This window comes from Oncorhynchus gorbuscha, linkage group LG10 (assembly GCF_021184085.1).
Source record: "Oncorhynchus gorbuscha isolate QuinsamMale2020 ecotype Even-year linkage group LG10, OgorEven_v1.0, whole genome shotgun sequence".
Lineage (NCBI taxonomy): Eukaryota > Metazoa > Chordata > Actinopteri > Salmoniformes > Salmonidae > Oncorhynchus > Oncorhynchus gorbuscha.
In genome coordinates this window covers 60,247,280-60,319,368 of record NC_060182.1, presented here as the reverse complement: position 1 = coordinate 60,319,368, position 72,089 = coordinate 60,247,280, and the positions used below count along the sequence as shown (strand labels likewise).

At 44.4% G+C, this 72,089-nt stretch overlaps 2 protein-coding genes across 9 annotated transcripts; both read right to left on the bottom strand.

Moving 5' to 3' along the window:
* Nucleotides 1–7,912: 7,912 nt before the first annotated feature.
* LOC124045217 (Krueppel-like factor 11) lies at nucleotides 7,913–11,885 on the bottom strand. The gene is made up of 4 exons (XM_046364490.1): nucleotides 11,705–11,885; nucleotides 10,313–10,573; nucleotides 8,871–9,804; nucleotides 7,913–8,660 (listed from the first exon to the last, which is right to left on the bottom strand). The coding sequence occupies exons 1-4, from the start codon at nucleotides 11,744–11,746 to the stop codon at nucleotides 8,362–8,364; spliced, it is 1,536 nt and encodes a 511-aa protein (XP_046220446.1). The 5' UTR covers nucleotides 11,747–11,885; the 3' UTR covers nucleotides 7,913–8,361.
* Nucleotides 11,886–38,405: 26,520 nt separating this feature from the next.
* On the bottom strand, nucleotides 38,406–71,299 carry LOC124046307 (grainyhead-like protein 1 homolog). 8 transcript variants are annotated; one of them, XM_046366535.1, is made up of 15 exons: nucleotides 71,127–71,299; nucleotides 68,453–68,639; nucleotides 67,957–68,036; nucleotides 67,439–67,808; nucleotides 66,851–66,933; nucleotides 66,320–66,476; nucleotides 65,963–66,074; nucleotides 64,289–64,383; nucleotides 58,098–58,308; nucleotides 56,326–56,453; nucleotides 50,166–50,194; nucleotides 49,783–49,871; nucleotides 43,891–43,976; nucleotides 40,364–40,428; nucleotides 38,406–40,179 (listed from the first exon to the last, which is right to left on the bottom strand). In XM_046366535.1, the coding sequence occupies exons 1-15, from the start codon at nucleotides 71,144–71,146 to the stop codon at nucleotides 40,065–40,067; spliced, it is 1,827 nt and encodes a 608-aa protein (XP_046222491.1). In that variant the 5' UTR covers nucleotides 71,147–71,299; the 3' UTR covers nucleotides 38,406–40,064. The 8 variants fall into 8 exon arrangements, with proteins under 8 accessions (XP_046222491.1, XP_046222490.1, XP_046222492.1 ...); XM_046366534.1 differs by having other exon boundaries at nucleotides 49,783–49,874; nucleotides 71,127–71,298; XM_046366536.1 differs by having other exon boundaries at nucleotides 49,783–49,874; nucleotides 67,963–68,036; nucleotides 71,127–71,298.
* Nucleotides 71,300–72,089: the final 790 nt, after the last annotated feature.

Here is a 72,089-nt window from a genome sequence, read left to right as displayed (position 1 = left end):
TTGGTGTGTCCATACACACACATAGAGAAAGAGATAGGGAGAGAGACAGAGAGCGAGAGAGAGAGAGCGAGACAGAGAGCGAGGGAGCGAGAGCGAGAGAGAGAGCGAGAGAGAGAGAGAGATAAATAGGAGAGGGAACTACAAGACGTGACTATAGGCCTAAATCTATTCTACCTATTCTATTTCAGTAATACACAAAGCGCAATGCAAGATCACCAAAGAATGCATAGCGACAACAAATGTTTTTGCTCCAGCCCTGCTCTAACACACAGTATAGTCTAAATACTGCAACAACTGATAGCAAATCCTTGTTTTTGATAGATGAATCTGAGAGTGGGTACCAATTATTCACACTGATGCAATCAATCCATCAACACAACTGATTTTCCATTCTGATAATAGAGTAGCAGCAGACAGTCACACTTGGCCTATATGTTTCTGCCATCTGCTGGTAAACGCGTAACATTTCAGCTGATTTAACTTATCCACAATAGAGTACCACAGTATGAGTCATACTACCCATAAAGCCTAGCGGTCAAACATGGAAATGGTTCCAATAGTTTTCCCACCATTTTTCCCATAGGGGGAACACTTCAAGGGCTATGTTTCATGTAGGCTTACCCTGGTGTGGTGTTTTCAGAACCTTGTAAATCCCTCTCAGACAAGGTGGGGTTTATCAATATATGTATTTACCCCCCCCCTAATAATTTTGCACGCCCAATTTTTCAGTTTTTGATTTGTTAAAAAAGTTTGAAATATCCAATAAATGTCGTTCCACTTCATGATTGTGTCCCACTTGTTGTTGATTCTTCACAAAAAAATACAGTTTTATATCTTTATGTTTGAAGCCTGAAATGTGGCAAAAGGCCGCAAAGTTCAAGGGGGCCGAATACTTTCGCAAGGCACTGTAAATGTAGTAATAAATACATGCTAATTAGCATTTTTGAATCTGAGAGTAAATAGAGCCATGTGTATAGATAGAAGTCACCTTTTCCGAGAGAGATTTACCTTATTTGAAGTGTATCTAAAATCCCCAATGGGAAAAATGAAGGGAGGAAAAACGATTGTAACAATTTCCCTGTTTGACAGCTAGGTTTTATGGGTATTATGACACGTCCACTGTGGGGCTCTATATCACATCTCAGATTCATAGTTCATACTCATATCAAATCAAATAGCATATTATTATATGTTATCATGAGAAATGTTATGAGAACAAACAAGATGGGTATGGACACAGTAGCAACATGTAGGTTTGAAAAAGTGAGTGTGATGTCAATGTTTGTTGGAATTCATGTGTCTGAGTTGGTGTTTTTTTTGTGTGTTTTTTTTGTTGCCTTTATTTGTAATTTTACAATCTCTAGGACCCATTTCTCAATACTTAGGTCACTCTTTGAAAACTCTTCACACAGTTCTCCTAATCAACTTTCAGCTTGGCACAGCAGTTAATTTCACATCCAAAATGCACTAAAACTACCAAAACACTTCATACAAGTCTCAAATCAACTAATTCTTCCATAACACTCGCAAAGGTTGTCACCCGACAAGCAAACTTTCTCCCTCATAAAACAATCACCTAAATAACACTAACAACAGGTAGTATTACATAATGTTTTCTTTTGTAAAATGTCTTTACAAAACAAGAATGACAGCTGTCTACTGTTTAGAATTCAATGCAGTATATGTTACAGGAATGAATCAGACATGATGCAATATGCTTCAATATGTTTTATGTCATTTTATAGCATTGAGTGATTCCAAAATATAAGAATTTGTATATACACCATCTACCAATACAGATACAGTAGCAAAGCAAGTCAACCCTGTCATCTGCATTTGGTCACAGGTTCTCATCCACATCACATCTTATGTCATCTTGGGCAATACACTTAGGAAATAATATTTGGACATGCCTGGTCCATCCCTGGCAATCTTCTGCAGATATGTCCAGTTACCCAGCATTCATTACGTCCAGGAGGGACATTTGATCACGTGGATGGTGGTCATAAACCTTCCACCTCCACGAGGAAAATAATTCCTCTATGGGTTGAGGAATAGAGAGTAAGGAAGGAGGAAAAGTGGCACCATCCAGGGATGGGCTGTAAAACCACTCTGACTGCACGGGAGTGGTGAAACGTCACACTGTTCCATACAATTACAAACGTTGGCCGATTTCACCTCACTGCAACCCTCTCCTCACCTGGCACAACCCTTCCACAGAGGTCACCCAGGAACTAAATGAGAAGCTCGGTGTTGTATGGCACAACCCTTCCACAGAGGTCACCCAGGAACTAAATGAGAAGCTTGGTGTTGTACGGCCCAATTAGTGGTTTGTGTAACAGAAATCCATCAGAGGATATTGCTGCACATATTGTGATGTTGTCCCCTCTGGCCCGGGACATCCACTGTGGCTCTTTTCCCAATCACATTCCTTCTTCAATGCTGTGTTTTGGCCAAGTTGAAACCAACCTCATCCACAAAGATGAATATGTGGGGTGCTTGCCTGGCTTCAATCTCCATGATTCTCTCAAATAAATCTACAAGGCAACATAAGAGTTAGGCTGTCATGGTAGTTTACATTATACCTGAAAACATGCCATTGTGTGCCTCTGCCCTGTTTGGTTTTTGTTCAAAACGAGTTCTGTATTTTATAGTCATCTTACCTGGACATATTGGTTCCTGAGTTGCTTGACCCGTTCAGAGTACCTCTCAAAGGGGACAGTGTACAGCTGCTTCATCCTGACTTGATGTTGTTTCAGGACTCTAGAAATAGTTGTTATTGTTACATTGTGAATATTTCCAAATGTAATGTTGTCTGCCAGAATCTCTGTGAGTTTTGTGTGTCATTGTTTTTGTTTTTCTGCTTAGGACCCAACGGTTACCTCCCACAGAGAGGTAGGATGTTTCACTGCTGTGCAGGAAACTGCAATTGTTGATATGGTCATCAGAAACAATGGCCTAAGTAGGTTTGAAGGCTTTGCTCAATTACTTCTGTAATGTGCAGTTCAGTCAGATGCCCTTACAGAATGCACATCTTATCTGTTGTTTTGCCAGATATTTCTCACATTAGATGCCATGTTGAGTGTTGCACATTTGGCTACACTCTCAGACCAGCCTCTCCCCTTGAAAGACCATGATTTATTACATGATCAATTATAGTAGCCCTAATCTCATCTGAGACCATGTTTCTTGATCTTCCTCTCAGTCTTCTTCCACCACGCATACATACTCCTCTTCCTCTCCCAGCCACTCTTCTTCCTCTGTCAGCCACTTCTCTATCTCTGGCTGGGTCCATGTTTACATTACAGTACAGCATTATTCCTAAGATGTCCCCTTTTGTATAGATGGTAATGAAATTGAAGACTAACACCCGGGTAGGTGTTCAGCTACAATGGGAAACAGCTGTGGTTGGTCTAATTGTTTTGATAGTATTTCATTTTTATGATTTGGAATATATTTCAACACTGTATTACTGTAGAAATATAGCAAATTTCTGTCTTATTCAATTTTGTGTTATGTTAGGTTTTGAATTTAAGTTTAACAGTGTTGAAAAGAGTATGTAAACATGTGCTAATTGGCCTGTAGGGACATAGAGTTTTGGTGGTGGTTGTGTCTGAGTGAGAAAATAATTCATGAAATTTGAAAGATGTAGACATTGAATGCATTTTGTGCCAAAGCAATGAACAATGATCCACAATTTATTACACAGACTTGCTGTTGTGCTCATAGTGTGAGGAGTTTTGAAAAAGTGACATAAGTATTGAGAAACGGGTCCTAGCGATTGTAAAAAAACACAAAAAAACCTATAAGCTCCAGCCAATGTCATGTCTCGTTCAGTGGATCCCTGTCTGTGGAATGTTCAGTTGTCTATTGTCTTTTGTCTATGTCTATTGTATATTTTTTTAAACAAACATTTTTACTAAGATTATAAGTAGCTGAAGCACTTGAAGACCAATACTATACTTACCAATCTTTAACTTTACAATCATATCATCAAAAACACATGGGTCATTGGGTAGACAGTATTGAATTCCATATAGTTTTATTGACTTTGATAAGTCCACAATAACAGTGAGGTTACCTATTTTCTCTCTCACCCAGGACAGGTGGATGTTTTGTGTGGATGTTTTCCACCGTCCTCAGACAACGAGTGAAATATCCAACCGATTTAATGTTTGCTTTATACCAGAAGAATTCCCAGAGCTGTCCAAGCACAAGATCTGGGGTGTGTGTGTGTGTGTGTGTGTGTGTGTGTGTGTGTGTGTGTGTGTGTGTGTGTGTGTGTGTGTGTGTGTGTGTGTGTGTGTGTGTGTGTGTGTGTGTGTGTGTGTGTGTGTGTGTGTGTGTGTGTGTGTGTGTGTTAGAGAGAGACATTATTCCATGAGAAAAAAATATTCAATATGGGATTTAAATCCCTTACAATGTCAATCTACAATAGAAACACAATCTATTCAATATTAATGTAGGCTACCGTCACATCAATTACCCATATAGTGATAATAATCAGTAAATGGTAGACATAGTTTAGCCATATTTTTTTCCTCACTTGATAATCTTTTGATAAACAACCTCTCCTTTTTCGTTGCATTAATTGAATTAATGCAGAGATGAATAATTTATGAATGCACCACCATTGTCTCACCTTATAGTGTTATTTTTGTTATTATGTGACCAAGCTGAATGAATCCAATTGAAATCAACCAGTAACCGAAACTTATTGTTTATCACTAGTTTATCAGTTTCTCGTGTCATTTTTTGTTGTTCAACCATGTAGCCTAATCGAGGTAGTTGTCAATACAACAGTTGCCACTTATAACAAACATCTTTACTAAAGGTAGACCTAAAATACATGATGATAAACAAACGCTTGTAAATAAATCAACATGAGATTTTTCTTAGGTAAAATACTGCATCTTTATTGAGGATAATAACACATTAATAACACATGAATGCCATTCAGAATGGAGGGAGGGCAGTGAAATCCATAGTACAATATGGTTTCAGAAAGCCACTGGCTGCGTCCTGCAGCAGGTCACCACAGGGTCCATCCTGGCATGCAGTAACCATGGAGGCCATTACGCAGAGTGGAACCATCACGGTCAAGGCGAGAACCCTTGCGCAGTAGGCCGCCTTCTGCAGACCCCCGAATATACTTGTCCTGAACCAACTCTCAGTCGGAGCAGGTGGAGATGCCACCTCCTCCTTCTTCGTCTGCTTAACGATTTGCGCGGCATACTGCTCTGCCTGCGCAATTTCCTCTGCGAGAGTGGGAGGCCTTGTCCTGTGCGTAACGGTACTGTCGCCGTCTTTATCCGCGCCGGAGCAGTCTTCATCCTTTTTTCCAGCGTTCTTGGCTTCGTCAATTTGCTCCGCCAAGTCTTTCAACCTCTCCTGAAAGACCTGGACGCAGGATACCGATTCAGCGAAGTGCCTTTGCATCTCCTCGATTTGGGAGGTTTTTCTCTGGATCAATGTATCTTTCTGAAGAATAGTGATTTGGGCCTCTTCGTCTTGATATCGTAACAGTCCAACAAAACGGTTTAGGTGCTTTATTGTAGTCTTGCCCTTCTTTCCCTCGGGTTTAAGGATGAATAGATCATCCTTCATCATTTCAATCTTATCCCTGATGGAGTCATTCTGCTGTTGAAGCTGCAGGCGCCGAGACTCCAGCTGTGCGCTTTCGTGGCTGCGCTCGTGCAGGGCTTTACGCGCCTCCCGGATATTGTCACGCAGGGTGTCCAAATAATCTATGGTGCTCCTGAGATTTTTCACCTGTTTCTTTAACTCAATGTTCTCCTGACTTAGAGACAGGGTATTCTCCTCGGCATACACTTTGAGCTTTTGCAGCTCTGCGTTTTCCATCATCTTCAGGTTTTTACTGTAGTTGAGTTCTGCAACCAGGTCTCTTGTCCTGTTGTTCACAGGTGTCTTGAGCATCTTTGCGCCATCCATTGTGTCATCCATAGAGTTTGTCCGCGGATGTTTAGCCTCATCCACAGTGCCTCTCTTTGTAAAAGTGTCTCTCTGCGGAGTGGGTCCGTCGTCTGTTTCAGCGGCCACCTTATCCTTGTAGTCATCCGGTGCGAAACCCTTTCGGCCGGCCTTTGATTTCGACCTTCTGCCGGGGGGTCGCGGGTGGCGGGCAGGTGCAGTAATGAGCTGGTCACCCTGGTCCTCAAACACGTCTTCGGAGGTTTGACGGATCCACTCGGCCGGGAAAGTGGAGACCCTTGACGAGTCCAGGGAATGCTCAGACACTGTGAGACGCAGGTGAGGAGAAGAGTATTTGCGCGGCATCTTGGAGTATATATTCAGCCTAAACTTTGGTCATCTGTTTTTGTAGCAGGCTCTCGGAGTTATCAGTGTTTTACTTGAAACAATAATGATGCCGCGTGCTTTTATAGCCTTGGTCATTATGACGCAAGGCACGCCAAACTTTAAACATCGTTCTGTTATGACGTCACAATGTGTCAAGTCAAAAGTCTAATTGGCCTATTAGTCCATGAGCAAGGGATCGGTCACTTGGGCGATGATGTCTCATAGCAACAAAAAAAATTGTTGGTCTATGTCCCTAGAGTTGGAAAATGTGTGACAGCAGTGCAGCAGCAATGGTAGCTTTCAGGGTGTTATCACTCTTTCTTTCATCCCTCCATCCCTTATACAACAAGTTATTGTTCACTTATGCCATTTCATCATATATCATTGGAATGCTTAGACTCACAGATATTTGTCAGACACATTTTCGGGCATGTTCAGGTCAACAAAATCTGGACCCAATTTGACCTCTAGGTTAATATCATAACTACCTGTATAAATTGCTTTGAAAAGGAAAGCTTGATACATTTTAAACTTTGACAAGTGGTTCGGAAAGGTCATGAAATTACCTTTCAAATGATATATAACATAACCAACTTTGAAAGCGCCAGCTACAATTATTGTTTAAAAATCACTCGTGTTGTGCCATTGACATTAGAATGCTGGAAGTTTAGCCATAGAATTGCATGTAATAGGGTAGCTGTTTTTGGATTGTAAAACTTGGTCTGACCACAAGGTGTCACTTGTGGAGTCAGATGTTGCTTTTGCCCACAAGGTGTCAGTGCTAGACAGTCCCAGAAAGCATGAACCCATTCAACCCAGAGAGGAAGTATTGTGTAAATCGGTCAGTAAAGCAAAGGGGCGGGTAATTCAGGAACCCAGTCTATTGGTCGCACCCCCCTACCGTTCGGTTTTCTCACAATCTGATTGGAGGACGGTTGTTACCGGGTGTGGAACCACAGCAGCATAAGAGAATACAGATAATGATGGAAGTGTGTGTTTATGTAATACGGAATTTCCAACATTCAAGGATGACTACTTTGCCATAAGCTATTCCAGATAAGGCATATTAGACATAAATCAGTATTATTAAATGAGCCGGGGACTGATAACATCAGTTATCAATTGGTACAGGAGTAAAAATGTGATGTTACTTATTAATAATGATCCTTGGAGGTCTTACCGGTAATTACATGGGGAAAAAACGATTGGCCATGATCTTGTAAGTACAGAGGCAAGGATATGAGTGCCTTTACTTCCCAGATGCCCCATAGAGTTTGGATTAGGGCTGCTGAATGGGACAAAGTCCCCTGCCTGCACGTTCCACTAACAGGATGTGGTCCAGTCCAGAGCAGTGGTCAGTCAGCACATTGAGCAGGAAGTGTTTCAGCTGACCGTCAGACACAATTCCACCGACTCACACAGGATGTGGCAAGACACCACTATTCCTCTACCATCGGACTAGGGGAGTGACTGGAAAGGAATGCTGACTAACAACTAGAGTGCTGTTCTGATTTGTCATGTTTTTCAGAAAAAGAGAACCATCTTGTTATTTTCAAAGGTTACATTTAGGGCAATAGGAGAGTTTAAACACAAGTTAATCATATTTTTTCTTTATTACAAATGTATTAAATAATATGAAAAGGTTAAAGAGTAAGTAATTATCACAGTATAGATTACTATCCATGTAGATTGTAGTACAAATTACAACATTTTCCCAAATGAAAACATGCAGTTCAGAGTATGATACGAATACATTCACGTAGATACTATACATACAAAAAAAAGACAAGTGAAATGTGTGAGACAAACGTCATTACAAAGGCTTTGGCAAAAGAGTGCATACATACAATTTCATCAAATACCTGAAAAGTAAACAAAAATAATGCATTTCTTCAACAACAAAAACTGAAGTAGAGGAAAGAGTCCAGTGCATGTCTTTAGAAATGTTCCATTAGTAAAATGGCAGTTTGTGCACTTGGCTGTCCCTATCCCTGTCATGGTTTTGGGTAAGAAGTTACAAGTGGGTAGACGTTGGGCTGAAATCTAAATTGAGGCAGGTACCAGCATACTGAGGGAGAGTGGGGCGGGGTTTGACGGCGGCGACTTGGGAAAGGCCATTTTGTTGAGGCTGCGCACCTCGGCCTGCCAGGAGGGGATCTTCTTGGTGGTCATGTGACGGCGGGCGTGTTTGGTCAGGTGGTCGCTGCGCATGAAGCGCCTGTCGCACACGGGGCACACAAACTTTTTCTCGCCTGTGTGGGTCCGCCGGTGGCGCGAGAGCTCGTCGGAGCGCGCAAACTTTTTGTCGCATCCCTCCCAACTGCAACTGAAGGGCTTCTCACCTGAAAGAGAGGGAGACAGAGCGATAATGAGTTTGCAAGTCATCATTTTTTCACCAGCAAACCCACATGCTCCGAGTCAGATAAACAACCTCATAGTCTTCAGTTAAAATCATGATACAATATCAAGATCCTAGAATTTAATCCCCATAAAATGTCACATTCTTTCCATCTCATTCCCAGCCATCCATGAGGAACACTTTTCTCTCTTACCTGTGTGTGTCCGGAGGTGTGCCTTGAGGTGGGAGCTCTTGAAATAAGTCTTCCTGCACCCGGAGAAGTTGCACACATAGTTCCTCCGGCGGGAGAAGTCAATTTTGGTCCCGCCGCAGGGTCCGGTGGGCACGTAGACCGGGGCGGGGGCCAGAGGTAGCAGCTTAGTGTGGCCCAGGGTCATGACAGTCTGTGGAGAGCAGTGGGGGGCCTGAGAGACTTGGGACTGGGGGAGAACCAGCATCACCGTGCCCTGCGGCATAGCCTGGCTCATGAGGAAAGGCTGCTGCAGTGCCCCGTTAGGACCAGACTGGGGCAGGATGGATGTGGGGGTCCTCGAGGTCTGTACCGGGCCCTGGATGAATGCTGAGATCATCCCTGATTGGTTACCCACCGGGAACATCTGGCAGATGATTGGAGGGCTGGAGGTGGGTGGTGGGGAGAGGCGTGTAGGCAAGCTATTTTGTGGTTGGGTGTTAGCATGAAGGTGGGAGTGGCTCTCCTTACAGTGGATAGCCTGTGGCTCTTCGTTCTCAGTCTTGACCGCCTCTTTCTTGCAGGAGGAGAGGAGGGCAGGATTGGGTGTGAAGGAGACCGATGGAGGTGTGATGCTCTGTTCAGTCTTTGCTGTGTGCTGTTGACAGACCATCAGCTCGGAAGTTCTGTGTTGCTTTGTGGGGGGCGCTGGAATGTGCTGGCAGAGGTGTGTGTCTGCGGTGTGGCGGATAACACTGGTTGCCATGGCTCTGCAGGGTGGCGGTGGTGGGGTCTTTCCATTGGTTGGGGACTCCGAAATGGATGCCATGGGCATTTGTGGGACCCCACAGACCCTTACAGAGAGGCTGGAGCTGGGCCGGCTCAGAGGGGAGGTGATGGTGTGGATGGCAGTGGTAGAGGTCTCAGCAAAGCTGGGGCTGTGAGGGGGAGTCATACACTGGAAACCAAAGAGAAGACAGAATTAGTGTGTGCCCAGGAAGTAGAACAACCACTGTATGTGGTGTACTAATACATAAGTCTTAGTTTGGGTGTGTTCAGTTTCAAAATGGATGTTCAATACAGCTATTGGGAGAGATAAGTGGCCACAGTAGGCAGGTACATACAGTAAACTAAATAACTACTTAGAGCTGGGTGGCTGTAAAACAGCGATGTTGACAACCAGCAGCTGAGGGAGATGAGCATGGGTTGCAGTTCAAACTCTCTATCCTACCTACCACCTGTGCAGCAACCTTCTTAACCCTTCTAACCCCTATAAACCCTCGCAAAGTTTTCCTGAGATAAAGACACTATCTTCATGTTATGTGCTAAAAAACCCAGGAGTTTACACAGTAAGTACAAGCTGGTACTACTGTATTCACTAATCAAACAGCCCACAGATGCTTCTTAGTGATGGCTGTTTTGGGATGTGTGGTGGTTACGGTTGCCAAGACAGGATGCACTCTTACCAAGGAGGAGAGCGAAACAAAGTCCTTTGGGGGCTCCAGTGGGTCCTGAGGCAGCAGGGAGTCGCAGGAGTCCGAGGCAGGGGTAAGGGGTCTGGGCTTGCAGGGGCTGGGGCGGCGTTGGCCCCAGGAGCTCATGCAAACCAGAGCCTCAGCAGCCTCCAGGTCTGTGTACTCCAGGTTGCAGCCTGGGGAGGACTGCTTACTGTCAAGTCTCCTCCTCTTCAGATAGGAGCCACACTGGTCCATCACCATCCCTTTTGCCTGGGGAGGAGAACAAATGGAGAAAAGGAAAGAACATTAGGTCTGATGATGACATCACGTAATAGAAGACTGGTGAGTTACCAGAAGGACAAATCACCACAAAAACTGGGAAATGTGTAAGGGAGATCCAATCAAGACCATACTGGTAGATACACATTAGCATACCAAGGGAAGCTTCCGAAATTACATCAAATGAACATCTGAAGAGTTTATTTTCTCACCAGTCACTGGCTTAATGCTCAAGCACCTGTTGCTTAGATGTTAGTCTCAGAGGGTAGATGGAGCAGGCTTGAGACTACACCCCATCTACCCTAGGCAATGCGCCAATCCATCTCCCATTGTCATATTGACCAACTAGTGACATCTCCCTAGCACAAGCCACGTGACACCCCCATGCACAGGGCATGTAAACCAGTGTTAACACTGCATCAGGAAGTGCCTTGTCTGCACTGACACTTATCAGTGGTCCTATTGCAGGGTTACCCAACTTGAAGCCCAGTTGGTGATTTTATTTGGCCCCCAATGTAATGACTAAAAAAATATATATTATATAAAATTGTTTTAAAAAATCTCTTGAAAGTATTCTTGCGGTCTAAACATTTGTTGTAATTATGTTCCAGCCCCCTGATCATCCGCTCAAGAAAAAACATCGTCCGCTTGGCTGAATCTAGTTGATGATCCCCGTCCCATGGCCACTCCCCAGATAAAATAATGTGACTAGCTTCACACAGTGAAAGAGTAGCCCACCAAGGCAAAACACGACTACTCTACTAGGCTTAAATGGTTACCATAAATTGATGTTGGGTAACATTAATAAATGATTGCAAAATCCTGTCAACTGGTCACAGTTGATCGAAAGATATTAGACAGTCAATCATTGGTAACGTTAAGTCACTGGATGTGTTAATTTACCAGCAGTAATAACAAATAACTGTCTCAAAACCATTTTAAAACATTTTTTTTTGACATGATTAATTTACAAATTAAATAATACTGTAACCTAAAAAGTAAAGTGCTACTAATAAACTGGAGCCACTAACAAAAACAAATACAGTTAGTAGCCCACTCATTATTCAAATGCTGGACGTTAATTCATATGAAATAACACGCTTTAAATAATAATCTTCTTACCCCACATGAGACTTCAAATTCTGAACATTTTCGTGAAGGCATTGTTGAGATATATTTTATTTCAGTTTAGTGTCAAGCCGACAAAATAACAAAAAAAGCGATGACACTGACCCAGCTCAGTTAACTGGCTGTTGAATTCGTCTTTCACTAGGTCCTCTCTCAGCTGTGTAAAACATGAGGATAAAAAAAAGGAAAACAACATTCACAACACATTGGCGGGAGGCAACATGCCACCAATGAAAAACAAATGTGTGTGAGACATTAACCAATGGCAGGCGAGATGACGCGTGATCAGTGCATGGTCGCCTGAGGATTGGAGGAAATAGGGTGCGTGGCTGTTGGTGGGCGTGCAGGGGGAGTCATCCGTGTCAGAAAGAACCTGATGAACTGCAAGTCTGAAAACTAGGCGAAAGGTCGTAGTGCCGAATTAGGCGAAACCTGAGTTTCTCCCATGTGTTTTTGGCGTACTTTAAAAAAACATTTTTACAGGTTATCTTATCTTTTAGAGTTGGCCAATGAAGGCACACATTCTTTGTCAGTTATAGAGTAGCTGGTAAACTGCTATTTAGTCGCTTGTGAAATGTAAAGCGCCATGCTCTATTTTACTCTTATGATTTCACTCCAAAATTATATGCATTCCAAGATACAACTGTGTTTCATTCTATCAGATCACAGTTACATTCATGCTCTAGCTGCTACTTATTGCTACTTATAATATATATGTTACTATATATTACATGTTTAGCACGTCTTACATGTAATTTTTTCGACTACTATAAGACCAACATGAACCACAGAGGCCTCAGGATGCCCAAAGCATAAAATGTATAACTAAAAAACAACTATTAATCTAAAGACTATTGGAAATTCAACACACCACAATATTATACACAATGTTTAGTTATATTGGAATTAAAGAGTGTTTTTAGACATAGGATAGACCACTTTAGATCCATACCCTCCCCCTCAACCCCAAATTATGGCCTATGGTCTTAAACTCCATGTCTTCTTCTACTATGGTTGACCCAGTAAAACAACACATTTCACTGCACCTATTCGGTCGGTGTATGTAACAATAGAAAATCGCAATGAATTCCATTGTAAATAACATCTTTCAAGGAATTCTAGGGTGGCGCTTGTGATCAACCTCACTTCTCTGTTTTAGTCCATTAGAGGCAACATTTTTGCCCCTGTAACGGATGTGAAATGGCTAGCTAGTTAGCGGTGTTCGCACTAAATAGCGTTTCAATCGGTGATGTCACTTGCTCTGAGACCTTGAAGTAGTAGTTCCCCTTGCTCTGCAAGGGCTGCGGCTTTTGTGGAGCGATGGGTAACGATGCTTCGAGGGTGACTGTTGTTGATGTGTGCAGAGGGTCCCTGGTTCGCGCCCGAGTATGGGCGAGGGGACGGTCTAAAGTTATATTGTTACATTGATGCTGTTGACCCGGATCACTGGTTACTGCGGAAAAGGAGGAGGTCAAAAGGGGGGTGAGTGTAACGGATGTGAAACGGCTAGCTTAGTGCACGCTAAATAGCATTCCAATCAGTGACGTAACTTGCCCTGAGACCTTGAAGCATCGTTACCCATCGCTCCACAAAAGCCGCGGCCCTTGCAGAGCAAGGGGAACTACTACTTCAAGGTCTCAGAGCAAGTGACGTCACCGATTGAAACGCTATTTAGCACGAACCACCGCTAACTAAGCTAGCGTTTCACATCCGTTACACCCCCACCATCATTTGTCATGGTACTGAAAAACAAAATAAGTAAGATATATCATCTCAAAACGTCAGGATGTTTTATAACTATGCAATAAGGCCCGGGAGGCGGTATATGGGCAATATACCATGGCTAAGGGATGTTCTTAGGCAGGAGCGCAACTTTCATTGGGGACGGAGGGGGTAACTCCCAGTTGCATTATTGCACTGTGATACAAAACGCAGCAGCGGTGTGCTTTAGGAACATGCGGATGCCTCGGAGTGGTCAGATAGCTGTTTTCCGGTTTAAGACAGCTGGATTTAGGACACCACAGAGCAGAACAGAGCTTGCCGACTGTCTGTGTGAAGGCAAAGCTTCAAAAAGGATGCCATATAGGACCAGCACGGGAGGCAGCTGGTGTCTATGTTGTTCTTTTTCTCCAAGTTTTAAAAGAAAGCAGAGCCAAAACGGGCTATTCTTTAGTTGACTGATCTAGCTGGCAAAGTAACTGCTGTTTGACATTAAAAGAAATGTATTTATTCCCAGTGATGAATTAGTGGTGTAACTGACATGTTAGGTTAGCTAATGTTTCAATCCCCTCTTGGCTGAAGTGAACTACTAGCAGCTAGTTAGCTAGCTAGTAGCCATCATAGGCAGTTCAGCTCTAGCTAGCCTCTAGCGATATGTCAGGTATCAGTATCAAACAGCTGTTGTGTATATGGAAGTGTTTTGTAGCTTTTGTTTTTTCTTGTTTAAACAGAAGTAAATTTGACCATATGCCATTGTGCCATTAGCTAGAACTAGCCAAAAGTTGGCTAATGTCAGCTAGCTCACTAACTTTAGCTATTATTTTTGCTTCAATCACACTAGACCTGAATCAAATGATGAAATCAGCAGCCAAATGATTGAAGACCGATATTGTGACATTTTTTCAATGCTATGTGAGTTTTATTAGCAAGTATAGCAATAAAACGTTATCAATCTGTCAGTTTCCCTAACTAATTCCCTACTTTTCACACTGACACGGTATAAACAGCTCTACATGCTTCACCGTCATGGTGTACAAGTCAGTACACAACACTATGCTCATCATGTCTTAGCAGGATCAGATGGTGACAGGTGTCCCTGTAGGGTCAGACAGCCAGGGAATACTAGTCTACGGAGCTCAGCTGAATTTTGCAGTATATTCTAACAATCAGTGAATGGATACAAAGCTCCATCTTGAGCTGATGGGTTGGCTGCAGTCTGGGATCTGGGAACAATGGTAATTTTAATTATTGAACCATTGATTCGATTCATGGATAATATAATGTATAAATGTACACCAAGGTCATTCTTTATCTGAGCAGATGATGACAGGATGGTGACAGGAGTCTCATCAGGGTCAGGCAACCAGGGAAGACCAGTCTGTGACAGTGCAGAGGTGAATTTTTGCAGATACAACACTTTATTCTCTGTGCAGCAAACACTGGACAACCAGAAGCTTCAAAGATTGAAACTATTTTAAGGCAGTCAGGCAAACCTCTAAAAGTTGATTTCCAAACTGTACCAATGGTTGAGAGGCTTTTCCCGATGACACAAAATATATATTTTTTTAAACGTGACGAAGAACTGGGAGACACTACTGATGATGATGAATGGATACAGATATGTTAGAATGCCCAGTCATGTTCCTATAATCTCAGACATAAGTTAGTGCAGTTTAATACCATCCATAGAACATACTATATGCCAGGGAAACTAAATATCTGCTGGAGATGTAAAACACAAAAAGGAACATATTTGCATATGTTATGGTTTTGGGAAGGCTGGCTGGCTGAATTCTGTCAGAGATTATGTTATTTTACCTCAGTATGTCTACAGATTCTCCCTTCTCACTGTTTTGGTTTGCGTGGAAATGTTGATACTGGAGACTGTTATCAGAAGAAACTGTGTAACCTAGCATTTATAGCAGCTAAGAAATGTATTGCCTTTAATCCGAAGGTTGGTTATCCTCCCACAATGGATGGGAGAAATGTCAAGTTATGTATCACTAGAATTTATTTATTACAAGATTAAGGGTGTACTGTGCAACTTTCACAAGGCCTGGATGCCTTATATGGAATAATGTAAGATAAAAGGAGTCTGTATTGAAAACATGCCCACATCAGGGGAGATACCTATTTAGGTCATTCCTGGCCCTGGGGGTCTCCCGTTCTGTTGATTGTCACTTTGGACTTGGCCTAACACACCTGATTCTAATATTGAATGTTTCACTAAGATCCTAAAGCTAAGTGGGGTGTGTTGGGTTGGTGTGCAGCAGGGCCCTGGACCCCTAGTGGCAGGACAGGGTCACCCAGCTATATTGTGTGCAAGTAAAAAGAGCTCTACAGTACTATTAGGCCAATGATATGAATTATATGGGTGTACTGTTTCTGATTTAATATGTAGGTGCATATGTGTTGTTATTGAACTTTTGTTTTCCAAACCTTTACCTTGAGACATAAAAAAATGGGAAGGAAGTTGCGTTGGGGAGAGAGTTGAAGTTTTGTGTCATGTTTTGTCATAGATTGTCATGTCTTGTCCCTGTGCTTTCTCTTCTATTCGTTTCCCCCTGCTGGTCTTATTAGGTTCTTTCCCTCTCTCTTTCCCTCTCTCTCTCTCTCTATCATTCCGTTCCTGCTCCCAGCTGTTCCTCATTCTCCTAACTACGTCATTTACTCTTTCACACCTGTCCCCTATTTTGCCCTCTGATTAAGTCCCTATTTCTCTCTCTGTTTCCGCTTCTGTCCTTGTCGGATCCTTGTTTGCTGTGCTGTGTTCTTGTTCCATCCTGTCGTGTTTTTGCCTTCATCAGATGCTGCGAGTGAGCAGGTGCATCGGTCAGCTACGTCCTGCGCCTACCCGAAGCGACCTGCAGTCTGTGGCCGCTTCTCCTGTTATTCCCCTCTACAGACTAGAGGATTTCAGTTGTTCCCCGTTTGGACATTTCCTGTTAAGGATTCAGGATTTGTCTTTTTCTGTTTGGACTTGAATAAACTCTGTTTCTGTTAAGTCGCTTTTGGGTCTTCACTCACCTGCATAACAGAAGGATCCGACCAAGAATGGACCCAGCGACTACGGATCTTCGCAACTCAGCCGTTGAGATCCAGGGAGCGATGCTCGGCAGACACGAGCAGGAATTGTCTGCTGCTCGTCATGCCGTTGAGACCCTGGCCGCTCAGGTCTCCGACCTCTCAAGACAGTTTTACAATCTCCGTCTCGAGCCACCGGCTACTTCCTGGTCTTCTGAGTCTCCGGAACCAAGAATAAATAACCCACCGTGTTACTCTGGGCAGCCCACTGAATGCAGCTCCTTTCTCACCCAGTGTGATATTGTGTTCTCTCTCCAGCCCAACACAGACTCTAGGGATAGAGCTCGTATTGCCTACGTCATATCTCTCCTTACTGGACGGGCTCGTGAGTGGGGCACGGCTATCTGGGAGGCAAGGGCTGAGTGTACTAACGAGTATCAGAACTTTAAAGAGGAGATGATACGGGTTTTTGATCGTTCAGTTTTTGGGAAGGAGGCTTCCAGGGCCCTGGCTTCCCTATGTCAAGGTGATCGATCCATAACGGATTACTCTATAGAGTTTCGCACTCTTGCTGCCTCCAGTGACTGGAACGAGCCGGCGTTGCTCGCTCGTTTTCTGGAGGGACTCCACGCTGAGGTTAAGGATGAGATTCTCTCCCGGGAGGTTCCTTCCAGCGTGGATTCTTTGATTGAACTCGCCATCCGCATAGAACGACGGGTAGATCTTCGTCACCGAGCTCGTGGAAGAGAGCTCGCGTTAACGGTGTTCCCCCTCTCCGCATCACTACCATCTCCTCCCACTGGCTCAGGTGTTGCGCCCATGCAGCTGGGAGGTATTCGCATCTCGACTAAGGAGAGGGAACGGAGAATCACCAACCGCCTCTGTCTCTATTGTGGTTCTGCTGGACATTTTGTCATTTCATGTCCAGTAAAAGCCAGAGCTCATCAGTAAGCGGAGGGCTACTGGTGAGCGCTACTACTCAGGTCTCTCCATCAAGATCCTGTACTACCTTGTCGGTCCATCTACGCTGGACCGGTTCGGCAGCTTCCTGCAGTGCCTTGATAGACTCTGGGGCTGAGGGCTGTTTTATGGACGAAGATTTTTCGTTCACCTTTTACACCTGTTGTTTTGGGTCATCCCTGGCTAGTGTGTCATAATCCTTCTATTAATTGGTCTAGTAATTCTATCCTCTCCTGGAACGTTTCTTGTCATGTGAAATGTTTAATGTCTGCTATCCCTCCTGTTTCTTCTGTCCCCTCTTCACAGGAGGAACCTTGTGATTTGACAGGGGTGCCGGAGGAATATCATGATCTGAGCACGGTCTTCAGTCGGTCCAGAGCCACCTCCCTTCCTCCTCACCGGTCGTATGATTGTAGTATTGATCTCCTTCCGGGGACCACTCCCCCCCCGGGGTAGACTATACTCTCTGTCGGCTCCCGAACGTAAGGCTCTCGAAGATTATCTGTCTGTTTCTCTCGACACCGGTACCGTTGTGCCTTCTTCCTCTCCCGCCGGAGCGGGGTTTTTTTTTTGTTAAGAAGAAGGACGGTACCCTGCGCCCCTGCGTGGATTATCGAGGGCTGAATGACATAACGGTTAAGAATCGTTATCCGCTTCCCCTTATGTCGTCAGCCTTCGAGATTCTGCAGGGAGCCAGGTTCTTTACTAAGTTGGACCTTCGTAACGCTTACCATCTCGTGCGCATCAGGGAGGGGGACGAGTGGAAAACGGCGTTTAACACTCCGTTAGGGCATTTTGAATACCGGGTTCTGCCGTTCGGTCTCGCTAATGCTCCAGCTGTCTTTCAGGCATTAGTGAATGATGTTCTGAGAGACATGCTGAACATCTTTGTTTTCGTTTACCTTGACGATATCCTGATTTTCTCACCGTCACTCCAGATTCATGTTCAGCACGTTCGACGTGTTCTCCAGCGCCTTTTAGAGAATTGTCTTTATGTGAAGGCTGAGAAGTGCGCTTTTCATGTCTCCTCCGTCACATTTCTCGGTTCTGTTATTTCCGCTGAAGGCATTCAGATGGATCCCGCTAAGGTCCATGCTGTCAGCGATTGGCCCGTTCCTAAGTCACGTGTCGAGTTGCAGCGCTTTCTCGGTTTCGCGAATTTCTATCGGCGTTTCATTCGTAATTTCGGTCAAGTGGCAGCTCCTCTCACAGCTCTTACTTCTGTCAAGACGTGCTTTAAGTGGTCCGGTTCCGCACAGGAAGCTTTTGATCTCCTCAAGAAGCGTTTTACATCCGCTCCTATCCTTGTTACTCCTGACGTCACTAAACAATTCATTGTCGAGGTTGACGCGTCAGAGGTGGGCGTGGGAGCCATTCTGTCCCAGCGCTTCCATTCTGACGATAAGGTCCATCCTTGCGTGTATTTTTCTCATCGCCTGTCGCCGTCGGAACGTAACTATGATGTGGGAAACCGCGAACTGCTCGCCATCCGCTTAGCCCTAGGCGAATGGCGACAGTGGTTGGAGGGGGCGACCGTTCCTTTTGTCGTTTGGACTGATCATAAGAACCTCAATGCGCGTCAGGCTCGTTGGGCGTTGTTCTTCACTCGTTTCGAGTTCGTGATTTCTTATCGCCCGGGCACTAAGAACACCAAGCCTGATGCTTTATCCCGTCTCTTCAGTTCTTCAGTAGCCTCTACCGATCCCGAGGGGATTCTCCCTGAAGGGCGTGTTGTCGGGTTGACTGTCTGGGGAATTGAGAGACAGGTAAAGCAAGCACTCACTCACACTCCGTCACCGCGCGCTTGTCCTAGTAACCTTCTTTTCGTTCCTGTTTCTACTCGTCTGGCCGTTCTTCAGTGGGCTCACTCTGCCAAGTTAGCTGGCCACCCCGGCGTTCGGGGTACGCTTGCTTCTATTCGCCAGCGGTTTTGGTGGCCTACTCAGGAGCGTGACACGCGCCGTTTCGTGGCTGCTTGTTCGGACTGCGCGCAGACTAAGTCAGGTAACTCTCCTCCTGCCGGTCGTCTCAGACCGCTTCCCATTCCTTCTCGACCATGGTCTCACATCGCCTTAGACTTTATTACCGGTCTGCCTTCATCAGCGGGGAAGACTGTTATTCTAACGGTTGTCGATAGGTTCTCTAAGGCGGCTCATTTTATTCCCCTCGCTAAGCTTCCTTCCGCTAAGGAGACGGCACAAATCATCATTGAGAATGTGTTCAGAATTCATGGCCTTCCGTTAGACGCCGTTTCGGACAGAGGTCCACAATTCACGTCTCAGTTTTGGAGGGAGTTTTGTCGTTTGATTGGTGCTTCCGTCAGTCTCTCTTCCGGTTTTCATCCCCAGTCTAACGGTCAAGCAGAACGGGCCAATCAGACGATTGGTCGCATCTTACGCAGTCTTTCTTTTCGAAACTCTGCGTCTTGGGCAGAACAGCTCCCCTGGGCAGAATACGCTCACAACTCGCTTCCTTCGTCTGCAACCGGGCTATCTCCTTTTCAGAGTAGCCTTGGGTACCAGCCCCCTCTGTTCTCGTCCCAGCTCGCCGAGTCCAGCGTTCCCTCCGCTCAGGCTTTTGTCCAACGTTGTGAGCGCACCTGGAGGAGGGTCCGGTCTGCACTTTGCCGTTATAGGGCGCAGACTGTGAGAGCCGCCAATAAACGTAGGATTAAGAGTCCTAGGTATTGTCGCGGTCAGAGAGTATGGCTTTCCACTCGTAACCTTCCTCTTACGACAGCTTCTCGCAAGTTGACTCCGCGGTTCATTGGTCCGTTCCGTATTTCTCAGGTCGTTAATCCTGTCGCAGTGCGACTTCTTCTTCCGCGACATCTTCGTCGCGTCCACCCAGTCTTCCATGTCTCCTGTGTCAAGCCTTTTCTTCGCGCCCCCGTTCGTCTCCCTCCCCCCTGTCCTTGTCGAGGGCGCACCTATCTACAGGGTACGGAAGATCATGGACATGCGTTCTCGGGGACGTGGTCACCAGTACTTAGTGGATTGGGAGGGGTACGGTCCTGAGGAGAGGAGTTGGGTTCCATCTCGGGACGTGCTGGACCGTTCGCTGATCGATGATTTCCTCCGTTGCCGCCAGGGTTCCTCCTCGAGTGCGCCAGGAGGCGCTCGGTGAGTGGGGGGGTACTGTCATGTTTTGTCATAGATTGTCATGTCTTGTCCCTGTGCTTTCTCTTCTATTCGTTTCCCCCTGCTGGTCTTATTAGGTTCTTTCCCTCTCTCTTTCCCTCTCTCTCTCTCTCTATCGTTCCGTTCCTGCTCCCAGCTGTTCCTCATTCTCCTAACTACCTCGTTTACTCTTTCACACCTGTCCCCTATTTTGCCCTCTGATTAAGTCCCTATTTCTCTCTCTGTTTCCGCTTCTGTCCTTGTCGGATCCTTGTTTGCTGTGCTGTGTTCTTGTTCCGTCCTGTCGTGTTTTTGCCTTCATCAGATGCTGCGAGTGAGCAGGTGTATCGGTCAGCTATGTCCTGCGCCTACCCGAAGCGACCTGCAGTCTGTGGCCGCTTCTCCTGTTATTCCCCTCTACAGACTAGAGGATTTCAGTTATTCCCCGTTTGGACATTTCCTGTTAAGGATTCAGGATTTGTCGTTTTCTGTTTGGACTTGAATAAACTCTGTTTCTGTTAAGTCGCTTTTGGGTCTTCACTCACCTGCATAACATTTTGACCAGACTGTTGGGGGTCGGGTGTACAGGCGGCTCAGGATGGCTGAGCAGACTGGCTGAAATGCTCACAAAAGCAGGTTTCGCTCCTGTAGCCTGCAGGCTTTATGAGGAGAGACACTCTTGCACTGTCTGACAGGTGGTAGGCTATTCTGCTCCTCAAACTAGGCTCTGTATGCTGTATGCCTGTGACAAATACAATTCAATGACGACTAACGAAAATACACGCAAGCCAATTTAATTCCACACAATTATACAAATTATCCCATATAGACAAATAAGCATGACCGATCAAATGCATTTTCAATTAATGGTTAACCAGATGCCCCCAAAATATGGGAGGACCCCAGACCCTTCGCCAAGTTATGCCCCCCCCACTTCTAAAACCAAAGTTGCGCCCCTGTTCTTAGGCTAAGTATGTATTTTTATTTATTTATTTGATTTATTTCACCTTTATTTAAACAGGTAGGCTAGTTGAGAACAAGTTCTCATTTGCAACTGCGACCTGGCCAAGATAAAGCATAGCAATTCGACACATACAACAACACAGAGTTACACATGGAATATACAAAACATACTGCCAATAATACAGTTGAAAAAGAAAACAAAAAGTCTATATACAGTGAGTGCAAATGAGGTAAGATAAGGGAGTTAAGGCAATAAATAGGCCATGGTGGCAAAGTGATTACAAGATAGCAATTAAACACAAAGGTGCAAAGGAGCAAGAAAAATAAATAAATACAGTATGGGGATGAGGTAGATTGGATGGACTCTTACAGGTGGGCTATGTACAGGTGCAGTGATCTGTGAGCTGCTCTGACAGCTGGTGCTTAAAGCTAGTGAGGGAGATATGAGTCTCCAGCTTCAGTGATTTTTGCAGTTCGTTCCAGTCATTGGCAGCAGAGAACTGGAAGGAAAGGCTACCAAAGTAGGAATTGGCTTTGGGGGTGACCAGTGAGATATACCTGCTGGAGTGTGTGCTACGAGTGGATGCTGCTATGGTGACCACTGAGCTGAGATAATGCAGGGCTTTACCTAGCAGAGACTTGTAGATAACCTGTAGCCAGTGGGTTTGGCGACGAGTATGAAGCGAGGGCCAACCAACGAGAGCGTACAGGTCACAGTGGTGGGTAGTGTATGGGGCTTTGGTGACAAAATGGATGGCATTGTGATAGACTGCATCCAATTTGTTGAGTAGAGCGTTGGAGGCTATTTTATAGATGACATCGCTGAAGTCGAGGATAGGTAGGATGGTCAGTGTTACAAGGGTATGTTTGGCAACATGAGTGAAGGATGCCCAGTTGCGATATAGGAAGCCGATTCTGGATCTAATTTTGGATTGGAGATGCTTAATGTGAGTCTGGAAGGAGAGTTTACAGTCTAACCAAACACCTAGGTATTTGTAGTTGTCCACATATTCTATGTCAGAGCCGGCCAGAGTAGTGATGCTGGACGGGTGGGCAGTGATCGATTGAATAGCATGCATTTAGTTTTACTTGCATTGAAGCTCGTCTGGAGGTTAGTTAACACAGTATGATATACACTACATGACCAAATGTATGTGGACACCTGCTCGTCAAACATCTCATTCCAAAATCATGGGCATTAATATAGAGTTATTCCCCCCTTTGCTACTTTAACAGCCTCCAATCTTCTGGGAAGACTTTCCACTAGATGATGGAACATTGCTGCAGGGACTTGCTTCCATTCAGCCACAAGCGCATTAGTGAGGTCAGGCACTGATGTTGGGCGATTAGGCCTGGCTTGTAGTCGGTGTTTTCCTATTCATCCCAAAGGTAGTCGAAGGGGTTGAGGTCAGGGCTCTGTGCAGGCCAGTCAAGTTCTTCCAAACCAATCTCGACAAACCATTTCTGTATGGACCTCGCTTTGTGTACTGGGGAATTGTCATGCTGAAACAGGAAAGGGCCTTCCCTAAAGTTTTGCCACAAAGTTGGAAGCACAGAATTGTCTAGAATGTCATTGTATGCTGGGCCTAGCCCCAGACCATTATTTCTCCTCCACCAAACTTTACAGTTGGCACTATGCATTGGGGCAGATAGTGTTCTCCTGGCATCTGCCAAACCCAGATTCGTCCATTCTACTTCCAGATAGTGAAGCGTGATTCATCACTCCAGAGATCGCGTCAAAGCAAAAACGAAGCCATGAGGTTGTAGGAATTGTCCGTAGAGCTCCGAGACAGGATTGTGTCGAGGCACAGATCTGGGTAAGGTTAACAAAAACGTTCTGCAGCATTGAAGATCCACAAGAACTCAGTGGCCTCCATCATTCTTAAATGGAAGAAATTTGGAACCACCAAGACTCTTCCTAGAGCTGGCCGCCTGGCCAAACTGAGCAATCGTGGGAGAAGGGCCTTGGTCAGGGAGGTGACCAAAAACCCAATGGTCATTGACAGAGCTCTAGAGTTTCTCTGTGGAGATGGAAGAACCTTCCAGAAGGACAACCATCTCTGCAGCACTTTACCAATCAGGCCTTTATGGTAAAGTGGCCAGACGGATGCCACTCCTCAGTAAAAGGCACTTGACAGCCCGCTTGGAGTTTGCCAAAAGGCACCTAAAGACTCTTAGACCTTGAGAGACATGATTCCTGGTCTGATGAAACCAAGATTGAACTCTTAGGCCTGAATGCAGAGTGTCACGTCTGGAGGAAACCTGGCATTATCCCTACGGTGAAGCATGGTGGTGGCAGCATGATGCTGTGGGGATGTTTTTCAGTGGCAGGGACTGGGAGACTAGTCAGGAGTGAGGCAAAGATGAATGGAGCAAAGTAAAGAGGGATCCTTAATGAAAACCTGCTCCAGCGCGCTCAGGACCTCAGACTGAGGTGACGGTTCACCTTCAAACAGGACAACGACCCTAAGCACACAGCCAAGACAACGCAGGAGTGGCTTCAGGACAAGTCTATGAATGTCCTTGAGTGGCCCAGCCAGAGCCCAGACTTGGATCCGATCGAACATCTCTGGAGACAACTGAAAATAGCTGTGCAGCAACCCTCCCCATCCAACCTGACAGAGCTTAAAAGGATCTGCAGATAAGATTCCTCAAATACAGGTGTGCCAAACTTTTGGAGCCAAAACGGTTCGACCTGGAACCAAAAGGGCTTCTTCAAAGAGTTCTCAAATGGGGAGTGGGGACAGCCGAAGAACCCTTTTAGGTTCTAGGTAGCTAATTTTTGTTGCTAAGAATGTACAACTTGATTGGAGTTCACCTGTGGCCAATTCAATTGTTTGGACATGATTTATAAAGAAACACACCTGTCTATATGAAGTCCCACAGTTGACAGTGCATGTCAGAGCAGAAACCATACCATGAAGTCCAAGGAACCGAGCGTAGATCTCTGAACTCAAATTTTTATGAGGCATATATCTGGGGAAGTGTATAAAACATTTTCTAGAGTGCTGAAAGTTTCCAAGAGTACAGTGGTCTGAAACATTGGGAATAAATGTCTACACAGATTCTGCCTAGAGCTGGCCTTCCGACCAAACTGAGCAACCGGGCAAGAAGAACCTTGACCACTGATAGAACTACAGAGTTCCTTGACTGAGATGGGAGAACCTGCCAGAAGGACAATAGTCTCTACAGCACTTCACCAATCTTTACTTTATGGGAGAGTGGACAGACGGAAGCCACTCCTGAGAAAAAAGCTCAGCACAGCACCTGCAACTCAGTAAAATCTTAGGAAAGAGTTTAAAATGAAAGTGATCATCTTCATTCTCTTTGTAATTCAATAAACCAATTTTCACACCCAAATGGTACAGTCCTCAGTCTGCCCCGTGGCCAACGGGAATGTGGCAGGTGTGCCCGCCTGGCATCCGGTGTGGCAGGAATTGCAGGGGAGGCAGTGCCCCGATGTGAGTCACATAAGCATGACCTCAGGACCTCAGGCAACAGGACTGAGTAGGGCTTGGTTGTGCAATGCAGCACAGTGCCAGCAGTGCAGAAGCAAGCAGTAAGTAGGGAGCGGTGTGAAGGGAGGAGGAGGAGGAGGGCTAGAGAGAGAGACTGCAGCAGCAGCAGAAACGGTTTGTGATATAAGTGGGGTAGAACCGCATGAACTCGGCCAACAAGGAAACTGGAGGAAAGGTTAACGCTGGTCATATCTAGGCTCATACCTCCCCTTCCCTCGCCTGCCAATTCCTCTTCTTATGAACTTCCACAAGGGGGACAAAGGAAGGGGGAGCTGGGGGTAGTCGCCTCGCTAGAGTTAAATATAGCATGCAACCCCAAGGCCATAATTGAATCCCAGCCACACCTTAGCACTGATATGCAGAGGAAATGTCATTCACACAGGAATAGCCCTCTCAGATATGCGTTATCGAAAACTTGTGCAGACTACACTCCAAATAGTATGTATTAACCATAACAAACATGCTTGGTTTTGTCAAGACTCAGGAGTCAGCGCCACAACAGATGGTTTGGTTTAATCAGCTGGTGTGATGGCACAACAGACAGGAATTTTGTTTTGGTAGCAACATGAGAATAATTATCAAATGCCTCAATGGAACACACAGACAAGGGGCCCTCAAAATGATGGATCAGCTTATCAACATTGTGCATGACAGCATTATAACAAACTACTACTGGGGTAAAGTTAATCCCACAGGCACAAATTACATGGATGACTTTAGAGTTCTAATTTTAACCAACACCCTAATGTTGATTAATAAATAATAGTTTATTGATAGTATGACCATCCGTAGATCATCTATATGGGACTATACAAATAAAGTGTGACCATAAATTCAAAGCCCTTATTAGGACTAACTACTATGTATTATAATTCATTTTTCATAGTAAATGAAATGTGTGTTCTTCTAACTCTATGCCCAGTTCATATGATATCAACATCTAGTTCAAAGGTGAGAACTGTTTATGGCTCTGGGTTCCAGTCTCCTGGAAAGTACACCAACAGCAGCTGTTGACATCTACATACACACCTGTCTGCACCTGCACTGGTGTGTTTCTGCTCTGTCATTCCAGACAGGCAGCCAGGAGGAACGCTGAACCCGTCCCCTAGTGGAAGCTTCACTGGGCATGGGACCATGAGGTCCCGAGGGAGGCCTTCTTAAAATACATCAGAGAGATGACATGTCACTCTGACAGTCTGCCATGACAGTCTTGGTCGCCACAGGGGAGTTGGCATCTGGGTGAAAGGACACCCGCATGGGAGAGAGTCTACTGTGCCACCGTGTCCCTGTGCCATACCTGTCATGCCCGTCATAGGTAGGGGATTAGTAGTACCTCTTCCTTTTACGTCGTTGATAAATTGTCGGCCTATGCTCTACTTGGATGTCAATCAGTGTGTTAGCCTGGAAAATAGTTTTGGCTTATGTCATTTTTCCATGGCGCTCATAAAGTCTTACCCTTAAGACTGACTGATTTGACCCCAAGCTTCTTTGTCCCTCCATATTCTATTTCTTTGTACATTAGATTAATACAAAATCAGGATAAAAATCAAGTTCAAAATTGAATGGTAATGGCAAATGAATGGTAATACGCAGTTCTCACCAGATTTAAACGTGCAATGCTCGTTAAGCAACAATCTAAATGTTCAGCTGAACCATATTCCATACTAGGCTATCCGTTAAAGTCGTCCATTTTCCTTTTGGGAGAGTACTGTCTATCACCTGACAACAGGCCACGCCTCCCACAGACACAGCAATTCACAACAGGATTCACTCAGGATTGGTACATATTGGAGGCCAAAGCCAATCTGTTACATTAGCTGCTAATTTGCTGGCTGTTGTCTAGGTAACGGCGGGTGGCGAGTCAGGTTTGAAGGCTTGGCTGTTCACTAGTGGTGCTCTATTGAGACGGTCTGGGCATGTGTGGTGTGTTTGATGATTACCTCTGCAGTGGAAGGGAATAGGAGGTATTTTTATTTGAACAAGCTATTGGGATCTGTCATCCACTGTTTTATTGTGTGTAGTCCTGGAAGATATGGGCTTTTGGCACCAGGATCAATAAAAATATAGCAGCATATAGCATCCATCTGTGCTCCTCATCTCTCCCCATTAAGCAAAACTCAAGCTGAATCTGCAGTTGCATTGATCTTTGTGGTGGTTCTTGTGTGTACGCAACAAATGAATGAACCAAACCTCTAACTCCAGGGTGTCAAACACTTTCCACGGAGGGCCTAGTGTCTGCGGGTTATTTGTTTTTCCCTTAAATTAAGACCTAGACAACCAGGTGAGGAGAGTACTAATTAGTGACCTTAATTCATCAATCAAGTACAAGGGAGGAGCAAAAACCCACAGACACTTGGCACTCTGTGGAATGAGTTTGATACGTGCTCTGATGGAACCATCGGGTTGAAGAGATATTGATGTATGCTATGGTCCTAGCTCCAAGGCAACTGGAAACATGGGGTTTCTCATTCTTCATGTGTGCTCTACCGCAAGGTGAATCTAAGTCGACACTCTAATAATCAAACAAACTGTGCCCACTAACCAAATATACATTAAAGGCCTTTTTCAGATTCCACTCTGTGAAGATCCCTCCTTGGCCAAGTGCACTTAAGCCCAATAATGTCACATATGGATGTTCACTGGACCTCCCCTGCCAGCTCCCTGTGCTGTGTATGGACACATCCGGATCGATGTGCTGTATATACTGTAGATGCTCACGGATAGGCATGATATGATATGATATGTGTGTGATAGATAGATAGATGGACAAGTTTATTAGTCACATGCACAGGGTTGCAGATGTATTTGCTGGACCCAGTGAAAGTCTTCATCTCTGCTCTTCAACAGTGTGCGTATTTGTGTATGTGTGTGTATGCATATATATCTGTATGTGTGTGTGTGTGTACATTATATGGGCATGTGTGCGTGTGACAGATATACTGTATCTTCTCCCCAGGTCACGGAGCTTAAGTACCTGCAGACTTAAGGAAACAGATCAACAGTGAGTTGGAAAAGTCAGGGCTTTCCCATGACAGACAGGTTTGGAAAGCATCTCAAACAGGGTTCATTTGAGGATTCTGTGTTGTGTTTTTTTTGTGTAGGTCAAATTACCACCAACTAAATAATCATTGTACATATTCATGTAAAACATTATGATGATATCTATATATCCATCTATGTGGTGTCCCACCTAGCTATCACAAGATGAATGCACTAACTGTATGGTCGGTCTAGATAAGAGCGTCTGCCAAATGACGAAAATGTAAAAATATAAACAATGTTCAATTAGTGAGTCAGTGAATGGGTGGGTGAGTGAGATGACCTCACAAGTGGTTGAATGCATTCAGTTGTGCAACTGACTAGGTATCCCCTTTCGCATCCAAGACTAAAAAGGCTAATTTATATCTTGAAGTATGGCTTCAGCAGTCTGCGGGGGTTCTGAGAAACTACATTGTATACTGTATACGGGAATTTTTTCCACATTACTTTGTTAGTCACCATTCACCGGCAGTATTTCAACCGGCGTTGTTAACCATGACTTGTGTGATCGAGAATGTCCTCCTGCTACATGACCGAACACCTAAGAACCAACCAATCATTAATGAAGGCCTCTCACAGAGTCAATAGTCCTCACAATTGAGTCCACACACGAGGATAGACTGAACAACAACGTTATACAACTGATACAGGACGTCGACTCCAATAGGACTCCCTCTAAACATCTCTTCAATCTCGCACAGACTAAAACAGAACTATCACAGATTAAAAAACACACATGTTGACCCCACGTTGGAGGTCCAAAAGTCTGTCTTACTGTCCAAACAAAGAAACATTATACAGCCAGGCTTTCCCTAGGGGTTTTCTCACAGTAGATCATTCCAGAGTTACAAGCCCTTGGAAGCAAAACTAAACATAGTTCTCGAAAACACATTGCTCAACTCCCTTAGCATTTTGACATACAATCCAAAGAGCTGAAATTAAAACACACACTTAATATATTGATGAAATTGTAGACAGGATTACACAAGATGTTATTATTATTAATAGTAATTAATAATGAGTATTAATAGCCCACATAATATACATACTGAACTGTTCAAACTCAACCTGAATGTGCGTTTTGAGCAAATAATGACTTGATATGGATATAAAGACTCAAAACAAACATGTGAGTGGCCACAGGTGAGACAAAAGAGTCTTTGAGGTAAAAAGCAGAACATTCTGAGAAAATGCCACTCGAGTTGCTTAGCAACCATGTCACCATGTCTTCCCCATCCCCCAGTCTACAGCCAGGCCCACTCAGTCTCTGGTACTACTTCCCTCAAGCTATTCAAGTCTGTCTCTCTCTCCATATAAGGGCAGAGTCTATGGACCCCAGCCAATAAGGACTTTACAGGAGATTGCCTTTCTTCTCGAGTGTTCCTCCTCTACCCAGACCTGTGCCAGATAAGAGAAAGGGAGGGAGAAGAAAGCAGATGGTTTAGGGCTCAAGGGTAGCGCCTGAAGCTCGACTGGGTGGAAGTAGAACTACATTTGGCTGCCTTGCCTATGATCTCATATCCAGAAATCTCAGTTAGTGGCTCGGTCATGGCTGTATACCTCCATTCTGTCCACCCACTCAGCCTCAGATTTAGATTGCTGACAGAATCATGCTTTGGTTATAGCAGGCCAGGCTCATTCACATCCCCAGCCATTTTAGGGGTCTCTGTCGATCTGTCTTGTTGAATGGTGTACATAGAGAGTGTCTAGGATCCAATGAGACACTTCATACACACTAAAAAGAAAAGGTTCCTGGAGTATCATTTAGTCATTTAGGGGTTCTTCAAATTGAAACTGTGGTGGAACCCCTATAAGTTCTTTGAAGAACCCATTTTAATGGACCCTCAAAGAACCTTTTGAAGAACCTTTTGGGGCAAATGTTTGAACTACACGTAACAATAACAACAATAACACAATATTTTAGTTGTCAGTGTTTATTATGATTTGTGGCAAAGCAGAATAAAAAAATCCAAATATGAGGTAAACTCCCAGCAGAGCCCCTAGTATAATGGATATATCCTCTGGCGTGTTGATGTTAATGTCTTGAGGTTCTCCGTATCCATTGCCAGAATGATTTTGCGGTGTATGGTGATCGAACAGGTTTCCTGTTAGACTCATCAGAGGTGTAGGGAGGGTGAAGTCTGTGTATCCTCAAAAAAATAGTAATTATAGTAAAAATAGTCAAAAGAAAAAAATAGTAAAAATAGCAATTATACAGATGATTAACAAAACATGCACACGACAGTATTCATACCTTGGTTTTTGTGGTAAATGTGAATGAAAAAAAACACTGTTTTGATAATTATCAGGAATCAAGGTAAAACCCAGATGCAGACTGTTGAAGTAACAGTGTTTATTGTAGCAACAGGGGCAGGCAAAGACAAGTCAAGACAGGCAGGGGTCGAAGATCCAGGGTAAGTCAAAGGTACAGGACGGCAGGCAGGCTCGGGGTCAGGTGGGCGGGTACAGGGTGAGGAAATGCAAAAGGTCAAAAACCAGGAGGACGAGGAAAGACAGGCTGGGAAACAATAGCTGACAGGAAAAGCTGTGGTTAGCTTGAACGAACAAGACGAACTGGCAACAAACCGACAGAACACAGATATAAATACACAGGGGGCGGTAGAGAAGATGAGCGACACCTGGAGGGGGGTGGAGACAAGCACAAGGACAGGTGAAACAGATCAGGGCGTGACAATAATGATTTTCATACGCATACCGTGTCAATAATGTTAAGGCCTATGGGATATTCATTGAAGAGGTAAGGAAGGAAGATGGTAAATGTGATCTGCAAAACATACCAATAACAATTGACATACCATCGTATGCCTCCTCGTCTGTATACCTACAGACACAGACACAAAAGTGAGCAGTTCAGTCATCTGCACCCAATACAGCTAGTCTTAAACATATTCTTACCTCTTTGTTGATTGATATCCATTTAATTGTGTCCATTTTCTGTTTTTTAGAAGGATTTGCACAAATATGAAAAGATAGATGGTATCATCATAAAACAATATAAATTGAGAAAAAACATCTTAAAATGAGGAAATCTTTAGATTTTTGAGTTAAGTGCCTGCACCGGCTGTACTTTCAAATTCAAATGTTTCTGTTGAACATTTAGGTTCCTGCAAGGACGCCCACCAGCTGAGGAGGTTCCTCGATGAACCCAACCTCCTATGGGGTTCTTGGAATAAGGTTTTTGGGGCCATTTGCAGTGCCAAGAACCCTAAGGTTGTTCGAAAAACTTTGAGGATCTTAGAAGAACGCTTGTTGAACCCCTAATTTTGAGTGCATCCTTCAACATATTCTTATAGCCTACATATTATTACCTCTTTGTTGATTGATATCCATTGAATTGTGTCCACCTTCTGTTTTTAGAAAGATTTGCACAAATATGAAAAGACAGATGATATTGTTGTTTGATGATACCAATTGAGCTCATACAAGAGACAAGCCTTACCTTAAATTGAGGAGATTTTTACATTTTTCAGTTAAGTGCCTGCACCTGCTGTCCTTTCAAATTCAAATCCAAATGTTTCAGTTGAGCAGTTAGGTTCCTGCAAGAACCCCCACCAACTAAGAAGGTTCCTTGATGAACACCACACTACCTGTTGAATGAGCTCGGTTTGTTGTTTTGGAAAGTTAAAAAAAAAGTGTATTTAAATGTTTATTAGTAGCTAGCTAACTTTTTAGTTTGGCATTCGTTGCTGGGACTGCTACTCTCTGTCCAGTGATCTGACCAAGGCCGGGTCTGAGGAGCTTTTTGAGGTAGTAGCTAGCCTAGCTGCTTGCTAGCTGCCTATCAAGCTAGCGGGATTTCTTGAGGGCTTGAACGTAGCCGCGATGCAGTTAGCCATTGTGGCGGATTGTCCCGGGTTTGTTGCTGTCTAGATCTTTGCTGTTTGTTGTTTTAAATCTTCCCGGCAAGATGACAGAAATCTGTAAGTCATTGAGAGAGGACATCAGTTCTGTGTGTGAATCCATGATAACAATGACAGATAAAGCAGACAATCTCAGGGGACAATCTAGGCTGAATAACATGGTTGTGGACGGAATTGCAGAATCTCCACATGAGACCTGTACGGTCTGAGGACAAAGTGAGGGAAATTATCTCTGAGAAATTGAACATGGACCACAGGACAATTGAGGTGGAGCGTGCCCAAAGGACTGGAAAACCCACCATCGGCCCAGGTGACAGGCCCAGGCCGATAGTGGTCCAGTTCCTGAGGTTCAAGGACAAGCTAGCTGTTCTGGAAAGAGCCAAGAACGAGAGAGGAACGTACATCTTCCTCAACGGGGAATATCCTGAAGCTGTGTGCTAGAAGAGGAACTTATCCCAGCCATGAAAGCTGCCAGAGCGCGTGGGGACATTGCTTACACCTGCTATGACAGGCTCATTGTCCACCCTCCCTCCCAGAAGCCTGGAAGCGATGAGAGAGCCAAGCCTATGGGTTCATAGTTTCATAACATTCACATATGAACCATTTGAGACTCACATAGATAATTCATTTGATGATACAGCAGTAGCAATACAAGGATATAACATCTATAGAAGAGACAGAAATGCTTATGGGGAAGGTGTTGATGTATATATTCAGAGCCATATCCCTGTAATGCTTAGAGAATATCTCATGTCAAGTGTTATTGAAGTGTTGTGGTTGCAGGTTCAGCTGCCTCATCTAAAGCCTTTTCTTTTGGGGTGTTGCTATATACCAAGTGCTAACAGTCAGTATCTAAATAATGTGTGTGAAATGCTTGATAGTGTATTTGATGTAACCAGAGAGATTTACTTTCTTGGTGGCCTGAATATTGACTGGCTTTCATCAAGCTGTCCGTTCAAGAGGAAGCTTGTCACTGTAACCAGTGCCTGTAATCTGGATTAGGTTATTATTCAACCAACCTTGGTGTTTACAAACACTAAAGGAACAAGATCCTCCACATGTATCGATCACATTTTTACTAATACTGCAGAACTTTGTTCTAAAGCTGTATCCGTATACATTGGATGCAGTGATCCCAGTATAGTGGCTATATCCAAAAAAGCCAAAGTTCCAAAGGCTGGGCCTAAAATAGTGTATAAGATATCATACAAAAGATGTTGTTGTGAATCTTATGTGGATGATGTTAAACATATTTGTTGGTCTGATGTGATTATCAAGGAGCATCCAGGCTCTGCACTTCATGAATTATGAAATTGCTTCTTCCAATTATTGATAAACATGCACCTGTTAACTTCTTGGCGCACCCATCCCTTTAGCGGGATCATTTTCGTCAACATCCGCTGAATTGCAGAGCACCAAATTCAAATTAAATTACTAAAAAATGCACTGCTCAAAAAAATAAAGGGAACATTAAAATAACACATCCTAGATCATTCCAAATGGCACCCGATTCCCTTTTTTTAATTAAATACTTTTTTCTTTACATAGCTGAATGTAATGACAATAAAAATCACACAAAAATTATCAATGGAAATCAAATGTATCAACCCATGGAGGCTGATCCAACTTTGATGTAATGTCCTTAAAACAAGTCGAAATGAGGCTCAGTAGTGTGTGTGGCCTCCACGTGCCTGTATGACCTCCCTACAACGCCTGGGCATGCTCCTGATGAGGTAGCGGATGGTCTCCTGAGGGATCTCCTCCTAGACCTGGACTAAAGCATCCGCCAACTCCTGGACAGTCTGTGGTGCAACGTGACATTGGTGGATGGAACGAGACATGATGTCCCAGATGTGCTCAATTGGATTCAGGTCTGGGGAACGGGCGTGCCAGTCCATAGCATCAATGCCTTCCTCTTGCAGGAACTGCTGCAACACTCCAGCCACATGAGGTATAGCATTGTCTTGCAATAGGAGGAACCCAGGGCCAACTGCACCAGCATATAGTCTCACAAGGGGTCTGAGGATCTCATCTCGGTACCTAATGGCAGTCAGGCTACCTCTGGCGAGCACATGGAGGGCTGTGCGGCCCCCCAAAGAAATGCCACCCCACACCATGACTGACCCACCACCAAACCGGTCATGCTGGAGGATGTTGCAGGCAGCAGAACGTTCTCCATGGCGTCTCCAGACTCTGTCACGTCTGTCACATGTGCTCAATGTGAACCTGCTTTCATCTGTGAAGTGCACAGGGCGCCAGTGGCGAATTTGCCCATCTTGGTGTTCTATGGCAAATGCCAAACGTCCTGCACGGTGTTGGGCTGTAAGCACAACCCCCACCCGTGGAGGTCAGGCCCTCATACCACCCTCATGGAGTCTGTTTTTGACCGTTTGAGCAGACACATGCACATTTGTAGCCTGCTGGATGTAATTTTGCAGGGCTCTGGCAGTGCTCCTCCTGCTCCTCCTTGCACAAAAGCAGAGGTAGCGGTCCTGCTGCTGGGTTGTTGCCCTCATACGGCCTCCTCCACATCTCCTGATGTACTGGCCTGTGTCCTGGTAGCGCCTCCATGCTCTGGACACTACGCTGACAGACACAGCGAACCTTCTTGCCACAGTTCACATTGATGTGCCATCCTGGATGAGCTGCACTACCTGACTCACTTGTGTGGGTTGTAGAATCCGTCTCATGCTACCACTAGAGTGAAAGCACCGCCAGCATTCAAAAGTGACCAAAACATCAGCCAGGAAGCATAGGAACTGAGAAGTGGTCTGTGGTCACCACCTGCAAAACCACTCCTTTATTGGGGATGTCTTGCTAATTGCCTATAATTTCAACCTGTTGTCTATTCCATTTGTACAACAGCATGTGCAATTTGTCAATCAGTGTTGCTTCCTAAGTGGACAGTTTGATTTCACAGAAGTGTGATTGATTTGGAGTTACATTGTGTTTAAGTGTTCCCTTTATTTTTTGAGCATTGTATTTAAGTTTCATGATATCACAAGTGCAATATAGCAAAACACAGCTGAGCTTGTTGTTAATCCACCTGGCGTCTCAGATTTCAAAAAAGCTTTTCAGCGAAAACTATCCAAGCTTTTATGTAAGGACATCTCTCTCAGCAGACAAAACATTACAAACAGCTAGCAGCAAAGTAGATTGGTCACGAAAGTCAGATAAGCAGTAAAATGAATGAATCGCTTACCTTTGATGATCTTCGGATGTTTGCACTCACGAGACTCCCAGTTACACAATAAATGTTCCTTTTGTTCCATAAAGATTATTTTTATATCCAAAATACCACCATTTGGTTGGCGCGTTATGTTCAGTAATCCACAGGCTCGAGCGGTCACGACGGGGCAGACGAAAATTCCAAATAGTATCCGTAAAGTTCGTAGAAACATGTCAAACATTTTTTATAATCAATCCTCAGGTTGTTTTTTAAATATATAATCGATAACTGGACTGTAGCTTCTTCAATAGGAGAGAGAGAGAGAGAAAAAGACAACTCCATCTTTCATTGAATCTGATGGCTTATTCATCACAAAACCATTTGATGTTGCCAATTTTTTCAATGATTGCTTCATTGGCAAAGTGGGCAAACTTAGACTGGAAATGCCAACAATGAACAGCGAGCCATCGTATTCATGCACAAAAAAATGAATAATGAAAGAAAAGCATTGCAAGTTTGAATTTTGTAAAGTTACTGTGGGGAATGTGAAAAAATATTTAGTGTCGATCAATAATGAAAAACCTCCTGGCATTGACAACTTAGATGAAAAGCTGCTGAGGATGGTAGCTGACTCTATAGCCACTCCTATCAGTCATATCTTTATTCCTTAGGCCTGGAGGGAAGCCAAAGTAATTCCGCTACCCAAGATTGGAAAAGTGGCCTTTACTGGTTTAACAGCAGATCTGTAAGCTTGCTTCCAGCTCTTAGCAAACCTTCAGAAAAAAATGGTGTTTGACCAAATACAGTGCTATTTTCTCTTATAACAAATTAACAACAGACTTTCAGCATGCTTATAGAGAACGGCACTCAACATGTCCTGCACTGACACAAATGACTGATGATTGGTTGAAAGAAATTGATAAGAAAAGATTGTGGGAGTTGTACTGTTAGATTTCAGTGCAGCCTTTGATATTATTGGCCATAACCTGTTGTTTAAAAAACGTATTTGTTACGGATTTTCAACCTCAGCTCTGAATCCACGATATGGCAATCTAATAGAACTCAAAGGGTTTTCTTTAAATGGAATGTTGTGGGGGTGCTTTGCTGCAGGAGGGACTGGTGCACTTCACAAAATAGATGACATCATGAGGACGGGAAATTATGTGGATATATTGAAGCAACATCTCAAGACATCAGTCAGGAAGTTCAAGCTTGGTCACAAATGGGTCTTCCAAATGGACAATGACCCCAAGCATACTTCTAAAGTTGTGGCAAAATGGCTTAAGGACAACAAAGTCAAGGTATTGGAGTGGCCATCACAAAGCCCTGACCTCAATGCTAGAAAATTTGTGGGCAGAACTGAAAAAGCGTGTGTGAGCAAGGAGGCCTACAACCCTGACTCAGTTACACCAGCTCTGTCAGGAGGAATAGGCCAAAATTCACCCAACTTATTGTGGGAAGCTTGTGGAAGGCTACTCAACACATTTGACCCAAGTTAAAGAATTTAAAGGCAATGCCACCAAATACTAATTGAGTGTATGTAAACTTCTGACCCACCGGGAATGTGGTGAAAGAAATGAAAACTGAAATAAATCCCTCTACTATTATTCTGACATTTCACATTCTTAAAATAAAAGTGGTGATCCTAACTGACCTAGAACAGGGATTTCTTACGAGAATTAAATGTCAAGAATTGTGGAAAAACTGAGTTTAAATGCATTTGGCTAAGGTGTATGTAAACTTCCGACTTCAACTGTAGAATCACTGGTTGTAAAGATGGGGAGAGGTCTGTACATAATAAAGAGATGCTCTGCTTTTTTGACACCACACTCCAGAAAGCAAGTCTTGCAGGCCCTAGTTTTGTCTTATCTTGATTATTGTCCAGTCGTGTGGTCGAGTGCTTCAAGGAAAGACCTAGTTAAGCTGCAGCTGGCCCAGAACAGATCGGCATGCCTTGCTCTTCATTGTAATCAGAGGTCTGATATAAATACTATGCATGCCAGCCTCTCTTGGTTAAGAGTTGAGGAGAGACTGACTGTTTCACTTCTTTATATTAGAAACATTGTGTTGAAAATCCCAAATTGTTTGCATAGCCAACTTACACACAGCTCTGACACACACACTTACCCCACCAGACATGACACCAGGTGTCTTTTCACAGCCCCCAAATCCAGAACAAATTCAAGAAAGTGTACTGTATTAAATAGAGCCATTATTGCATGGAACGTCCATTTCGTATTGCTCAAATAAACAGCAAACCTGTTTTTTTTTTAAACAGATAAAGCAACACCTCGAGGCACAACGCCTCTCCCCTATTGGACCTAGATAGTTTGTGTGTATGTATTGATATGTAGGTTACTTGTGCCTTTTGTATTTGTATTTTTTATCTATGTAGTTCTGTCCTTGAGCTGTTGTCTATGAATGTTCTGTATTATGTCATGTTTCATGTGGACCCCAGGAAGAGTAGCTGCTGCTTTTGCCACAGGTAACGGGGATCCTAATAAAATACCCCCAAAATACCAAGTACGTCCTTTGGGGTACTTGGAAGACATTTCTGGGGGACATTTTCAGTGCCAAGAACTCGAAGGTTCTTTGAAGAACTTTGCGGGTCTTAGAAGAACCCTTGTTGAAAGACTACTTTTTAGAGTGTAGGCCTAGGTACAGTTTGTGATAATACCACAGGCCATAGAATCATTATTATTTTTCTTCTATGCCATAGGTGCCATGGAAGTATCCAGTCTGAGGAAGTCTGAGGATTCTACATCGCTGGAAAAAGGAAAGCTCCTTATCCTTACTTTTAATACATATAATCTCAACTGTCACATTAGCAGTAGGCCTACTGTACCTTACTGTGTGTGTCTACGTCTCTGCTGCATTCCCCTGTTTCTCTAACCAAACATGTTTGAAAATGGTACTATAGTACCCAAATATACTTCAGTCTGAATAGTGTGGATGTACTGTACCATAAATGCCTTACCACTACATCTTTTGTGGAGACAGGCAGATGGAGAGAGGACATTGGCATGTTTTCGGAGCAATGTTTCCCTGTCAGTTGGGCTTTGGGGTTGGTGCCCAGACATATGGACCTGTGGAAGACTGGGGCTCGAGCCATGGTTGAGTTTGCTCTAGGGCTGAAGGGGAATGTTAATGAAGCCAAGGCAACACCGAGGCTTACATTCCAAATGGCACCCGATTCCCTATATAGTGCACTACTTTTGACCAGAGCCGCTGGTCAAAAGTAGTGCACTATATAGGGAATCGGGTTCAATTTGGGACATGTGACACCCACACACAGACCACCAGTACAGCTACCGGAGCTGGTTTTATTGGACACTATATAATATACACCAGAGAATACTCCCAAAATCTGAGAAAAGACATGTCATTTAAAAAACAAAAAAGACGTACAAATATTTCAACGTACCCTTGACATGTACCGTAAATACTATTTTAGAATCATTTCATACAAAAACAAACGTTATCATTCCTAATATAGTAACATTCCGGTTTGTTACGTACGGTAAAAAAAAGAACCCATTTCCCAATTCTCTTAATAAATATATACACATGAAGTACTCTGGTACAAAAGGAGCGTCTGCAGTACACGAGGACACATTTTTCCCCCAAAACATTTTAAAATGTAATGTTATCGCATTATTACAGCGTCTGATGTGTGGATACAGAGACAGCGGCAGAATCTGTCAATCTGAATGCGTTTGACCTTCGCCATCTGACTTTCTATGCAGTAATAGATGTTCTCAACTCTATTTTGTTGCGAGTCTGCAACCTATTCAGGCCATAGCTGAGTGAGTGAATGATTGATACTTTTTCATCTACTTAATAAAAAAAAAACATGTAATACTTATTGAAGAGGCCACATGCTAAAGCGGTATAAGGGAAAATGTGAAAATCCATGTGAAAACCACATGCAGTACATGCTCTTACTCGACACATACAGTAGCAACAAACACAGATCATTTCATATTAACTGCCAGACTGAGTGTACGTACATACATACTAAATACTGCCAGGATGTTTAGTATCAATACAGTGAGCCAACCATCCCCTCTATTTACAATACAATTAGTGTTTGCAATCCGTGCTTTGTGTGGCTAAATATCCCCTTTCAATCAATTAAGCGTCATCTTCAGTGCTATATGGAGTCCCAAGGGGGCAGAGACAACGCAGTCTGAGGCATAAGGATAGCTAGCCTGGTCCCAGTTGTGTTTGTACTGTCTTGCTATGTTTGGCAAGACAATCACCATAGGAATTGGCAAGACAGCACAAACAGATCTGGGACCAGGCTAAAGGATAGCATGCATCTCCAACCACTCTACTCTGATGCTAATGCTAATGTAAAAAGGAGTGCATTATTAGCCTGTTTCTCTTGCGTATTCCATGTTCAACACAAAGATACCGAGAGAAAGTTGTTTGCATAGCGTGGGGTATTACAGCCACGCAACAAGTGCATACTGTACTGTAACAAAGATTCTCAAATGGCCTTTACATACATATATATATATATATATTACAAAACAAAGAGCGCTTCTTGTTAAACTCGATTCTTATATACAAAAAAAAAAAATGTAGCAAAAGTCATATCAAGCCATCGACACAATGTCATCAGATAAGAGCAGTGGCTTTGTAACATTACAGATAACAAAAGAACACCATCTCTCAGACAGGTGGACAGTTGAGCCCTGTCCCAGATCTGTTTCTGCTGTCTCGACAACAGCAATGATCATTGGCATGACTGATAACAACAGATCTGGGACTATGCAACTGGACTTAAGATATTGCTAATAGTGTCAGAGACATCCTGCTCCCGTTCGGTGACTGGGTTAAGGCCATGTGTAAACCACAAGTCTTTACATTTACAACTTTACAAGCTGCCCTATGTCCACACTCTGTGGACTGGGCGGTGACAGTGTCAATCACTCCCCACCCCTCCCGTTAGGCCAATTAGATTTCAGTCAGGGTGAGTTTGTACACACCCCCTAGCTCCTCCACAGTGATCTGGAAGGTGTCTTCGTTGGAGTAGTGCTTGATAATGTTGTCATCCATGTTGACTAGAATCCTAACAGAGGGACATATATGGATGTCAGTATCACAGAAAGAGAGAGTCTAGTCAGTCTATTTCTACTTCCAAGGTTATTATCTAATACATAAAAAGCCTGATTCTCCACAAATATTACCTTGACTTGTTGTAGACGGATCTTAAAATCATGGTAAATAGACAACCATGGACGTGAACCACTTACCCTTTTTTGCATTTCTTGTAGACTTTCCCCACTTTCTGGAGTGGCACATTGTATTTCTCTGATATCTAGAAGAAGCGGAGCAACAAAGACTTATTGTTATCCAGTCGTCTCTCGTTTGCAAGCAGAGACCATGTACAGTATGTGAGGGTGGTCGAGATGTTTGAAATAGGTTCAAATAATATGTCTGGTGCTTGCGTTGTATTGAAGTGACAACGTTGCATACTGGTTTCTTTATTTTTATTATTTTGTAAGGCAACTCAATGACTCCTCTCTAACGCAACTCAATGACTCCTCTCTAACGCAACTCAATGACTCCTCTCTAACGCAACCCAATGACTCCTCTCTAACGCAACCCAATGACTCCGCTCTAACGCAACCCAATGACTCCGCTCTAACGCAACCCAATGACTCCGCTCTAACGCAACCCAATGACTCCTCTCTAACGCAACCCAATGACTCCTCTCTAACGCAACCCAATGACTCCTCTCTAACGCAACCCAATGACTCCTCTCTAACGCAACCCAATGACTCCTCTAACGCAACCCAATGACTCCTCTAACGCAACCCAATGACTCCTCTAACGCAACCCAATGACTCCTCTAACGCAACCCAATGACTCCTCTAACGCAACCCAATGACTCCTCTCTAACGCAACCCAATGACTCCTCTCTAACGCAACCCAATGACTCCTCTAACGCAACCCAATGACTCCTCTCTAACGCAACCCAATGACTCCTCTAACGCAACCCAATGACTCCTCTAACGCAACCCAATGACTCCTCTCTAACGCAACCCAATGACTCCTCTCTAACGCAACCCAATGACTCCTCTCTAACGCAACCCAATGACTCCTCTCTAACGCAACTCAATGACTCCTCTCTAACGCAACTCAATGACTCCTCTCTAACGCAACTCAATGACTCCTCTCTAACGCAACTCAATGACTCCTCTAACGCAACTCAATGACTCCTCTAACGCAACTCAATGACTCCTCTAACGCAACTCAATGACTCCTCTCTAACGCAACTCAATGACTCCTCTCTAACGCAACTCAATGACTCCTCTCTAACGCAACTCAATGACTCCTCTCTAACGCAACTCAATGACTCCTCTCTAACGCAACTCAATGACTCCTCTCTAACGCAACTCAATGACTCCTCTCTAACGCAACTCAATGACTCCTCTCTAACGCAACTCAATGACTCCTCTCTAACGCAACTCAATGACTCCTCTCTAACGCAACTCAATGACTCCTCTCTAACGCAACTCAATGACTCCTCTCTAACGCAACTCAATGACTCCTCTCTAACGCAACTCAATGACTCCTCTCTAACGCAACTCAATGACTCCTCTCTAACGCAACTCAATGACTCCTCTCTAACGCAACTCAATGACTCCTCTCTAACGCAACTCAATGACTCCTCTCTAACGCAACTCAATGACTCCTCTCTAACGCAACTCAATGACTCCTCTCTAACGCAACTCAATGACTCCTCTCTAACGCAACTCAATGACTCCTCTCTAACGCAACTCAATGACTCCTCTCTAACGCAACTCAATGACTCCTCTCTAACGCAACTCAATGACTCCTCTCTAACGCAACTCAATGACTCCTCTCTAACGCAACTCAATGACTCCTCTCTAACGCAACTCAATGACTCCTCTCTAACGCAACTCAATGACTCCTCTCTAACGCAACTCAATGACTCCTCTCTAACGCAACTCAATGACTCCTCTCTAACGCAACTCAATGACTCCTCTCTAACGCAACTCAATGACTCCTCTAACGCAACTCAATGACTCCTCTCTAACGCAACCCAATGACTCCTCTCTAACGCAACTCAATGACTCCTCTCTAACGCAACTCAATGACTCCTCTCTAACGCAACTCAATGACTCCTCTCTAACGCAACTCAATGACTCCTCTCTAACGCAACTCAATGACTCCTCTCTAACGCAACTCAATGACTCCTCTCTAACGCAACCCAATGACTCCTCTAACGCAACCCAATGACTCCTTTATAACGCAACCCAATGACTCCTTTATAACGCAACCCAATGACTCCTTTAACGCAACCCAATGACTCCTTTAACGCAACCCAATGACTCCTCTAACGCAACTCAATGACTCCTCTAACGCAACTCAATGACTCCTCTAACGCAACTCAATGACTCCTCTAACGCAACTCAATGACTCCTCTAACGCAACTCAATGACTCCTCTAACGCAACTCAATGACTCCTCTAACGCAACTCAATGACTCCTCTAACGCAACTCAATGACTCCTCTATAACGCAACTCAATGACTCCTTTATAACGCAACTCAATGACTCCTTTATAACGCAACTCAATGACTCCTTTATAACGCAACTCAATGACTCCTCTATAACGCAACTCAATGACTCCTCTATAACGCAACTCAATGACTCCTCTATAACGCAACTCAATGACTCCTCTATAACGCAACTCAATGACTCCTCTATAACGCAACTCAATGACTCCTCTATAACGCAACTCAATGACTCCTCTATAACGCAACTCAATGACTCCTTTATAACGCAACTCAATGACTTGGGGAGTGGGGGGGCATTTTACAATGACATAAATGTTTTGTTTTCCATCTTCAATGAAAATATACTCTTTAAACAAATGAAATCAGATTGCAATGACAGAAACACTTAAACAGAAGCAAAATTCAACCAGGAAAGAGAAGAGACATGGGAAGAGACATATGTATGGTATCTTTGCCTCTCTTTGCCCCCCAGCCCAGGCCCTGTCACAACTCATTTGGCCTGTTGTGGACCCAAGTCGAGTTCCCCACAGCCCGGTGGCCCCTGCTGAGCGATGTCCCCTATACCCTTTGTCTTAGTGCACTATACCAGACAGACCCCCTAATCAGAACCAAAGACTTAATGATTATACAGACAGAGACCCTACACGTGGCGATGCCCCGGCCCTCCTCGAGCACCCTTTCTCTTTCCGACCCTCCATTTCATCTAGGTTGAGTTGTGTCTCCTCTCTCGCGCTCTCTGAGATGCTGGGTTGAATTAGGATCGTCAAGCTGAGAGAGATCGTGGCCATGGGTAATTGCAGGGTAAACGGGAGAGGAGTTTGCGTGGCAGAATGAGCTGTGACACAAACAGAGCCACCCACACTAGTGTCACTGGAGTGATGCGATGTGACCAGCCTCCCATAACAGACACCATATGGCTGGCAGTCTCCCTGTGTATCCCTCCCTGGCTGTCCCTATGAAACCCCACTAGGGACAGACTAACCCTGTATCTAAGCCACTATCATGGTGGTTCTGTGGGTGTGATGTTTGAGTAAAAGTGATCGGTTTCATAAAATTGAGTGGATTGTGGTTCGGAACCCGCAGTTGTTTGAGGCATGTTTTTGCACTAGGGTTGTGGGTTACAATGACGATTAACTGCACGGCACTTAGGGCAAAATTGTCTGCTAAATGACAACATTACTGTGTTATTACTATAATATTATGACTGCTCTAGTTTCATTGCGTAGAAACTTACAGCTTCCACCAGTCCTTTCAGCGTGGGGTTCTTCAGCATGACAGCGTCAAACACCTCATCGGTATCCTTACGCACGTACAGCAGAACTACATAGGCGAGAGGAGGAGTACAGTGAGACATATTGATCACACACACACACAACACATACACACAGAAACACTCAAATCCCCAAATCACACTGCACATGAACTTGTTGGCAGAGTCAGATATGTTTTGCTGAAGCTAAGCTGCTTGACTGGTGGTGAGGCCCTTTATGTGAGTTTGGACTGAGAGAGTCTCACTAGGTCCCTGTCTCAAGTGACTCATACCTCACGCAGTGTTCTATCACATCTGAGACATGCGCACAAACACACATACGTACACACACAAACGCATACGTGCACACACACACACGTGCACACACACAAACACACACACACACACAAACACATACGTGCACACACACACACGCACAAACACACACACAAACGTACACACACGCATACGTACACACACACGCGTACACACACACACGCGTACACACACACACGCGTACACACACACACGCGTACACACACACGCGTACACACACACGCATACGTACACACACACGCATACGTACACACACACGCATACGTACACACACACGCATACGTACACGTACACACGCACACGTACACACGCATACGTACACACACATACGTACACACACACACGCATACGTACACACACACACGCATACGTACACACACACGCATACGTACACACACACACGCATACGTACACACACACGCATACGTACACACACACATACGTACACACACACGCATACGTACACACACACACACACACACGCATACGTACACACACACACACACACGCATACGTACACACACACACGCATACGTACACACACACACGCATACGTACACACACACGCATACACACGCATACGTACACACACACACGCATACGTACACACACACACGCATACGTACACACACACACGCATACGTACACACACACACACGCACACGTACACACACACACACGCACATGTACACACACACACGCACACGTACACACACACACACACACGCATACGTACACACATACGTACACACACACGCATACGTACACACATACGCACACACACACACATACGTACACACATACGTACACACATACGTACACACACACGCACACACACACACATACGTACACACACACGCACACACACACACATACGTACACACACACGCACACACACACACATACGTACACACACACGCACACACACACACATACGTACACACACACGCACACACACACACATACGTACACACACACGCACACACACACACACACGCATACGTACACACACACACACGCATACGTACACACACACGCATACGTACACACACACGCATACGTACACACACACGCACACACGCATACGTACACACACACGCACACACGCATACGTACACACACACGCACACACGCATACGTACACACACACGCACACACGCATACGTACACACACACGCACACACGCATACGTACACACACACGCACACACGCATACGTACACACACACACGCACGCACGCATACGTACACACACACGCACACACACACACACGCATACGTACACACACACGCACACACGCATACGTACACACGCACACACGCATACGTACACACGCACACGTACACACGCACACGTACACACACACACACGCATACGTACACACACACACACGCATACGTACACACACACACGCATACGTACGCACACACACGCATACGTACGCACACACACGCATACGTACGCACACACACGCATACGTACGCACACACACGCATACACACACACACAAACACACACGCACAAACGTGCACAAACACACACGCACAAACGTGCACAAACACACACGCACAAACGTACACACACACGTACACACACACGCGCATACGTACACACACACGCGCATACGTACACACACACGCGCATACGTACACACACACGCGCATACGTACACACACGCACACACATACACGCGCATACGTACACACACGCGCATACGTACATACACACACGCATACGTACACACACACGCGCATACGTACACACACGCGCATACGTACACACACACGCGCATACGTACACACACACGCGCATACGTACACACACACGCGCATACGTACACACGCGCATACGTACACACACACACACACGTACACACACACACACGTACACACACACACGTACACACACACACGTACACACACGCACACACACACACGCATACGTACGCACGCACGCATACGTACACACGCACGCACACACGCATACGTACACACGCACGCACACACGCACGCACACACGCATACGTACGCACACACGCATACGTACACACACACGCATGCACACACGCATACGTACACACACACACGCATACGTACACACACACGCATACGTACACACACACGCATACGTACACACACACACGCATACGTACACACACACACATACGTACACACACGTACACACACACACACGCATACGTACACACACACACGCATACGTACACACACACACGCATACGTACACACACACACGCATACGTACACACACACACGCATACGTACACACACACACGTACACACACACACACACACACACACGCACACGCACACGCACACACGTACACACACACACGCACACGTACACACACACACGCACACGTACACACACACACGCACACGTACACACACACACGCACACGTACACACACACACGCACACGTACACACACACACACACACACACGCACACGTACACACACACACGCATACGTACACACACGCATACGTACACACACACACAAACACACACGCATACGTACACACACAAACACACACGCATACGTACACACACACAAACACACACGCACAAACGTGCACACACGCACAAACACACACGCACAAACGTGCACACACACAAACACACACGCACACGTACACACACACAAACGCACACGTACACACACACAAACGCACACGTACACACACACACACGCATACGTACACACATACACACGCATACGTACACACATACACACGCATACGTACACACATACATACGTACACACACAAACACACACGCAAACGTGCACACACAAACACACACGCAAACGTGCACACACAAACACACACACAAACGTGCACACACAAACACAAACACGCAAACGTACACACACACACACGCATACGTACACACACATACGCACACGTACACACACGTACACACACGCGTACACACACACAAGCATACGTGCACACACACACAAGCATACGTGCACACACACACAAGCATACGTGCACACACACAAGCATACGTGCACACACACAAGCATACGCGCACACACACAAGCATACGCGCACACACACACGCATACGCATACGTGCACACACACACATACGTGCACACACACACGCATACGCATACGTGCACACACACACATACGTGCACACACACACATACGTGCACACACACACATACGTGCACACACACACATACGTGCACACACACACATACGTGCACACACACACATACACATACGTGCACACACACACATACGTGCACACACACACATACGTGCACACACACATACGTGCACACACACATACGTGCACACACACATACGTGCACACACACATACGTGCACACACACATACGTGCACACACACATACGTGCACACACACATACGTGCACACACACATACGTGCACACACACATACGTGCACACACACATACGTGCACACACACATACGTGCACACACACATACGTGCACACACACATACGCGCACACACAAACACATACGTGCAACGGACGTCACGCTGCTTCTTAGCGAGTTCCGCTTCCTCCAATTACACACACACACACAGCAGTCTGACCCACAAACCACAATGACTAACTAACAACCACCTGGCCCTGTCGCCCAAGCCCAGGACATTCCAGTCTGGGAAGTGGCCAAGCTCAAGGATCTGGTCCCTCTGTTACTCTGGTACCGGGAAGACGAAGTCATTCGCTAGACCAGAGATTTTGTCGTCTGTCCAGCCCCTTCCCAGACCTCTGGGTTAGCATTGGCAGGATGCCTAGTCAAACTCAGCCCCAGTCGGTCCGGTCATCCTGAGCCAGGCAGCACACTGCTCAGGGAGGGCTGGAGTGTAACTTCCCACACGTGGAGGACACTTGGGCACTCATCATGCTGCCCACTATCCACCCACATTCACTCCAACATGACACTCAGAATAGATGTGCTCTAAATAGATCGATTGGCTTTAAAAGGGAATTTGGGAATTTGGCAGCCCTGTTACAAGTGACTATAAAGGGGATTTTGACCAAGGGTGTGTGTGTCTACCAGCTCTCACAGTCTCACGTCAGAATTAGACGTTCAGCCACGTTTCTCAAACGTCAAATTTCAAAGTTGTTCCAAACGTCAAATTTCGAAGTGTTTAAGATTAAGCTTAGGCATCAACTCAGAATTCTTAAGGCCAGGGTTAAGTTTAGGCATTTAACGGCAACTTCTCAAGGTTAGGCATTAACTCTGACTGGTTAAGGTTTAGGATAAGCTTAAAACAAAAATCTCAAAAACAACTTTTGGAATCCGAGGCAGATGCTTACACCCATCCACCATCCCCGTCCACAACACCTTAGCAAAACCGAAACCTACTTCAAGGTAACAGTGCTTAGAGTTGACCCCTAATTGCAGGTTTCCACGTCATCTCCCGACGTCCTCAGACATGGATAGACGTCAAAAACAGACTTGTATCACGGGTGGCCTGGCCCGAGTGTGTTCGGACTTCGACTTTCTGCAATGGTGACAAGGACATCATTCGCTATAGTAAGCTTCCCCTACTACACAAAAATGTACTTTTCAATAAAAGCTTCTCAATGCAAACAGTGTGCAAAGAGGCGTGTGCGTGCATGCAAGCGTGTCCATATGCTGATAAAGGTTGAAGAGTGTGTGAATTGTGAGTGAGAATGAACAGTGATATTGGGTTGTGTCGTCGGGGGAGGGAGGGGGAATACAGCATGTGTGTGTTTCAGGGACTGGGTGAAAAGGCGTCAGCATGCTTCAGTTCGGCTGGTGCCTTCCTGTACTCGGCTAGCCGAACGAGTGTGCTCCTGAACTCGCTTAAAAGACCTCCGCTTGAATTTTTTTTTTTAATAAAGCGTCAATAGTACCGTTTGTCCACTTTGAGATGCCATAGTTAGTATACACTTCCTCAAAATAGTCTGAATTAATCAAGGATGACAGATTTCTTGAGTTATGCATTTTTTTTTACAGAGGAGATCTTAGTCACACAATTTTACATCTACCTAAGATGTTCGGTGCAGTATTTCCCAATGAAAAAATGTGCATGAAAACCAGTCATGTCTCGTTGAATGACAACAAAGACTTTATTGAAGAATCTCTACTGTTGACCAATCACCGACAAAGAGGCATAGACGTCGGCTCCAAACAGCCGAAAAAAGTCCAAAAAGAACAAAGATGTCACAAAATGTTGTCATAATATATGCATGAACTCTATCGAACTGTTTCGGCTGGGAAGCATGTGAATGCCTTAATGAGTCATGTGTCTCTGTCTATGGGAAGTGATTTTTAGGGAGGGTAGGTGGCCTTCAGGGAGCAAGCCATAACATTCACAACACACACACACACACACACAATAACACAATCCTCCCTCAGCATACCTCCCCCTCTCTCTGGTCTCATACCAGGTAGGCTGGTAAGCGAGTGTGAAACACCTTATCAGTAGTGCATACACAGTGTATTAGTGGACACACACACACAGACGACTCAAATAGAAGACAAACACACCACATACAGACATCATACCTTTCTTGGGCTCGTCTATTCTGGCCAGTTTATTGGGAGGGGAACCAAACTCATCCTCGTTGGCGTAGGGTAATTTCTTCATGCCCGAGCTGCTACGGACACACACACACACACACACACACACACACACACACACACACACACACACACACACACACACACACACACACACACACACACACACACACACACACACACACACACACACACACACAGTTGGCTTAGAGGGTTCACACACACACACCCCTGTTAAGCCTGTGAGGCCCTCTCCCAGAGAAGTAGCAGGAAGGTCCTAAGCCGTACAGTCTTTATTTTCTCCAGACGTTTTCCTTAGATCAAATTACAGACAAACGAGTGTCAAATTAGTGTTTCCAGGAACTCACCTTTCCTCCCCATCTTCTTGTGAGAAAGGCTGCATGGAGAGAAAGAAAAGAGAGGGAGAAAGAATTATGGGTCAAGGGTGAAAACACACATTCCTACATATCAAAAGACGGGATTTTATTTGATATGGACCGCATTGGGAAATAAGTGGAAGACTATAGGTTGATTGGGTTTTGTGGGCAGTGAAAATAATCCTTGGGGAACTCTACAATCAAATGTAATGACCGTTTTGGATATACTATACTTACAGTATTTTGAGTCACACTTTTAGGGTTTTCTTGTTCAGTTCCTTCACGAAGGCCATTATTGCAGCACAAGAGGAGTGATCTCTCTGAACCTGACATAAACCCGGCAACTTGTGCCATAGTCAATATTAGGTCTGGTCCAGGTTGTTATTGTACCCTCCTCTACTGTGGTGTGGAGCAGCGCACACTAACGACTTGGACCAGAGCATGGACCAGAGCTAAATCATTCTCAGAGGAAACCCAGTCACCCTGCTAATCAGTAACAGCTAAAAGTGCTAGAGGTTTACTGGGTTTCTAATTTGGATCCAGCTGCCAATTGTGCACCAAAATAAAATGTTTTCCCTCCAGGCTGGATTAGAAAAGTAAACGGGAAAGCTTTATTTTCAGCTCAGTCCACTCTGCAGCTCAGTAGCGCCATGTGGCCCAGAAACCAAGCGAACTCATTGAGCTGGGTCATGTTCATTAGGCAACAGACAGACTGAAACAGGGAGGAACACTACCAATGAAAAACAGATTTAGTTCTCTGTTGCAATAATGTTTTCAAACATTTAAACCTAATGAACAAGACCCTGGTGCCACTGTAGCCAACAGGGGGCAGTCAAAGTTAACATTCCACAGAGCCATACGGGTTCAGCAAAACAACAGTCTATCCTGATCCTCAATGTTGGCCCCAGACCCACTTTACAGACAACATTCTCAGAGCTTTGCAATGACTTGGGCCCTGTTATATACTAAAGCATCCTTTCTTACCAATTTCCTTGAGATAGTGATCTATTGAGGATGAATAAGTGAAAGCAAAAATGTGGCTTTCACCAATTTGGTCTGATTTCTGATGACCTCACAGCAGGAAGGAAGAATCCATTGACCGTGTTCAAACAGGGCCCTAGAATGTTGTCTCAACACACCTAAAAACATGTTAGATGGACTTATTTTCTCTAAAAATAGAGGCAATATGCTTCAATCTAGGATTCTTGCATCCAACTGAAGGGCCGTGTGATGTCACGCTGCAGGGAGCACTGCCAGAGGTGTGCTCTTGGGTAATGATGAGAGACCTGACATACCACACGCATACAGACAGAGCTACGTTACCCTCTGTCTTCTCTCACCTTGGGGTCTCACCTTGGGGTCAAACCAAACCAAGTCTACTGTAGACATACAAATACCATTGATGTGCCGGGGGATCTGCTGTGCATTATGGGGGATAAGGGTTGCATTATTTATTCAAAGAGCACAGGGCATAAAATAATAAATTATGTTGAAAGTATATATTTTTTAAATGTAGACTAATTTTTAAAAAAAGCTATACATGCATAAGAGTGAAACCAAACATGTGTTGATTCACTGAAGCACCGTGTAAGATCTTTAGCACATAAACACACACATCAGCCAATCCCAAGGCTAACTCACCCCTATCAGAACACACTGGAAAGTCCCAGTCTGCATAACCCCTGATCCCATTATATTACAGGACTGCAAAGTCCTGGCCAATTGGCAAGTCTATCCTGTGAGTTTTGGTTGCCTTGAGGTCACCTTGCCCTGAGTTGTGGAACTGTTTACCCACCAGGAACTACGTGATGTGACCCACATCTTACCTTAAATCTACCAAAACAAACTATGGCAGCATCTGAAATGGCACCCTATAGCCTATATAGTGAACTTCTTTTGACCAAATGTAGTGTACTCTATAGGGAATATATGCACTTCTTTCTACTAAGGCCCATAGGGCTCTGGTCAAAAGTAGTGCACCTCATAGGGAATAGGGATCTCATACAGTGTTAACATAGCAGGAGTGGCCTGGCAAAGTGACAATGACATTGGCCAGGCACCAGATTCAAGTACTCTCTTCTCTGTAATAGGCTCTTAAGCACGAACAGCTACTTGTCCATGGTGATCTCATCTACAGCCCTGAGAGAGAAACAAGTCTCACTAACTACCAGGTGTTCAGGGAACAGAACCAAAAATCTGAAAATAACAAACATTTGAGGAACAGAATCAGAATCGCATATGAAAATAATCTATGCTGTTCCGGAACAGAACCGTTATTTTAAACGCATGGGAACCAGTTAATAACATTATTTTAGGTTCTGTGAATTTTTTCCAGTCCCACAAAACGCAACAAATCGCCTATGCAAAGCCCTCACTCTGTCACTCAGAAATGTACTTCAGTGTCTGCCTGCTTGCCAGCTGAAAATATTGTGTGTGTGTGTGTGTGTGTGTGTGCGCCTCTCGTAGCCTACTGACTTTACAAGCTTAATTTATACATTTAGGGAGAGATTTTTTATTAGAGAAAAATGGATGAACCTTTTCAATACTAACTAAGGATACTAATAGTTAAAGTTCCACATTGGATTTATTAACTACAAAAAGGTAAGACATGTTTTTATTTGAATTCTAGTGCCGCTCTGCACACACAAGCTTGTTAACTAGCTGGCTGGTCCAATGTTAAGTCAACTCTCTGAAGTTCAAAGACATTCAAAGTCCCTTCATATTAGCGGTTCCCCCGTAGGTATAATTATTTGGTCCTAATTCAGATAATGCATGACATAACAACAAGATGCCCAGCGCGTCAAGCCAAGCCTCCTCCTCTATCCTCTCTCACCCTCTCCCCACCTGCAAAATTTCAGTTGCATCTTGCGATCTACATTAGTCTGTCCAATGCATGTAAATAGCTTACCCACTCCATAGCAAGCTGCTCTATCCTCGACACTGATTGGTGAAGTCATTTATTATGTAAATGTAAAAATTATTTTATTTCAGGGGTTTAATTAGGAACAGAAAGAAACATAAACTGCTACTATTTTGGGGTTAATGAACTGGTTCAGAACTTTATTTTGCTGGTCGGAACAGAGGAACGTAACCCAAAAAATTACTGGTTCTGTTCAGGCGAAACGATTGGGAAATTTTTTTTGGTTTTAAACCCTGCTAAGTACCACTCTCTGAGCAGCGAGTTCTAGTGCAATGATCCAGTGTGGTGTCTGGAATATGTCTTCTGAATGCCGCTCTGACCCAATCAGCTGGGGAGGAGTGACCGATAGGAGGAGCACTGGGTATACATGGTTACAAAACAGTACAGACATTAACACATTCCCCTACAGGGTTACAAAACAGTACAGACATAACACATTCCCCTACAGGGTCACAAAACATTCCCCTACAGGGTCACAAAACAGTACAGACATAACACATTCCCCTACAGGGTTACAAAAGTTCATACATCTTCCCAAAATGTTCAAGTTGTCTGGAATTTCAACCAGTATTTCTGGGAAATCTGGGAATTTTGTGAAAGTTTCTGGAATAATGCAACCCTGATCCCCCATAATGCACAGCAGATCCCCGGGACATCAATGGTATTCAGGGCTTGGACTTTTAACAATGAATAGGCAGAACCTCTACACTCTACACTAGTAAGAAAGCCTTAGGGGGATATCCAGCCACTAAAGAACACCTGGTATTTAGTGAAGGAATGTCAGAATGAGGGGCTCTTAGAAGTCTGAAGGAAACATTGAGGTGGTTTGGACTCTTTGGTAGTCAGGGGCTGATGGGAGAAGCATTTAAATGCCACTTGATAAGATTTTTAGTATCATTGAATCTGCACCAATTACAGTATGTGCTCTAATCTTATCACAAAACATAGCATTTGCATAATTTATTTAACCTTAAATTAACTAGACAAGTTGGTTAAGAACAAATTCTTATTTACAATGACGGCCTACACCGGCCAAACCCGGATGACGCTGGGCCAATTGTGCGCCGCCCTATGGGACTCCTAATCACGGCCGGTTGTAATACAGCCTGGATTCGAACCAGGGAGACTGTAGTGACACCTCTAGCATTGAGATGCAGTGCCTTAGACAGCTGTACCACTCAGGAGCCCACCATTTTACCGGTACTCTATAGTAAATTCTACCTTGCAATTGCATGGCAATTAAGTAGGTACAATTGAAGTCGGAAGTTAATATACACCTTGCCAAATACATTTAAACTCAGTTTCACAATTCCTGACATTTAATCAGAGTAAAAATTCCCTGACTTAGGATCACCACTTTATTTTAAGAATGTGAAATGTCAGAATAATAGTAGAGAATTATTTCAGCTTAATTTCTTTCATCACAGAAGTTTACATACACTCAATTAGTATTTGGTAGCATTGCCTTTAAATTGTTTAACTTGGGTCAAACATTTTGGGAAGCCTTTCACAAGCTTCCCACAATAAGTTGGGTGAATTTTGGCCCATTCCTCCTGACAGAGCTGGTGTAACTGGGTCAGGTTTGTAGGCCTCCTTGCTTGCACACACTTTTTCAGTTCTGCCCACAGATTTTCTATAGGATTGAGGTCAGGGCTTTGTGATGGCACCTGCCACAACTTTGGAAGTATGTTTGGGGTCATTGTCCATTTGGGTGACCCATTTGCGACCAAGCTTGAACTTCCTGACTGATGTCTTGAGATGTTGCTGCAATATATCCACATAATTTTCCTCCCTCATGATGCCATCTATTTTGTGAAGTGTACCAGTTTCTCCTGCAGCAAAGCACATCCACAAGATGATGCTGCCAGCCCTGTGCTTCACGGTTGGGATGGTGTTCTTCAGCTTGCAAGCCTCCCCCTTTCTCCTCCAAACATAACAATGGTCATTATGGCCAAACAGTTATATTTTTGTTTCATCAGACCAGAGGACATTTATCCAAAAGTACGATGTTGGTCCCCATGTGCAGTTGCAAACCTTAGTCTGGCTTTTTTTAATGGTGGTTTTGGAGCGGTGGCTTCTTCCTTGCTGAGTGGCCTTTCAGGTTATGTTGATATAGGACTTGTTTTACTGTGGATGTACCCGTTTCCTCCAGCATCTTCACAAGGTCCTTTGCTGTTGTTCTGTGATTGATTTGCACCATTCGCACCAAAGTACGTTCATCTCTAGGAAATAGAACGCGTCTCCTTCCTGAGCGGTATGACGGCTGTGTGGTCCCATGGTGTTTATACTAGCGTACTATTGTTTGTACAGATGAACATGGCACCTTCAGGCGTTTGGAAATTGCTCCCAAGGATGAACCAGACTTAGAGGTCTCCAATTTCTTTTCTGAGGTCTTAGTTGATGTCTTTTGATTTTCCCATGATGTCAAGCAAAGAGGCACTGAGTTTGAAGGTAGGCCTTGAAATACATCCACAGGTACACCTCCAATTGACTCAAATGATGTCTATTAGCCTATCAGAAGCTTCTAAAGACATCATTTTCTGGAATTTTCCAAGTTGTTTAAAGGCACAGTCAATTTAGTGTATGTAAACTTCTGACCCACTGGAATTGTGATACAGTGAATTATAAGTGAAATAATCGTTCTGTAAACAATTGTTGGAAAAATTACTTGTGTCGTACACAAAGTAGATGTCCTAACAGACTTGCCAAAACTATAGTTTGTTGACAAGAAATTTGTGGAGTGGTTGAAAAACACATTTTAAATGACTCCAACCTCATGTATGCATGTAGGTGTATGTAAAACTTCCAACTTCAACTGTATAACTACGATGTACTCTAATTGCATGGCTGGTGTGGTCCACTTGTGCAGACTAAATACAGCCTACATATAGCCCAATGTTAAATGCACAAAGCAATTTTCTGGAATCCGCAAAATAAAAACAAGGGTTGGCATTAATCACTTTGTCCCAAATATTCTGTTAACAGCCTTATCACCACATCTACAGTATATCAGGAAAACAAAACTTTTTAATATCAGTTTGAATGTCATAGGTGCCATTTCATAATATGATTTGTGTGGTATGCATACTTTGCATAACCCTGCATTCGGTGACCTGGCCCAGGATGCTGCCTTTGGACACATATCTAGGGTCAGCTTACCCTGCCCAAAACCTTAACCAACAGAAGGTCAAATGCAAGACGGACCATAGATCAGTGTATATGGGTACTCACATGGCGCTGGACATTGGAGAAGTGGACATCAGGGATGAAGAGAACCGGCTGAGTCTCAAAGTCAGTCATCATCTTGAAGGATGTGACATCATTACGCTTCTGAAGGATAGGGACTTTGACGTCACCATCTGTGAAAATGACAAAATGAGACTTGTTGCAAGAATAGATCATAAACTCAGCATAAAAAGAAACGTCCTCTCACTGTCAACTGCGTTTATTTTCAGCAAACTTTTGTAAATATTTGTATGAACATAACAAGTTTCAACAACTGAGACAATATCTGAACAAGTTCCACAGACATGTGACTAACAGAAATGGAATGTGTCCCTGAACAAAGGGGTGTGTCAAAAATCAAAAGTAACAGTCAGTCTCAGCTGCATTAAGTGCTGTGAGATGTTACCCCACTCTTCCACCAAGGCACCTGCAAGTTCAGACATTTCTGGGGGTTGGGGGGGGGCTATCCCTCACCCTCCGATCAAACAGGTCCCAGACATGCTCAGTAGGATTGAGATCCTTCGCTGGCCATGGCAGAACACTGACATTCCTGTCTTGCAGGAAATCACACACAGAACGAGCAGTATGGCTGGTGGCATTGTCATGCTGGAGGGTCATGTCAGGATGAGCCTACAGAAAGGGTACCACATGAGGGAGGAGGATGTCTTCCCTGTAACGCACAGCGTTGAGATTGGCTGCAATGACAACAAGCTCAGTCCGATGATGCTGTGACACACCGCCCCAGACCATGATGGACTCTCCACCTACAAATCGATCCCGCGCCAGAGTATAGGCCTCGGTGTAACACTCATTCCTTCGACAATAAACATGAATCAGACCATCACCCCTGGTGAGACCAAACCACGACTCGTCAGTGAAGAGCAATTTTTGCCAGTCCTGTCTGGTCCAGCGACGGTGGGTTTGTGCCCATAGCGACGTTGTTGCTGGTCATGTCTGGTGAGGACCTGCCTTACAACAGGCCTACAAGCCCTCAGTCCAGCCTCTCTCAGCCTATTGCGGACAGTCTGACCACTGATGAGGGATTGTGCGTTCCTGGTGTAACTCGGTAGTTGTTGTTGCCATCCTGTACCTGTCCCGCAGGTGTGATGTTCGGATGTACCGATCCTGTGCAGATGTTGTTACAAGTGGTTTGCCACTGCGAGGGCGATCAGCTGTCCGTCCTGTCTTCCTGTAACCCTGTCTTAGGCGTCTCACAGTACGGACATTGCAATTTATTGACCTGGCCACATCTGCAGTCCTCATGCCTCCTTGCAGCATGCCCATGGCACGTTCACACAGATGAGCAGGGATCCTGAGCATTTTTCTTTTGGTGTTTTTCAGAGTCAGTAGAAAGGCCTCTTTAGTGTCCTAAGTTTTCATAACTGTGACCTTAATTGCCTACCGTCTGTAAGCTGTTAAGACACTAACGACCGTTCCACAGGTGCATGTTCATTAATTGTTTATGGTTCATTGAACAAACATGGGAAACAGTGTTTAAACCCTTTACAATGAAGATCTGCGAAGTTATTTGGATTTTTACGAATTATCTTTGAAAGACAGGGTCCTGAAAAAGGGACATTTTGGTTGTTGTTGCTGAGTTTATAACACTGAACAAAAATAAACGTAACATGTAAACGGTTGGTCCCATGTAAAATTTCCCATATGCACAAAAAGCTGATGCGTGTGTGTGTGTGTGTGTGTGTGTGTGTGCCTACGTGAGTCTATGCTCAGTGGGCACTCACATGCTCCCATACTGGCGCCGAGGTCAGTGCACTTGCCCTTCCTACGAGACTGCTTCCTCTCCTCGTCTCGGATCTTCCTCTCAGCTCCTTTGTCACAGAACACCTTGATCTGGCAGAAGGCTCGGTGGATTGGCTTGTTGCTGCGGTTGTTGTAGCTATAGGTGTCTATCTGCAGGTTCAGAGGAAGGCCCTTCACCCCCTTCTGGGAGGAGAAGTCTGTGCTGAGGCAGTTGACCGAGATGAAGATCTGAGGAAGAAGATTTAGGATGTTGTTTTTAAGTGGTCATTTCAGTTGTTGGGTAATTCGGGGGGGGGGGGGGGGGGGGGTTGTAACATTGCCTCACTATGTTAAACACCATAGTGATTGTGCACAATGCATGGTACAGTATCTTACACTTTTATACCCTGTTCATCCGGTATAAAACCTGACTGATGTTCCATGCACAGTAAATGAGGTCATATTTATTCAAGAGCATTCCCACTGGTTCTACTCCCATTGAATTCTAAGGAGCACAGGATCTCTTTGTCCGGTTCCTTGTTTATGGACGCGCCGTCTTCACTGAACCAGTGTGTGTCTCCCTCGTTTGGGAGACCGTGGTAATTACACGTCGACTCAGTTCTACAGACAACCACTAATACAAGGCTTTGCTGAAAGCAATTTCAATACGTGGCTTTCTTTAGAATGTACGGTTTCGTTATGCTTACTTAATATTCTAACCGCTACACAGACATTTTAACTTAAAGGTTGCACAGATATCATGTAGTCACAACTGTTCATTTCTATAATGACATGGTAACTATATATTAACTACATTTTGTAGTTTTTGCTATTACTCAATCTCCAGTAAAGATGATCTCCTCGTACAATGAGCTATTCTCGTGATCCTAGGAGTATGTCCTATCAAGAAGCTCAAAAAGTGTGAACATTTGGGAAAGGCTGCTCCTACTTCGGTTTCACTTCAGTCTTCAGAGTAAACGGTGTGCGAGCCTTCGTTTCAAATCACCAGAGGGCAAAGCGAGAGAAGGTAAAGCGTCTCAAACACACACGCGCACGTACGTACACAAATGCAGTGACTAAGTGTCCCATCAGTCTTACACATCATCCTTAGTGCGAAACCTTACACCTGGCTCATCAGTGGTTCTTACAAAACAGGCAGTGTGGTGCGTACACAAAGGTGATTGTACACAGTACAAACAGGTGATTACACAGTACACACACACAAGGATGAACATCCTCTATCCTATGGACACAGGCCTCGGGTCACAAGATGAGAAGACCCACATCCTGGTTATGCGTGTGTGTGTGTGTGTGTGTGTGTCCCTCAGGGGATCGAGGGGATAGATGAATTGTCGTGTCTGCCCGTCTATTTGTTAACCTAATTCTGTTAGCATCCCAGTCAAACTGTCGAACGGTCAACAGTAGCAGTGTCATAGCACCACACGAACACAAAGCGCCAGCTAAAACCTCCGGGAGGTTGACAGTTGACGCCATCCCTCACAACCAAACAGACTGGTCAGGGACAGTGAAATACTGCTCTTGCCTCGAACCCGGTCGGACAGGATTCCATCGCTAGCTGTCAAATTCAGTTTTCTGCCCCCCTGCCGTGTTTCCTCATTCCAACTCCCATTGTTCGGCTCGGCTTAGCCCCGAAGGCCTCCCTTTTACGCGCATCACTTCAGCTCAACAATGGGGATGACAGGTAAAACGAGTCAAGAATGTGGTCTCAACGGCAGACAAACACCTACCTCTGCAGCTATAGGCTACCTCCGACCTGTGTCTATGCAACCGAAACACCCAGCACACAGGAGAAACTCCCTTAGGAACAATAAACATATTTATTCTTCGATCAAAACTCGAGGGACCCCTTCCATAATCGGCATTTAGAAGAAAATAAAAAAGGACAAAGCATGTGACGATATCTTTTTGACAAATTGGTCCGAATCACCTGACATCTTTGATGGCCAAGACACATCCTTACCTCTAGATCAAGGAAATGCAGTCTATTTTTGGAAGAGTCTTCTGCCGCTGTCACAAAGAATGTTTATGGTTTATTAAGGAAGTAGTGATCAGGTTTACACCTAATCCTTCAAAAACACTTATAATATAATAATAATAATAAATGCCATTTAGCAGACGGTTTTATCCAAAGCGACTTACAGTCATGTGTGCATACATTCTACGTATGGGTGGTCCCGGGGATCGAACCCACTACCCTGGCATTACAAGCGCCATGCTCTACCAACTGAGCTACAGAAGGACCACATTATTTTTAAGGCAAAGATCTGTCCTCACATTCCCCATAATCCCTAGCCGCGTCCTCAGAGCATGAGCAGAACAGCTGGCTGGAGTGTTTACGAACATATTCAATCTCTCCCTGTCCCAGTCTGCTCTCCCTACTTGCTTCAAGATGTCCACCATTGTTCCTGTACCCAAGAAAGCGAAGGTAACTGAACTAAATGACTATCGCCCCATAGCACTCACTTCCGTCATCATGAAGTGCTTTGAGAGGCTAGTTAAGGATCATATCACCTCCACCTTACCCGACACCTTAGACCCACTGCAATTTGTCACAATGCCCCAATAGATCCACAGTTTATGCCATTTTCCATCGCACTGCCCTATCCCATCTGGACAAGAGGAATACCTATGTAAGAATGCTGTTCATTCACTACAGCTCAGCCTTCAACCCCATAGTACTCACCAAGCTCATCATTAAACTTGACGCCCTGGGTTTGAACCCCACCCTGTGCAACTGGGTCTTGGACTTCCCGACGGGCCGCCCCACAGGTGGTGAAGGTAGGCAACGACACCTCCACTACAGGGGCCCCACAAGGGTGTGTGCACAGCTCCCTCCTGTACTCCCTGTTCACCCATGACACACTTCCAACTCGATCATCAAGTTTGCAGACTACACAACAGTGGTAGGCCTGATTACCTACAACGACAATATAGCCCTGGTGGAGTGGTGCCAGATAAATAACCTCTCCCTCAACGTCAACAAAATGAAGGAGATGATCGTAGACTTCAGGAGACAGCAAAGGGAGCACGCTCCTGTCCACATAAACGTGGCCGCCGTGGAGAAGATGGAACGCTTCAAGTTCCTCAGCGTACACATCACTGACAATCTGAAATGGTCCACCCACACAGTGTGGTGAAGGCGCAACAGTGCCTCTTCAACCACAGGAGGCGGTTGAAAAACATTGGGCTTGGCCCCTAAGACCCTCACAAACCTTGACAAATACACCATTGAGAGCATCCTGTTGGGCTGTGTCACCGCCTGGTACAGCAACAGCACCATCCGCAAGGCTCTCCAGAGGGTGGTGCGGTCTGCCCAGCGCTTCACCAGGGGCACACTGCCTGCCTTCCAGGACATCTATAACACCCGTTGGTACAGGAAGGCCCAGAAGATCATTAAGGTCCTCAACCACCCGAGCCACAGCCTGTTCACCCCGCTATCATCCAGAAGGTGAGGTCAGTACAGGTGCATCAAAGCTGGGGCAAAGAGATACAATCTGTTTTTCAATCTCAAGGACATCAGACTGTTAAGCCATCACTAGCCAGCCTCCACCCTGCCCAGAACTTAGTCACTGTCAGTAGCCGGCTACCACCCAGTTGCTCAACCCTGCCCCTTAGAGCCTGCTACCCTATGTACATAGATAAGGAACACTGGTCACTTAAATAAATGTTTACTTACTGTTTTACCCATTTTATATGTATATACTTCCTTCTAGTCAAGGCCATCCTATATAACTACTATTCTATCCTATGTATCCTTCAGATATACTACATATTCTATCCATATACTGTCCACAATGTCCATATATACATACACACACCGTTCAAAAGTTTGAGTTACTGGGAAATGTCCTTGTTTTCCATGAAAAAAATACATGAAATAATTTGCAAAATGAATAAGAAATATAGTCAAGAAGTTGACAAGGTTATAAATAATGATTTTTAATTGAAATAATAATTGTGTCCTTCAAACTTTGCTTTCGTCAAAGAATCCATTTGCAGCATTGCAGACCTTTGGCATTCTAGTTGTCAATTTGTTGAGGTAATCTGAAGAGATTTCACTCCATGCTTCCTGAAGCACCTCCCACAAATTGGATTGGCTTGATGGGCATTTCTTACGGACCATACGATGAAGCTGCTCCCACAACAGCTCAATAGTGTTGAGATCCGGTGACTGTGCGGGCCACTCCATTATAGACAGAATACCAGCTGACTGCTTCTTCCCTAAATAGATATTGCATAATTTGGAGCTGTGCTTTGGGTCATTGTCTTGTTGTAGGAGGAAATTGGCTCCAATTAAGCGCCGTCCACAGGGTATGGCATGGTGTTGCAAAATGGAGTGATAGCACTCCATCAAGATTCCTTTTACACTGTACAAATCTCCCACTTTACCAGCACCAAAGCACCCCAGATCACCACATTGCCTCCACCATGCTTGACAGATGGTGTCAAGCACTCCTCCAGCATCTTTACATTTTTTCTGCATCTCACAACTGTTCTTCTTTGTGATCCGAACACCTCAAACTTAAGATTAGTCCATAACACTTTTTTCCTATCTTCCTGACCAGTGTCTGTTTTTTTTGCCCATCTTAATCTTTTATTTTTATTGGCCAGTCTGAGATATGGCTTTTTCTTTGCAACGCTGCCTAGAAGGCCAGCATCCCAGAGTGCTGAAAATTACATCATGTCTTTAGAAGCTTCTGATAGGCTAATTGACATCATTTGAGTCAATTGGAGGTGTACCTGTGGATGTATTTCAAGGCCTACCTTCAAACTCAGTGCCTCTTTGATTGACATCATGGGAAAATCAAAAGAAATCAGCAAAGACCTCAGAAAAAAAATGTAGTCTGGTTCATCCTTGGGAGGAATTTCCAAATGCCTGAAGGTGCCATGTTAATCTGTACAAACAATAGTACGCAAGTAGAAACACCATGGGACCACGCAGCCATCATTCCGCTCAGGAAGGAGATGCATTCTGTCTCCTAGAGATTAACGTACTTTGGTGCGAAAAGTGCAAATCAATCCCAGAACTTCAGCAAAGGACCTTGTGAAGATGCTGGAGGAAACAGGTACACAGTATCTATATCCACAGGACAACGAGTCCTATATCAACATAACCTAAAAGGCCGCTCAGCAAGGAAGAAGCCACTGCTCCAAAACGGCCCTAAAAAAGCCAGACTAAGGTTTGCAACTGCACATGGGGACAAGGATCGTACTTTTTGTAGAAATGTCAACTGGTCTGAAGAAACAAAAATAGAACTGTTTGGCCATAATGACCATCATTATGTTTGGAGGAAAAAGGGGGAGGCTTGCAAGCTGAAGAACACCATCCCAACCCTGAAGCACGGGGGTGGCAGCATCATCTTGTAGGGGTGATTTGCTGCAGGAGGGACTGGTGCACTTCACAAAATAGATGGCGTCATGCGGGAGGAAAATTATGTGGATATATTGCAGCAACATCTCAAGACATCAGTCAGGAAGTTCAAGCTTGGTCACAAATGGGTCTTACAAATGGACAATGACCCCAAGCATACTTCCAAAGTTGTGGCAAAATGGCTTAAGGTCAACAAAGTCAAGGTATTGGAGTGGCCATCACAAAGCCCTGACCTCAATCCCATAGAAAATGTGTGTGCGAGCAAGGAGGCCTACAAACCTGACTCAGTTACACCAGCTATGTCAGGAGGAATGGGCCAAAATTCACCCAACTTATTGTGGGAAGCTTGTGGAATGCTTCCCAAAATGCTTGACCCAAAGTAAACAATTTAAAGGCAATGCTACCAAATACTAATTGAGTGTATGTGAACTTCTGACCCACTGGGAATGTGATGAAAGAAATCAAAGCTGAAATAAATAATTATCTCTACTATTATTCTGAAATTTAAACATTCTTAGAATAAAGTGGTGATCCTAACTGACCTAAAACAGGTCAATCTTACTAGGATTAAATCTAGGATTAATCCGGACTCTTGACATTGATCGTCCTAATATTTCTATATTTCTCAATTCCATTATTTTACTTTTAGATGTGTGTACTGTTAGACATTACTGCACAGTTGGAGCTAGGAACACAAGCATTTCGCTACACCCGCAATAGCATCTGCTAAATATGTGTATGCGACCAATATAATTTGATTTGCTGTGTTCTAAGGAAAATCAAGTTGCCCTACAACTTTCTCTCCAACTCCCTTATTCCTCACATTTCCTGTCTCACCTTAGCCTCCTCGTTGATGTCCCAGGTGAAGGATATGGCATTGTAGGAGATCTCCTCAATGTTGCTGATGGTGTTGAAGCTCTCCTTGTAGTCAGCTGGGAAGCACAGGACACATAATGGACTGCACTGTTAGCATTGACATTAGACTTTTAAATGAAAAAGGGCTGTGGTGGTGGCTAAGTTATGAAACTAAGTTGGCTAAGTGGATGTATGGAGAGGCGGAAGGAGACTTCTGATATTTTATTGGAGGAAGGATGGCAATATTTGAAGGATATGGTTGATTTCATTGTCATTGTCTTAGGAGAGTTGCAGAAGAGTGAAGTGCAGGTCAGTAGCTTGTTTTAGACACAACTACTGAAAATGTGCTCCCGCCCTGGTGAAGACCCATCCCACAACTTAGCGGTTTGATAAACAAACAAGCTTTTTATCCTCAAAAGGTGTTGATTTTTTTTTTTTAAAAGCTCCAACTGTGGCATTGGCCTTCTTGTCTCGCATTATCGTTAAGTCTTTCAGAAATGTTTTCCAAATAACACAATAAATTGGGAAATCTAGGTGCTTGGTTCTCCAACTTTACGTTCTGACCAATCCCAACCAACTTCCTAACTAGGATTCACCAATACACTTTCACACCTTGGCCTATAGCCCTATACTACAAACCACACGATTTTAAGTAGGGTTCCTCTACGCTTCTGACTGACTGACTACTTTAATCCAAAGCAAGCAGAGTACCAGCAGTTACCTTTCGCCCGTAGTCCTTCCATCAAAGTCAGACTGCAAGTGAAACAATGTACTTTCCTCTGTCGAGCAGAACAAACCTTTCTTTTCGCAGTGTGTGCATGCAGAGTAAGATTGATCAGTCTACCTCCAGAGAACTAAGTTGCTGTATTGTCCTGACAGGGAGCCACCATGGGTCCCAGTTTACACAGGTATCATTAACAAACAGGGCAACTGGCCCTGTCCCATTTCCACCCACACCCTCATCCAATCAGGTGTACTGTTCTAAAGCGGTTTGTTCAGATTCAACCAATGAGAACATGGCCTGTATTCATAAAGAGTCTCAGAATATTATTCATGAATAAGATGACGATTATATGGAGTAGGGAGGACCTGATCCTAGATCAGATCTACTCTGAGACACTTTTTGAATACAGGCCCAGTTTATCGTCATTGGGTGGATCTGTCTGTCTGGCTCCTTGGCTAGCTGGCTGCCTCTCCTTGAGCTGAGACAGAGACAGCATGTGACAGGAGGGAGGAAATGGAGGGTGATTGGTTGCACAACAAGTCAGGGAACAACAGTGAATCACACCAGTGGTATTGCAGGACGGTAAGAGTGTTAGGTAGATATGATCAAATGCATTCATTACCATTCAGGCAGTACTTCCGGAGACTTTATGTGACATAAGAAACTGCGGACTGATTTAATAAGCATTTGTAATGCCAATTTTGCACCTGTTATTTCCCCGTGGTAATAAAAACAGGTTCATGAACAACCTTTAAGGGTAAAGCAATTCATGTTTTAGACAGTTTTTTTTTTTGCTTTTCTTTGGAAAACTTGTCGTAACTGGTGCTTCGCACCGTAAATCTGGCCTTGAATGGATTCGTTAGGCCTTTAAACTCCCCTTTAAGAGTTCTTGTGGAGATTTGTGTGATGTAGACTACAGTATTGGCTCTCACCAATATCAAGACACCTCTGCTTGGCTGTGTGCTGTCTGGAGTGCCAGTACTTCCAGTGCTTCAGTTGGTCGTCTCTGCACTTCTCTTCCCCGAACACCACCATCACCACACTCTAAAATGGGGCACACAATCCCAGAGCCATCAAACATGTGAGCTCAACAGACACATTCAATTTAACGAGATCAGACCTGTTAGTAGCTAAAAAGCTACTATTAGCATAATAGCTAACAACGAGCCTAAGATTTCTCTGTTTGTTCCGGTCTAACTTTTCACCAGAGGTATCTTCTAAAACGAGAGACCTACTCAGATCATGTGTTGGTACTTGAACGATGAGCTAGCTTGGTGGTGTGGTCTTACCCTGACTTTGCTGATGGGGTGGCGGAGCAGCTTGCTGTTGTCTATCTCCTTGAGGCTGATGGGGTAGAACTGGCCCTTGTTCAGGTACGTCATGGTGCCGTCACCGGTCTTCTGACGCAGCGACTTGGAAGCCTCCACGGTGTACTCAAAATTATTCCTAATAGAAAAATAAGCATTGGTTACAATAGTACATTTGTATTTTCCTTTAGGGAAAAGAGTAGCCTGAAATCCAGACCTGTTTTGTGTTGACATTCCACTACTTGTACTCTGTCATATGTTTGGCACAAAACAGGTCTGGATTTCAGGCTAGGGAAAGGGAAGGCCTACACATTTAGGCCACACTCATCAAGCCCTTCCCATTGACCAAATCCTCATAGTGTCACAGAGGCCCTTGTTAACATTGGGTTTGGCATTGTGCCTTTTACACTGAGGGAATCTGGTGACTCCCAGGTAACTGTAGTGAATGAGGCTATTCTCGGGAGTCTTCTATCAGGGCCTATCATGGCGACGGCGGGCGGCCGGCGGGCTTACCCCGGCACGGTGTCAAAAGCGCTGTATTCCTCCGGCGCGATGGAGGCCAGGCGTAACTGGAGATCCCCTGGGAAGGAGAACACCTGCGGAACACAAAGAGGAGAGTGGGAGAGGGGCTGGATTTAGACAAGCATCCACGACGAGGCCGTACCTAGTGCTTTCAGGGGTTAAAGGGAGTCTAGGGAGCTCTCTCTCTCTCTCCCTCTCGCTTGCCCTCTTCCCTTCCAATCCCTCCCTCCCCTGTGTGAAGGGGTTTGCGTTGGGTTATCCCTTTCCAAGGTAATCCCCCTCCAGGTTAAATAGAGAAAGAGCGAGAGGAGAGAAGAGAGAAAGGGCTTGGGCTATTGTAGAAGGGAAATAGTACTGCACTTTATTGTGTGGGCGAGACAATGGCATAACAACACGCTGGTCTGCTATTTTGGCATGTTCAAATAAAACAGGGAGGGTTGAGACCCACCGTTGTAGGCTCCAGAGGCTCAGGTAAAAAGGGTCATGTCTGACAGGGGAGAGAGATATAGTGGGGGAGGGGTGGGGTTTAGATTAGAGAAGAGGCTATTGGATTCTTGCTGTTGTGTATGTGTAACACACCTCTTGGGAACTGTCCTTATAGTTCTCTGGGAAGGTGGAGTCGGGGGTGCGGGTCTGAGTGCTGGGGCTGAACTGGCTGTGGGTGAGCTGCCGGGCGAACTCCACCGTGTGGCTGTCGGACTCAGAGCAGTGGTTGGGGACTGTGACAGAGAAGCCATTGGAGGAGCCCTCCATCTTGATGTTGGGGTAGTTGGGGACGGCGGCGATGGAGACGGTGACAGTGGTGTCCGGGGAGGGGAAAGGGACTCCCCTCTTGTTGTCCTGGCCATGCAGCTGGTTGGGCAGGAGAATGTTAAAGGGGCCCTTCAAAACCTGGATCCTGCTCTCCGCTGACACCATTGAAGTCTCTTGCAGGGGGGCCATCAAATGCCTGAGCAAGAACAATTAAAGAACAGGGCAGGTAAAATGTCAGGGGTTTAATTTAATATGAAATAAGGACCATAGACAGTGTGGTGGCAAGGTCTCACACACACACACACACGGCAAATTCTGGTTTGTAAAAGGGATGTTATACCTACATGTACCTTTTGTTGGGATCTACATCAGAGCCCAGGGACTCTGTCTTGGTCTGAGATATTGTTCTCTTCTCCCGGGGAACCTGCATGGGAAGGTAAACACAGCCGCTGTGTGAGTCTGACCACATCCAAAAGCACCATCTCGGTCTACATGGAAAACTAAATGACAATCAGTCTGTGCTGTGGCTGCTTCACAAGTGAAGTCTGCAAGACACAGGTCTTAAGTAAAGCTATTTCAGTCGTTTAGTTTATAGACCGTACTAGTGGATATGGGTTTAAAAAACATGAATGAACACATTGGTTCAAATTGTGTGATTGTCATTTTGATGCTCGCCAAGTAGGGTGCTTATTTGTGCTTATCTGTGCTGCTTTTAACAATCAATTGATAATAATCAATTACAGTGCAGCCATAACCTTACAGGAGTGTCATGACACATGTGTGGGAACACAGTGTCTGTACCGGTAACAACCAGCATTGGTTCGGTCACTTCTATGTTACCTTGTAGTAGTCGTAGAGCAGGCCCAGGGCTGCGGCGCTGTCTTCGTCACCGTTGATGCTCATCATGGCCTTGGTGGCGGCCGTCAGGGGGTTCTCCAGGAACGACTTCCACGCCTCGTCCTCGTTGGTGAATGGCCGGCGCTGACCGTAGCTGGGCTCATTCTGCAGCACCAGGACTGCCCTCTTACTGGCGGGGGCGGGGGGGGGGGGGTTAGGAGGAGTGCCGTCACAATGTAATGGGAGAAACTCATGTGCTACATACCAGTAGCTGCATGATAATCATAATAAAAAGCTACGCGTTAAAGATGGACTGAGTTATAAATGTGTAGTTAACAGATCCCTGTTTTTCTACCTGGTCTTTTCATAATCAGACATACGCCAGACTAACAGCACATACATCACCAGACAGTCAGAGCAACAATCAATGCCTTGTTCACAACCGACTAACAGGTTGGAGAGATCAACAGTGTCACACTTTATCTTCCAGACCTGTTGTACAAGCAAGACGATTGCGCAACAAATCTCAGCAACTTGTGAGACTATGGCGTCTCTCGGAGGAGAGAACCTCTACTGGCTCTTCCAGTGTGACAGCTCATGGTGATCAACAGTTTTTTATTGGTTACCCGTCTGTTATCTACACAGAAGGATCTAGTGCAACATTCCAGGGTTTACCAGACTGGGTTGTTGTTTAATTTCTAGAGAACCTGTTTGAGAACATTTATCGCTGTCGTCATCATCATCATCACACCAAGCTTAACTGAATACTCTCCCATAGAAAGCAAATTACACATCATTAAACTCAGACAGTCAGGGTCTAAGAGGAACTAGACACCTTCTTCTGGCATTTAGTGAAGGAGATAGTTGGAATGGGGGGGGGGGGTGTATAAGAATAAGAAATCAATACAAATCTTATTCTTCTAGGACTTGATAAGGCACCTTTTAGGGCTTCACCATTGTATTATCAGAAGCAATGCAGGCTTTCTGTCAATTGCGGGTGAAGGCCAAACTTGGAATAGTGCAGTATGTGTTATATGGTCACACAATTATTCAGTAGTTTTCTTTTTAGCCACATTATTTTACAGTCACAAACAGAACCCTAGATCTTTCAAGTGGGATGTGGGAACAACATTGAAAGTGCAAACAAAGACGACTTCTCAGACCTAAAGGCTACACTAGGCATATTTCTTTCTTTCAATAAATATATATCTATATATCTATGATCCTAGAAAATAAAGGGTCGTGTGAGATAAGACACTTATAGCTTTTCTATCTTCAATTCACATGAACGCTTCTCCAGAGTGGCACACACTGAATTTACGGATTGATTTCCCTTTGCTTCTAAGCTATAGTTGCTACAGCAAATGCTTTTATTCTGGCTGGTTAATGTCAATGTATTATTAATAATCCAATATCTAATTGTTTCATTCACGAACTGTTTCCCGGGTAAAATTGAGGCGTTAGTGATTTTGCAACCCGATAGATTCGCTATTAACTGGCAATATAATTAATAGGATACGCAATAACGTTACATTGTTAAAACAAATGAGCATGAGCGATTTTATACTTGGATAAAAAAAAAATTGAATTGGACACTGGATAAATAGCGTAGTCTACATTGCTTTTCCAGAAAGGTTGAAGAGGAACCCCTATTGCCTCTCACACCGGCCTAAATTACACATTTTAAAATGTGGAATTACATTAAAAAGATATTTATAGGCACCCCCCCCCTCCCTTTCAACAATGGCCTGTTTGTGAATATCAAAATCCCTTCTTTTTACAAAAAATATACATTCACCATCTCAATCAACTAAATAATTATGTCAGAAGAAATTATTCGTCCAGTGACTGTATGTCTGTCTGCAATACAGCGGAGAGAAAGCTTGCTTACAATGTTCCTTTGACTATGGTGGCCAACGCCTAACAGGTGTACGATTTCACTGGAGTCAGTCTCATTGTCATTGCCCTCAGACAAAATACATCCACATTTGACCACTTTTGAGCAAAGATTAAAAATATAATAAAAATTATACAAATAATTATTCATATTGTTTTGGATTAAAATGCCATTTCTGATTAGAAATGTCATTACAAGCATGGATTAGGAATCACAGTGCATTTTAAACCTAAAATAAATTGGAAAATATATGGATGGCTCAACTTCAATAAAGTAGCCTAAAACAATAGGTAAAACGTATGCCTCGCTAAGGTAAAGCCAAATCAAACACCTCCAGGGGCATTAAGGCGAATTTCTTCAAATTAAAGTCTAATCACATAATCAAATAATGAACCGCACATCAAGAACACACACGGAACGGCAGAAGGTTGCTCGGAACAGGCGCCTGATCTAGCACGACAGGTGGAGAGATACAGTACACCTGTGCCGTACAGGCTGGAACACGACAAGTGAAACTGCTTGTAAAGCTCTCAATGGCGCTCTCACGGATCCCAAGCACGATAAATACAGATATTGAATCATACTCGTTTTGGCAGACAGGCAAAAAGTACACTTTCCCACAGTCCAGGGAACTCTTATTAGAATCGACCTGCACCAGGTAAACCCCCCTCAAAAACAGTCAAATATCGACGGGTCATTATTGCACCAGAGTAGAGAATGCAGTATGAGTTCAACACGTTGGTTCCGCTGGACTTCCAGTCGTGATTGAAAAACACTTACTTGTCATGCTCCTGTGACATCTCGGTTGGTGGAACTGGACTTTCTAGTTAGTACTGTAAATCCGATCCGTCTTCTTTCCCCAGAAAAACCAAATTACGACTTGAGATGAGGGCCACAGTAAAAGTGTCCTGAACGGGTTTTGTCGGCTTTTCTCGCTTTTGGGGTATAGTGTGAGAATATGAGGCCGGTTTTACCTGTGACAGGGCATCGGATTGGATTACAACGCGGTAAGGGGTGGAGCTCAATACTCATTAACATGTGTTGGTACTTTGTATTGCTCTACCTGTGGGCTTGGTTAATTAAGAGAGTAAGACAATGTGGAAGAGAGTGACACAGAAAGTGACAGAATTAAAGGTGACCCACAATGCAGTGCTTTTATTGTAGCCTATACTGTCTATCACAATTTGTATTATTTTAGGATAAGAAAATGCTCAATTCTACTTTGCATACATGTTGATTTAAGATAACCATCAAGCTATAGAAGAACTACATGGTGCAACCAGCTTCAGCACTTAATTAGACCTCACTTGTGTGAACTGATTGATTGCTTTAGCTAACAGCAGGCAACTTAAGAGGCATATCAGAGTGTCTGGGGTCAAGCTCACCAAAGGCTTGTAGGGTGATAATACTATAATAATTTTGGGGGTGCTTATATTTGTCCTGTTACACACAAGTGTGTAATGGTAATGTGTGTTTGTTTTTTAATATCCTAACTCTCCCTGAGACACCAATAGGGTTATGGTTAAATGCCTTGCTCAAGTGCACAGAGACAGATGTTTTTTGTTTTTTTTCCTTGTCGGCTCTGGTAAACAAACCTGGAACCTTTCAGGTTACTGGCCCAACGCTCTAACCTCAAGGCTACCTGATGGGATATTTAGTAGGGCTTGACTTGGACTGAAATAGGTGTAGGTACTCATTTTGGGTGCTGGTATAGTTTATATTTAGGTGCAGGAATTCCACAAT

What these genes read in the sequence shown, in the direction of transcription:
- LOC124046307 (XM_046366531.1), bottom strand. Translation starts at nt 71,146, where the DNA reads ATGTCACAGGAGCATGACAA. An exon ending in GCAGAGGTGTCTTGATATTG is followed by an intron (nt 64,384 to 65,962) that starts GTGAGAGCCAAT and finishes TGTGCTTCCCAG; the next exon opens with CTGACTACAAGGAGAGCTTC. An exon ending in ACATCAACGAGGAGGCTAAG is followed by an intron (nt 58,309 to 64,288) that starts GTGAGACAGGAA and finishes CTTCTTCCTCAG; the next exon opens with ATCTTCATCTCGGTCAACTG.
- LOC124045217 (XM_046364490.1), bottom strand. Translation starts at nt 11,746, where the DNA reads ATGCCTTCACGAAAATGTTCAGAATTTGAAGTCTCATGTGGG. An exon ending in AATTTGAAGTCTCATGTGGG is followed by an intron (nt 10,574 to 11,704) that starts GTAAGAAGATTA and finishes TCTCCTCCCCAG; the next exon opens with GCAAAAGGGATGGTGATGGA. An exon ending in ACACCTCCGGACACACACAG is followed by an intron (nt 8,661 to 8,870) that starts GTAAGAGAGAAA and finishes CCTCTCTTTCAG; the next exon opens with GTGAGAAGCCCTTCAGTTGC.